We start from the raw sequence: 72089 nt of genomic DNA, 5'->3' as shown, positions 1-72089 counted from the left end.
GCATATCATTTTGCATTTTTCCCCCTTTGCCTGCGGGCACATCTCTGTTTATCTTGTACGTTTGTCTAAGTCTTCGGCCTTGTCAAAAATGGGTCGTCTCTGGGCTTTGACATTCACTCCCGTCACTTGTGACTTCCGAGTTCTGTCAAAGAGGGGCAACTGTAGACACCCCATTTTTGACCGACCTTAAGACTCAGACGTCACCGATTGAGCGCTTGGTGATGTTGCATAATGTGCTCGTTCAGAAGTTTCAGAGTCGCGGCCGTGAGCCCTGCCTCCGGACTTCCGAACCCTCTTCTGTGCCTTGCCTCGGTTTGCGAACCAGGCTCGATTTTCTCTGTTTCTTTTCATGAGGGGAGGGAGAGGTCCTGTAGACCGTCTCTCAGTGGCCGTGGGCTACATTTGGTGGTCGTAGGCCATTTTGCCCATTTCGGAGCCCGGTTTCCGGTTTTTCGGGACCGTTGGCCGTGTGCCTCGGTTCGGGACCGCCTAACCATCTCCGTTTGTTCTGATTTTTGGCATACATCTTATTTTCTCCCTTTCAAGGGACACTGGGGTCTGAGAAACCCACTTCGTGGCCGAACGCCACTTTCGGTGCTTGGCAGCCCTTTTTCGGGACCCCGAACTGCGTGTTTTGGCCCCCGAGCATTCGTTTTGCATCGGTTTTTGTTCATTTTTGGCAGGTACCTCTGTTTCATCACCGGGAAGGTCACTGAAGGGTGGAAGGCCAGCAATTGTTTCAACAACCAGTTTTTGGTCCTCCGGCGCCCTCCGGCGCCCGTTTTTCTCACTTCCGAGCTGATATTGAACAACCTGGGCCCTTTTTCTTGAACTTTGAACCACATATTTGTGATGTACACACATGGGAGGACCCTAAAAGTTGGTGGTCGGCCACTAGTGTTGCTTGACCCTTTTGAACCCCTCCTTCCGAGCCAATGTTGAACAACCTGGGGCCACTTTCTTGAACTTTGAACCACATATTTGTGTTGTACACACATGGGAGGATCCTAATATCATATGGCCGGCCAGAAATTCCATTTGACCCTTTTGAACCCCTCCTAAAAATGGCTTGTTCTCTCTCCTGTTTTAGAGTTTCCAAATTCGAACCACAGGGTTGTGAAGAGGAGACCTGGGAGGCCACCCTTTTGTGGTGGCCGGCCACTAAAGAAACTTGGCCTTTTTGACCCTTGGCCGGCCGACTAGGGGAGGTGGCCGGCCGGCCACCTGCAAGTCCAAAAACCAGCCGGCCATGTTCCTCACAAAAGGCACTTTACAGTTGTATAGCTGTTTCCCCCAGAAAATATCTCAATCCGGGGGATATTTTGTGGGGGAAAGCCTTGGTCCTTTTCCCCCACCCTTTCCTTCCATGCTCCCCCTCCTTTTGGTCCTTATAACCAGCTGCAAACATTGGTTTGGGGGTTAGAAAAATTTGCTTCAAGCATAGGCATCCAAACCTCCCTCTATCTCTCTCATTTTCTCAAAAGCTCCGAAGTTCTACCCCATTCCTTCATCACCACCAAGCACTACCACCACCACTCCATTTCCAGCAACAAGGAGGGCTTCTCAGAGGCTAAAGGTGCTGCAACTTGGTCCAAGAAGCAACCAAAGATTGGTCTACAAGGGTGAGTTGCCATTTCCCCCTTTTTGAGCTTATTTTTGCAACATTTCTTAACCATATATGCTTTTTGCTTTGAGCTCCGGCCATAACTGAAAGGGGCCTTCTTTTGAGCTCTTTTTCACTTTTTCTTAAGGGCTCAACCCTGTTTGAGCCCCCCATCTTGCACTTGCTTCAATATCTTCCTTAAATGCTATTTTCTTGCATGCTTTGGCAGCCTATTATGCTTCGGTTTTTGGCCTTTTTACAGTACTAAAAATAGTCTTATTTTGGTCCATTATTCATGTTTTATTAAGGGCCTTTCATGGTTTGGGACCTTCATATGCTACTTCATGTTATATCCCTCCTTGGTCCCCTTTTCTTGCATGTTTTGGCAGCCTATCATGCTTTGGTTTTTAGTCATTTTACAGAACTAAAAATAGTCTTATTTTGGCCCATTCTTCATGATTCATCAAGGGTATTTGGCCGTTTGTGGAATATTTTGTAGACTTTGTGTTATAGCCAACTTTGAGCCTCATTTTGCATTGCATTTCTAGCATGTTTGTATACTGTTTTGGGGTTTTTACAGTTCTGTAAATATGCATATTTTTTGTCCCTCTTCAATGTTGTAGAAGGGAATTTTTCAGTTTGGGCTTTGCATATATCACTTGCCTCTTTGGCCACCTTTTGGCCCTTTTTCTTGCATAAGAGCTTAGCCATATCTATGTTTGTTTTTAGGGTTTTTACAGTTCTGTAAAGTGGCTTATTTTTTTCCCCTCTTCAATGTTGTTGAAGGGCCCTAACCTATTTGGACTTAGCAGCTGTGAGTTGCTTCATAACCTCATGTTTAGGGCCATTTTTGCATGCCATTGTTGCCCTATCCTTGCTTGCTGTTTGGCCATGATTTGTACTGTAAAAATTCTTAGTTTGAGGCTGCCTTGCTTCTGTCTTTTCATCACATGTACCAATTATGCATGCTTTGTATAGCTGTAGTTCATTCTATGCGCCTAATTTGCATTTCGGGAGAGATTCAATGCATCGGGTGTGTTTTCCCCTCATTTCGGGGCTGTTTTCCCCCACATTTCATTGCTGAAAATCCATTAACATGTTTACATATCATTTTCCATGCCATTGCATTGCATATACCATTGCCTCGGTTTGCGTGCCCGTGTGCACGCATTTCGAGGCACTTCATTTTCATCTATCGGCCTCTTATGTGAGTGTGGCTGAGGCTCTCTCATGTTAGTATAAGTCCATGTTGCATTCTATATGCCATTTCCATGCATTTGCATTGCATATGCCATTGCCTCGGTTTGCGTGCCCGTGTGCACGCATTTCGAGGCACTTCTTTTCATCCATCGGCCTCTTATGTGAGTGTGGCTGAGGCTCTCTCATGTTAGTATAAGTCCATCTTGCATTCTATATGCCATTTCCATGCATTTGCATTGCATATGCCATTGCCTCGGTTTGCGTGCCCGTGTGCACGCATTTCGAGGCACTTCATTTTCATCTATCGGCCTCTTATGTGAGTGTGGCTGAGGCTCTCTCATGTTAGTATAAGTCCATGTTGCATTCTATGTGCCATTTTCATGTCATTTGCATTGCGTATGTCATTGCCTCGGTTTGCGTGCCCGTGTGCACGCATTTCGAGGCACTTCATTTTCATCCATCGGCCTCTTATGTGAGTGTGGCTGAGGCTCTCTCATGTTAGTGTAAGTCCATGTTGCATTCTATATGCCATTTTAGCCATATTGCATTGCGTATGCCATTGCCTCGGTTTGCGTGCCCGTGTGCACGCATTTCGAGGCACTTCTTTTCAACCATCGGCCTCTTATGTGAGTGTGGCTGAGGCTCTCTCATGTTAGTATAAGTCCATGTTGCATTCTATATGCCATTTCCATGCATTTGCATTGCATATGCCATTGCCTCGGTTTGCGTGCCCGTGTGCACGCATTTCGAGGCACTTCTTTTCATCCATCGGCCTCTTATGTAAGTGTGGCTGAGGCTCTCTCATGTTAGTATAAGTCCATGTTGCATTCTATATGCCATTTCCATGCATTTGCATTGCATATGCCATTGCCTCGGTTTGCGTGCCCGTGTGCATGCATTTCGAGGAACTTCATTTTCATCCATCGGCCTCTTATGTGAGTGTGGCTGAGGCTCTCTCATGTTAGTATAAGTCCATGTTGCATTCTATGTGCCATTTTCATGTCATTTGCATTGCGTATGTCATTGTCTCGGTTTGCGTGCCCGTGTGCACGCATTTCGAGGCACTTTTTTTCATCCATCGGCCTCTTATGTGAGCGTGGCTGAGGCTCTCTCATGTTAGTGTAAGCCCATATCACATTTCCATGTCATTTACATTGCGTATGTCATTTTCTCAGTTTGCGTGCCCGTGTGCACGCATTTCGAGGCATCTCATTTTTACAGCATAGTGCATACTAGGTTGTATCTTAGATCGCATTCATACGTTTCTTCAGTTTGCGTGCCCGTGTGCACGCATTTCGAGACATCTCATTTTCATAGCATTGTGCATACTAGGCTGTATCTTAGTTGCATTCATGCATATCATGCATATTGCGTCGTGTCCGGGATAGGAGTTAGCCCGGGCACGGGAAACGAGGTGCGTTTCGTACTCCGAGTGACGGAACGTGTCTCAATTCCCTAGTCACCGACACTCCGGATCATCCATGATGGAGTTAGGTTCTTGTTGTGTTTATACGTGCATTCATTCTATATTAAGTTGCGCATTTCGACTCCTCGACCATCATGCATCGATATGCGTGATTGGTGGCACGAGGATCGAGGCATACATATATTTGTGAAAATACATTGCTATGCCTCTTTCCTGCTCTCTGTTGTAGCAAAATGAAGAATCAGTAACTTTTCGGGGCTTGGCACGCTTTTCAAGAACAGGTGCAAACAGAGGCTAATTGGGGCATCCCAGTGGATTTCCGCGCAAAGCAGCCTAAATATACATCATTCATCAGAAGCAAGGCAGTCCCTGGCTTGCACGCCAGTTTTACAGTTTTCTTAGTTAATTTGATTAATTAGGAATTTGTATATAATTTGGACTGTAATATTTGGACTGTAATATTTGGACTGTAATATTTGGACTGTAATATTCTTTTATTCAGGACTGTATATTTATTCGGACCCTCTGTGCGAGGGCATAATTGTAATAAGTGTGCGTGTGTGTGTTGTATGTCTTCCAACCCCACGTCTTTCTCCCTTTTATTTACCTGCTTATGATGGTTAGATTAGGGCATATCTCAATTAGCATACAGTATGACAGCATGTTTGCATCATTCATCTGTTTTGCATGCACCGGGCTCGGCGCATCATACTAACTGCATTTGTATTTTAATTCCAAATTGAATACATGTTAGTTGTAGCATTTCATATGCCATATTTAGAATAGCCGAGCCTGCTATAGTTTGCATTTTTGCATGTGTTGCATTAGGCATCTCTGTATACTTAAGGATCATGCATGATTTCTAATATAGTTTATGTTTTGGCTTGGAGTACTTGGTGAGTTTTATGCTTTAGCATCCTTGCATGCGTGTGAGTGAATGCCATGAATAGCATGCTTACCATGAGGCTAATTGCTTATGTGATATAACTGCCTGAATGCCTGTGGGTGAAGGTTGGGTTGTTTAAATTGGAACAAATCATTGACTGTGAGTTTTAAGCCCACTAGATAATGGCAAAACCATCTTTTCTAAGCCCACCTGAGGGTGGCAAAATCTGCATTTTAACCCTACTTGCGAGTAGCAAACCATCTTTCAAAAATAAACATGAAATGTTTTGTTCCAATTCGGGCGACCCAGTCTATACTTATATGCTGTGTGCATCACATAGTAACCTAGGCTAATAACCGGAATAAGGATACACAAAGTTTTCAAAAATAGATATCATGGTTAGTAGAGGCCGATCTTTGATCGGGCGAGCGGGGGGTGCTCACGAAGTGACCTTCCCCAATCGTACCCAAGTTCCCGAGCCGAGGCAACTTTGGTGATGACGGACACGTGGCCTTAGGCAACGAGTCAGGGTTTCCTAAATTTCCCATTTAAAAAACATTTAGGTGGCGACTCTGTATCTGGCAAAGCAGTCTATGTTTGGCATTTCTTTTCAAAAATCTGTTTCTCAAAACGATTTGCCGAATTTGGACTCTTTGGTTCAGACTTAGAACCGTGACAAATTCGAGAGTCTTGAGCTGTAGTGACCCCAAAATGAACGGAACGGGAGCTCGTTCCTCCCGGGGCGTTCGGGGACGTCTACACACCACCACCTGCCACCCACCACTACCAGCTACCTACCACCCACCACTACCAGCTACCTGCCACCCACCTGCCACCACCACTCACCACCACCACCACCACTACCATCACCCACCCGTCACCCACCTGCCACTCGCTACCACTTACCACCCGCCACCGTCACCCACCCGCCATCCGCCACCCACCTGCCACCACCACAGCCACTCACTCGCTACCACCCACCACCCACCACCGTCACCCACCCACCACCCACCTGCCACCACCCACTACCCACTCGCCACTACTACCCGCCACGGCCACCGCCCACTCGCTACCACCTATCACCCGCCACCGTTACCCACCCACCCGCCACCACCATCCACCACCCGCCGCCACCACCACTACTCACTCGCTACCACCCGCCACCGTCACCCACCCAACCACTACCGCCACCCACCCAACCACCACCGCCACCACCCGCCACCACTAGCTACCCACCACCCACCGTCACCACTTTCCACCACCGTCTTCCGCCGTCACTTGCCACCACTTGCCATTTCTCACTCTTTTTTATATTTTTAAATTTTTTTAAACATTTTGTCAATTACCAAACGCGTTTGTAGTTTTTGTTTTCTAAAAATAAACAAAAAATAAACAAAAACTAGTTTATAAAATTTTTATAAATATAAACTGAAAACGTAAACGTTACCAAACACACCAATAAGTATATTAAAAAAATGTTACTCATATTAGAAAATTTTCATTTGTCAATTGATAGAGTAAAGTAAATTTAAGTTAACCTTAAAGTTTAAGAGTATTTTTAAAATTTCTAAAATTTTATGAAATAATCTAGTTGCCTAAGCCATGTTTCATCAGTTTCGCCAATTAATTCAAATTGAAGAGTTACTTGACTAATTTATTTAAGTAATATTTTTAAAATTGGTACACACACATCTTTGGTAATTTGTTTTCCATAACATATTTATTAAACAAATTTAAGTTTGGGTAAAATTTTATTGGGTAAATTACACTGACACCCTCTCAGATTTCTATTTAATACAAATCCCTCCTTCGCATTTAAAAAATTACATTCCCCTCTTCGAAGGTTGTAATCTCATTAGAAATTGTTTCCTGAATTGTTGATGTCATACATAAAAAAAATAAATGAATTAAACGATCATTTTGCTAGTTTTTTTACCATTTCTTCTTCCTATCATCATGACTACATTCTACAATTTTTCATCATTAAATTCTACCCGAACATATTCTTATTGAGTGATAATATATAAACATAAATTTTATATAAAATTTTTAAACACAATAATATAGTTTAATAGTGACCTTTCACTTTAAAACAAAACACAAATAAATATGATTTATATTTACAACAACATCACTATAACAATATTTTTGTCATATTTTTATATAAATTTTTATATATAAATAGATTTTTTTTTTATTTTTAGCTCCACTATAATTTGTTTTTCTTCTCTATTCACCAACATTTATTACATTATTACCAAACACCGTCATTCACATTTATTACAGTATTATTGAATTTTACATATATATATATATATATATTGTATTTGGTGAATTTACAAAAAAAAAAAATCATAAAATATTATACTTCTTAAGTATATCTAGATTAAGTGTATTTAAAAAATAAAAAATTACTTAAAATATTAAACAAAATCAGTAAAAATAAAAAAAATATCAATTTTTTTTTGTGTGAGTTAAACCAAAGAAAATGATTCAGTTTATTTGCTCTCGATTTTCAGGATTCACTTTTCAGAAAATTAATTTTTTTGTTTTTGTTTTTCATGTTTTTTTATTTTCACTAAATTTTTTTTAATATTTGAAGAATTTTTTTAAAAAAAAATTTAGATAAATATAACATAAATACACTTAACAATTATAATATTTGTGAAAGAAATCTTTAAAAAAATTCACTAAATACCAAAAATATTTAAAAAAATGAAAATTCAGTACATTTTTCGTATTCACGTGTATTTATTGATTTTTTAAAATATTTTTTTATAAATATTTTACTTTTTAGATACATTTTGGTACGATGCACTTAAAAAAGTAAAAAAAAAATAAATTTGTTTGAAGTTTTAAAAATATTCAATAAAAATAAAAAAAAATATGAAAAATAAAAAATTCAATGTTTAGAAAATTCAACTCAGAAAATTAAAACCAACACGTTGATTGTTAGTTTTCTTGAAATGACATGAACAAAATATCAGCATTATTTTATTATTTCATATGTATAAAATCTAAGAGGCAAATATGTAACCCTAATTTTCTTGCCCAAATGATAATACAACAATTATGGCTCTTTTAAGGAAAACCGAATATAAATCTCCAAACTTACATTAGATGATACAATAGTTCTTCATGCAACAATACATTAATCCAACAATAAGTAAATAAACAAATAAATATTCCCAAGGGTTTACAAGTTTCCAAGGCTTGAGTCTGGTTACACAAAATGGTTATTCAAACCCACACACATACAACCATTGGCTTACACACAGAGTCACAGCAAAATGAGAGTCTCGTACTCTCAACACACATGTCCTCGCCTTTAGTTAGGCAGTATCACCACATCTTTTCCTGCACAAAAATCTCGTAGGGTGAGCATAAAACCTAATAAGAAATCCTTAACAAAGTATATACATTTTATACAAGTCTCAAGAAATGGAATGCACATGCCATGCTATGCCCTTTTTGAAGATAAATCACATTTTCATCTTTTGAAAACCATCATGCTCAATGATGTCATACAATTTCAATTGTTCAAAACTTAATAATTTATTTCAAGGGCGGTAAATACGACTCTAGTAATCCATAGGTTGGTATCTGCAAGTACACTACACAAGTACTACCAATTTGTCATTTTTACCAGCATTGACTGGAAGGTTCGACACCTATAATTTGTCATTTTTACCAGTATTAGCTGGAAGGCTCGACACCTATAATCTATCATTTTTACTAGTATTAGCTGGAAGGCTCGACACCTATTCAATTTCATCTACACCACCTGTCAAGACTTACCACCGTGTTTACCCCAAAACCAAATCATGAAAACTTGTTTCTCAACATTCTTTTCTCAATGCAAGTTTTCAAATCAACTTTCAAAGTTTAATGTAATCAAATGAATTGATATGCCAATAACACAAGATGAATATAAATATTTTTATTCCAATTCATCATCTACGGAATAACACAATTCCCTCTTCTCAAGTATCCTCAACAATTAGTCATTTCAAGACTATTTCAACGTTTTGAACAATAATTTCCAAAATGAACAACAATTCTCATATTCCCTAAAATTCATCATTTATATAAATATAAATAAGAAATTTTCTAAACATCTATTTATTTTGACACACAAAATAAATATAACAATATCATTTATAGATTTTCAGTCTCTTTAAAAAAAGTCCTCAAATTCTTAGTTTTCTCACCAAAACTATACAACTCAAATCTTTTGAAAGAAAACTTTCCAAAATCATTTCTTCAATCAACGAAGATCAAAACCTATAAGATCATTTTAAAAGAACAACAGACAAACCCACTTTCAAAATCGCTCAACTTCTTGAACTAACAATCAATTCTCAAAGCTATCGAAGGATGATTTTGAAAATCATCTAGATCTTGCAAAAATATATATATATATATATATATAAATAACTCTAAGAAAATCTCTACCTCAAGTTTCGAAGAAGAAATGAGATGAAACCCTCAAAATCAACGTTGTCGAAACTCGATTTTCACCACACACAACGAAACCCTCGAGATGATAACCAACTTTGATGAAGAACTTAGGTCTAAATCTCAATGGATTTGAAGAAATCAAAGAGAGAAGATGACTTCTAGAGAGAAAAGCTCCCGATCTGGAATTCTGGAGAGTTTTAAAGAGAGAGAGGACTGAAACAATGATCTGAAATATCAGATTCACGAACTGATATAGCATGGTCTGCTCGAGCGTGGAAATGTCCGCTCGACCGTCAAATATACTAACCCAGTACTTTTGCAAACAGGTCAAACTTCTGAAACCAAACATTCTCTGCCCGAGCGCATAAACGGCCGCTCGAGCGGACAAGTAACTTCGAATGCATTTTGCAGTTAAAGTGGCAAAACATGAAAGAAGGATCGAAACTGAGATCTGTCACGACCCAAACCTGTCCCTAAGGGTTTAGTATCGTAACCGGCCAGTAATCTGTGATTACCAAAGGCCTGCTTAACAGTAAAGACAATAATACAATATAAAGGGGCTGGCGGAAGCCAATCAGTAATGAAAAAAAGATGTCTAATGAGCTGTGAAAACCTGAATGGAAAAGACTTTTGTGGACATAACCACATTCATAACCATAAACATATATACATATCAGATACACATAACATACAGGTTAGGGACCTAATCCCTTCACCATAACTATACAACCAAGTCTTAAACATTCGATACAATAACAGAGACAAAAAGGGTGAATCTGAAACACCCCAAAACAGTCTTGGCTCGAGCAGACTCGGAACCTCAAAGTGAGACACAAAGGTTGGCTTGACAAAACATAAGCTTAACCCGACGCTTCTAGCTTTGGTCCGGTGCCTGACCACTTACATACATATATAAACTGTGAGCTAAAGCCCAGTGAATAACAAATGTGTAAAAGGGCTAAGAATGAATGTCCTTTCAGTAATCAAAAAAGTCAATTGCATCAGTAGATCAGTTGTTCAATCAGTGTCTCATATTTCATGTCATATCAGTCATTTAGAAATCATGGCAGTCATACGTGGTACATCTAATAGCAGAACAGTACAGTAGGTCTTAATAGACTAAACAGTCAGTTGATGGCCATCGAAACAGTAAACAATAGTAGTTCCAAACATTGGAACTGACAGAGATCTCTGTAACAGTAGCAGTATCAGTAACAGTAACAGTAACAGTACAGTAGCAGTAACAGTAACAGGAAGTTACTATGGATGCCACGAGTACAGCTCATAAAATAGAACAAACATTCATTCAGTAAACAATGTCACTTCAGAAAGCAGTACAGTCAATCGTTCAAAAAACAATTATAATTAAACATATATTTACAACATTGTTACTCACAGATTACTGGGCTATAGGCAGGCTAATCAATGTCCTTGGGTCCAAACCTACACAGTTGTAGAATGAACACATACTAAATTACACACTCGGGATTAATAACTTAGCCTCTAACTTGATTTGGTGTGGTTCTAGAACATTATCCTCATTATGATGCCTTAAACATGGCTTAGGAATGCCTTGGATGGAATGAGGATGCAGAAATGTACTTAGAAATATTTTTCAAAACTTGCTGAAAATAGGAGTCTCGCTCAAGCGTAGACTCCTTCGCTCGAGCGAGCTTAACGAATGAGAGAGGTCGCTCGAGTGTAGATTTCCTCGCTCGAGCGATCTGCAAAAATGTAAAAAGTACTAGTTGCTGAAATTCTTTGCTCGATGTTCGTTCGAGCGTGAGACATAGCTCTTCGCTTGAGTGTAGGTCTCGTCGCTCGAGCGTGCGTCTGCACACGCAAAAACCTGAGAGCTTGCGATTTATGCTCGAGCTAGCATTCCGTCGCTCGAGCGAAATTCTGAAAACAAAAGTAGTCGCTCGAGCGTGGAATCCTTCGCTCGAGCGAGGAAGCCAAATTCTGGGTTTTCCAGATTTGCTCCCAAAGCTCAAACCATGGATCAAACATTTCAAAACTTATCCTTTTGGGCCAATTTTCTGGAAAATACTTAGAAACTCATAATACCTCATGATTTAAAGACTATTTCATAAAATCAAGGCCCCAAAGTATGCCAATTGAACCAAATTTCAATTAAAACTTTATGAACATTACAAGAACATTACATGCATGAGTTCTCATGAACTCTAAAACTCCAAAGCATGATCAAATGCAAGATTGAACTCAAAAACATGATAAATTCTAGAGTACAACCATAATATGGGCATGCATGTAAGAATTTCATGAAAACAACTTCAAAATTCCATGATATGGACATGCATGCAAGAATTCACTTGACTTCCTTAAATTCTAGCTCAATTAACCCATGAATTCACCTATTTCATTTATATACAAGTTCTAGATGGCTCAATAACAAGATTAAAAGGTTGAGCTCTTACCTAGGCTTCTCAATCAAACTTCACCTAAGCCAAATCCTTGAGCAATGTAGACAAGTATTCAAAATTTTCTTCAACTCTTCTAAATTTCAAGCAAAAACTCTTGTTGAATTCAATTTCCCTCAAGTCTCTCCCTCTCTTACATGTGTGTACAAGGAGGAGGCCAAAGATGATGTGTCAAACATATATGAAGTGTAATAAGAGTTGATCTTGTACTAATCCACTCAATGGCAAAAATGTAAATAACCTATATTCAATTAATTTAACATTATTTATTCCAATTTAATCATTCCAAATTGAATTTTAATTAAACCTACCATAAAATTCTATAATTCCTAATTAGCATAAAGATCAAGTCAATTTTTGAATCGGTCGCCGATAAGACTTTGAATTCACAATTTGAAATCAAAACATGAACAGATCGTTCTGTAATAAACAAATAGAAATACAATTAAAACAACACACTTATGTAATCAATTTAGGATTTTAACTTAATCAATTACTTATCATGCTTAATCACAAATTAACGCTAATCAGATGTGAGGGTTGTCACATGATCGCTACAAAATATGTCATTTTAATCTAATAAGGGGATAAGTGTAATTTTTCAAACGTGAGGGGAGGATTTGTGTTAAATAAAAACCTCAGGGGGTGTCAGTGTAATTTATCCAATTTTATATATTTATACTCAAAACTATATTACACTAATATTAAGATATATTTATGTGTGAAAAAAATATTTAAGATTAGATTGGGTTAGACCATGGGTCATGTTATAGCCTTAGGCTTGGACGTGGCCAAAAAATTTGATGGTAAATATTTGTTAAATAATTAATTTAAATTTTATATTTAAATTATATTATAAATTTTCAAGTTGTAATAGGCATGAAAAATAACTTGGGGTTGGGGGTGGCTTTTATTTCCTTTGCTTTTTGTTTGTTCGGTTGGTTTCTCTCCAGTTATAGCGTAGTGCTAGTAGATAATTGGCTTGCTTTTCAGTCCCAACTTAATTGGAATCGTCTAGTTTTCTTTGATGCTTTGGCACTCGCCTCCCTTTATTGATGTTTATCCTTGTATTCTGTACATTTAATTTTCATCAATAAAATTTCTTTTACTAATCAAAAAATAAAATAAAATAACTTGGGGTTGGTAGAACTGGGTTAGACACTAAACACAGCCAAAAGCTGACTTCGGGTTGACTTTAGATGCCAATATTTCTTATTCAAACTCTAGTAATTGAAAATTTATGTTGCTTCATGTTCAACCTATAAATTACTGGGTTTGGTTATGGTGTGCAACTTACACCTTACACCTTATATCTTACACTTACACCTTACACTTACACCTTTTGTAAAAAATTAAACCTTACACTTACACATTTTTTGAGGTTGCACACCATGTGCAACCCACTTACACCTTACATCTTACACTTACACCTTACACTTACACCTTATACTTATACTTACACCTTACACTTACACTTTTTGTGTAAGTGGCACATGGTGTGCACTTGCACACTTAAGAAAACTCCTAAATTACTTAGTTTATTTATTTATATATTCGTTTTAAATATTTGTTGATTATTAATTTAAATTTTATATCTAAAATTTTTAAGTTTTAATTTCATATTTTTTTCGATAAGATTAAGATATGAGTACTTGAGTTTTATAACCGTTTTATAAAATATGATATATACCTAGCAATTCATTTATATTTTTCTTATAAATTTTTTCAAAATATATATGCTTAAAATTTTATTTTGACTTTCCTTTTTAAATTGAATGTAACTCAGAAATGGTTTTGTTTTGAAATTCTATCTATTGTTTATTATTATTATTATTATTATTATTATTATTATTATTATTATTATTTAAGTTAGATGGCTAGATGTATTTTTGTCACATGTATATTTAATTTTCACAAAAAAAAAAACAAAACAAAAAAAAGAAGAGATTTTGATCAATATTATAAAGTAAATATGTTCAAATTTTGGACTAAAATTATAGAGTAATGTTAGGCATCATGAAAGAATTTCATGATCCCTAACATTAAAATTACTGTTAAGTAAAATTATATTCGGATTTTTTAAAAAAGATTTTTAAATTTCAATTTAGGTGAGGATATGGCTAAACATTTTTTTTCCCTTTAAATTTAAAATGGTAGATATAGTTAGTATCGATAATAGATGCCTTAAATAGTTTATAAATTAATAAATTAAAAAAATCCATATTAATCAAGAATAATACTTGGGACCCCCTTTTGGGGGTCACCCCCTTACCCCCTTTGCCACGTGGCAGGGGGTGATTGGTGGAGTAGGAAAAAAAAGAAAAAAGAAAAGAAAAGGTAACCAATGAGAGAGAGAGGGGGTCAAAGGGGGTGGGGGAAAAGGGGGTGGGGGGAAAAGGGGGATGAATCATTACTCATTAATCAATGAATTAGTTAAAACTTTAAAATTAAACAACCAATGATAATATGGCATGTGTATTTATATAATTTTTAATTTAAAAAAAAAAATCTATGAAAATAGAGTTAGAAGAAATCAAAGATCAAACAACGCTTTTAATAGTATATATATTAAAATATTTAATTAATATATATCTTATTAATTACATATTGTCTAACCAAACAAGAGATGCTATTACTACAAGAATTTACACAATTGCCGACCACTTTTGCCGACCAAAAAAATTTTGGTCGCAAAAAAATGACATTTGGCGACCAAATATTAATTAGTTGCGAATGATCATTATTTTTGGCGACCAAATATTATTGGTCGCAGAATGTTATATTTTGGCGACCAAAAAATGAGTTGGTCGCAGAAAGTGGTATGCTTTTGCCGACCAACTACAAATTTGGTCGCGGAAGGTCACATTTTTTTTGGCGACCAAAAATTTGGTCGCCAAAAACTTATTTTCAGCAACCAAAAAAAATTAGTCGCCAAATTAGTACTTTTAGCGACTAATATTTTAGTCGCCGTTGATTGAGATTTGGCGATTAAAAATATTTGTTGGCGAAGGTATTTTTTTTTGCGACTACTATGGTCTTTTGGTCGCCAAAAATTATTTTTCTCTTTGGCGACCAAAAATTTGGTCGCCAAAAACATATTTTCAGCGACCAAAAAAATTAGTCGCCAAATTAATACATTTAGCGACAAATATTTTAGTCGCCGTTGATTGAGATTTGGCGACTAAAAAGATTTATCGGCGAAGGTACCTTTTCTGCGACTAATATTTTCGTCGCCAAATATTAATGAAATTTTTTTACTTTGATCTTTGCCGACCAAAAATGTGATCGGCAAAATACTTATTTTTAGGGACCAAAAAACATTTTGTCGGCAATAAAGTTAAACAATTTCAAAAACACAGATTCATGTTTTTGGTGGGAATACACTCTTACATTACCGCCCAATTTATTTTCTATCAATATGTACATAGACCCAAATAAGTTCAGTCTCTTGCTCTCTCTGTTTCTCCACTACTACAAAAATAGTTAAAGATCACACTTTGACAAAAAAAAAAGGATCTCATTTTTATTGAAAGTGTGATAAAAAAAATTAGATTGATATTTTAATCACACTTAATTTGATTGAGTGTGATAATATTTATTTTTTATGTCACTTTTCAATTAAGTGTGATTATATATATATATATATATATATATATTTTTAATCACACCTTCTAATTAAAGTGTGATTATATATACACTACTACTTTTTAATCACAATTTTTAAACAAGTGTGATTATATATATATTTTTTAATCACACATTCTAATTAAAGTGTGATTATTTATATATTTTTTAATCACACCTTCTAATTAAAGTGTGATTATATATACACTACTACTTTTTAATCATACTTTTTAAATAGGTGTGATTATATATATATTTTTTACCCACGCATTCTAATTAAAGTGTGATTATTTATATATTTTTTAATCACACATTCTAATTAAAGTGTGATTATATATACACTACTACTTTTTAATCACACTTTTTAAATAAGTGTGATTATATATATATTTTTTAATCACACATTTTAATTAAAGTGTGATTATATATACATTACTACTTTTTCATCACACTTTTTAAATAAGTGTAATTATATATATATATATATATTTTTAATCACACTCCCTAAATAGGTGTGATTGTATAAAATATTTCAATTTGATTTTTATATAAAATATACAATTCCCAAATTCGCGCCTCTATTCTACCCATGAATGATAGAGACAACTTACTACTAGAAAAGGAGACTTTAGACACGGAACTTTTTCACCAATTTTTTCATCTTCCTATCTCTCTGTCTCTGTCTCTCTTCTCTCTCTGTCTGTCTGTCTGTCTCTCTCTCATCACTCTTTTCTGTCTGTCTGTCTGTCTGTCCCTTTCTCTCTGTGTCTCTGTCTCTCTTATTTTTCTCTCTCTCACTCATCACTCTTCTCTGTCTGTCTGTCTATCTATCTCTCTCTCTATTTTTCTCTTTGTGTCTCTCGTCCATCTCTCTTCTGTCTATTTCTCTCACCTCTCTTCTCTCTTTGTCTCTCTTCTCTATCTCTCTCGCTCATCTCTCTCTGTCTCTCTCTCGTTTATCTCTTTTCGCTCTTTTTTTCTCTCCTCTCTTTGTCTATATCTTTTCACCCGTTTTTTCATCTTCCTCTCTCTCTCTCTTCTCTTTCTCTCTCTTACTCATCACTCTCTTCTTTCTGTCTATCTGTCTCTCTCTCTCTCTGTGTCTCTCACTCATCTATCTCTTCTCTCATCTCTTTTCTCTCCCTGTCTCTTCGCTCATCTCTCTCCTTTCTATCTCTCTCATCTCTCTTTGTCTCTCTCGCTCATCTCTCTTCTCTCCATCTCTCTCTCTCTCTCTCGTTTATCCCTCTTCTCTCTATGTCTCTCTCGCTCATCTCTCTTCTCTCTATCTTTCTTTCTGTCTCTCTCGTTCATCTCTCTTCTCTCTTTGTCTCTTTTTTTGTCTCTCACTCTCTATCTCTTTATCTTTTTGTCCCTCTCTCTCTCTCTCTCTTCTCTTTCTTTCTCTCTCTCTCTCTCTCTCTCTCTCTCTCTCTCTCTCTCTTCCACTATGTTGGCGTTGCCCACTCTTTCCATTCCGTCTTCTCTATTTACTGAGCTCCCTCTCGATTTATCTATCCACTACAAGAAAATGCACTTTTAGCGACCACTTTGTCTCTCTCTCGTTCATCACTCTGTCTTTGTCTCTCTCTCTCTCTCTCTCTTTCTCTTCTCTATCTGTCTCTCACTCATCTCTCTCTCTTTCACCACCCATCTCCTTTACCACCTTCACTACTACTGCAAACGCCATTCTACTACCACCATTCACTACAACAAAAATAGTCTTTAGAGACGAAAACTAATGACGAAAATAAATTTTGTCTTGAAATACGTATCTTTTAATGACAAAAATAATATTTCGTCTCCAAATGTACCATTTTTAGAGACAAAAATAAAATTTTTTCACCTATCTAAATACATAATAAAAAAATTAGATTACGAAATTAATTTTCATGATTATTTATATTTTTTTGTCACCAAAGATTTTCCCGTTAATTTTTTCGGAGGGTACCAAAATTTTGAGATTTTTGGTGAGGAAAAAATTGGTCACCAATTATAAAATTATTAATGACAAATATATTTTTATCACCAATAATTTTTAATATTTTAATATTATTTAGTGACAAAACTATATTTGTGGCCAATATTTTTATCTTTAGTAAAAAAATAATGTTGTCACCAATAAATAATTTAGTTACTAAATATTTTAAAAGGGAAATAAAAATATATTGGCGCCTGTAGAAGCAGATACAACAATCGATTCTTCTTCTCACATATACGACCACCAAACCTCACCCTACCTCACCTCACCTCAGCGCAGTGCAGACCGTAACGCTGCTCGCCATCGCAACCGTCGCTTGCCACCGCCACCGTCACATCCTCACAGGTACTCTCTCACTCTCGGTCTCTCTCTCTCTCTCTCTCTCTCTCTCTCTCTCACTCGAGGTCTGTATTTCTCTCTATTTCTCACTCTGTATACCTCGATCACTCTCTCTCCTTCTCTGTCAATCTGGATCTTCTCCCTCTCGGGTCATCTCTCTCTCTCTCTCTCTCTCTCCCTTCCCATATTTCCCTATCTCTCACACTTCATCTAGGGTTTATTCTTGTGTTGATTTCGTAAATGGGTTTGGTTGAAGTGTTTGATTTGTACGAAATTAATTAAATCTTGATGTCCAAAATGGGTTTGATTTTAGTTTTGTGGGTTTGATTTTAGTTTTGTGAAATTATGGGTTTATTGTGTTTGAATTGAAATTATGGATTTTAATTTTATGGGTTCATTGGGTTTTTTGTGGGTTTGATGTTGTGACTACACACACTCTCTCTCACTCTCTTACAGTTGCATTACTTTTTCCATGTCCACTGCTTTGCCAGTCAAATGAAGACTCTGTTTCTCAACACCTCCTTGATCTGGTAGATTCATTCAAAGAATGATATATGTATACTAAATACTCTCACACAAAGCATCTTGGAACAGATTTCCAGAGTCTACAGGAACCAGGTGATTTTCCCTCTAAGTTGTACTTGTTTCTTCATGATATGCATTCCCTTTGCTGCTGGTAAAGTTTGAAGGTCAATTGGCCTCATAAGCACTAAAAACAGAGTGAGATAAATAAAGCACAAGATGTTTAATTTGTTTCTACATTCATAATTTTTAGGCGTATCTAAACCTATATATGAATTATGTGTATTTTGATAACTATGGATAGATTTTGGGTTATTTTAGGGACATAAAAATTTTTAAAAATAATAAAAATAAACATATTCTGAATTTTCTGTAAATTTTGATTGATGTTTTGTGAAACTATTGTGTTACATTTTAATATGTATAAGAAGTTTGAACCCATTAGCTTCAATAAGTTTTAATGGGGTATGTGGCTCCACCCTTTGTGTGTGTCGGTGTGAGTATATATGGTTTCTCTATGTATGGAATTGTTTGCCATCTCAAAGTTTAGCTGCAAAGATTTATGGTAATAATTTCCAAAAAATCGAAAAATTGATTCCAGCTTGTGAAAATAAATTCATGACAGAAATGGAGAAGAAGAGGAGGACCAAAATTTATTTTGAAAATAGTTTCTAGAATAGTTCTCAAATTTGTAACATGTGAACTTGTACAAGCTTAATTTTAGCTTTATTTGCTTTACTAAGAGGTGGATCTTTCAAGCGTATTATTCAAGAAATTGTCAAAAGGCTCAACAGCGTATTATCATTTGTTGTTGCTAGGTGATAAAGAACTTGAACTCTTGCCATTAAGTGAGAAACTAAACTCTAGTTTGTTATCATTGGTCATTTATATTCATATTCTTAGTTGCTTTCGGTTCCAAACCCAAAAATGACTTCATTACTAAAGAATGTGTGTACACCATTCCTTAGCCTTAGGCCTGTCCTTTGTTTTATTTTTTTTAAATTTCACCTCAAATTGGTCTGAAGTTTATAAAATCAGGAGTAATCTAAATTCATTGAATAAAGATAACATCGAGAATCGAGTCAATGGCTATTGGTATTGGAATTGGATAAATTTTTCAATATCAGTAATGGGTTTTAAACCTTGCAAAAATGAGGCAAGCTAAAAGTTTTTAGTGGAGATCCAAATAGCAGGGTTTTGTCATCTCAATATATATATATATATATATATATATATTCTTGGTGAAAAAATGTGAAAATTTGAGTTTAGGTGAGTCGATTCGGTTGATAGGTTCCCTTTTGAAGGTTAGCTTTATAAACTGTACTGATGCATTTCATTTGTAATCTTGAATTTCAAGTTTAGAGATAATTTGATTTGCATGCTTTGGTCATAGTTGGGACAATGTTTGTTGAGTTAATTCAAGTAGAGTTTGTGCCATGGCTTTGGTAATGATACAGGCAGTTGAATAATGTGATAAGATCACTCTAATCTGACAGTTAAGAATGGTGCTTCTTGGACTTCTGGTGCAACTTGGTATTTTAATTGATTTATGGCATGCAATATATCTTATGACTTTATTATTTCTTCCTCTTTAGACCAGATGCTGGAAGTGTCTATCATGAAAATTCTTGTTCTTTTGTTGCTGATGTAGGTAAGCTTGTTTAAGTCTATTCTTGATTTTAGAGTGAAAACTTTTGTCAATCAATTGATACCAAATGCCCTTCTTAATGGTTTTGGTACTACAGCATTTTTCTCACTGTTGTCATTGTTTTTCATGATGTTGCTTTATTACTAAGCTAAATTTAGGCAGGTTTATTTTTTCATTATACTTCTCCTATGGTTTTAAAACAGTTGCAGATTCTTATATTGCAAATCTTGTTGTGAATAAGGGGGACCCTATTTATGATTTCTGCTGGTACCCATATCAGTAATGGGTTTTAAACCTTGCAAAAATGAGGCAAGCTAAAAGTTTTTAGTGGAGATCCAAATAGCAGGGTTTTGTCATCTCAATATATATATATATATATATATATTCTTGGTGAAAAAATGTGAAAATTTGAGTTTAGGTGAGTCGATTCGGTTGATAGGTTCCCTTTTGAAGGTTAGCTTTATAAACTGTACTGATGCATTTCATTTGTAATCTTGAATTTCAAGTTTAGAGATAATTTGATTTGCATGCTTTGGTCATAGTTGGGACAATGTTTGTTGAGTTAATTCAAGTAGAGTTTGTGCCATGGCTTTGGTAATGATACAGGCAGTTGAATAATGTGATAAGATCACTCTAATCTGACAGTTAAGAATGGTGCTTCTTGGACTTCTGGTGCAACTTGGTATTTTAATTGATTTATGGCATGCAATATATCTTATGACTTTATTATTTCTTCCTCTTTAGACCAGATGCTGGAAGTGTCTATCATGAAAATTCTTGTTCTTTTGTTACTGATGTAGGTAAGCTTGTTTAAGTCTATTCTTGATTTTAGAGTGAAAACTTTTGTCAATCAATTGATACCAAATGCCCTTCTTAATGGTTTTGGTACTACAGCATTTTTCTCACTGTTGTCATTGTTTTTCATGATGTTGCTTTATTACTAAGCTAAATTTAGGCAGGTTTATTTTTTCATTATACTTCTCCTATGGTTTTAAAACAGTTGCAGATTCTTATATTGCAAATCTTGTTGTGAATAAGGGGGACCCTATTTATGATTTCTGCTGGTACCCATATATGTCTGCGTCGGGTTCATCTCTTACCTTTCTTGTTAAGGGAGTTCTATAAAAAAGTACTCTGTAGTCCATTAATGTGAGATGGATTTACAGTAAGTAATGATACTATAATGAAAGTTTAACTGCTATAATGGTTAAGATTTCAGATCCAGTTACATGTGTGTTTGCAAGTACCACTCGTGATCATCCTATTAATCTTTGGGATGCTACTTCAGGCAAGGTTCTGTATAATTATTTCTAACATTTTTCTTAAGAGAAGAAAATATGTTTTGTTTACCTGAATAAAGATTTAAATTCTGATCTTGTAATATGTTGGAAGTTGATGGCCATCCCATGGCTACACCTATCCTTTGCTAAGCTATGAATGTCCGCTGAGTCTGATTTGTTAACGTGAATTTTTATGCTCAGTGGCAACTCATGAAAAAAATTCTATCATGCTACTGTAATAGGTATTAGTTTTTTCAACAAGTTTATAACTTGCCTTGTGTATTAGTTTCAAATTCAAATCGAAGACAGTGCTGGTTTCTCAAGTTTTCTCTGTATAAATTCATTCTGAATCAGCCTAAGTCCTTTGATTAAAGGTGTTTTCTGTCATATTGTATCATAATTCAGTCTTCATTTTGTTATTTGAGATCGGTAGTAATTGACAATTACACAATTTGAACAATCGTTTAGAGGTTAGTTTTTCTACTTTTTTTTTTTTAGGTCTTATCATCTTTTTTGTTGCTATTTCTAGATATATCTAAAAAAAAAAATATCAATGTTGTCCTCCCTGTGGAATAACAGATAAAAAAGGAATAAAAAGGACAATTATAACATTTAAAAGAAAAAAAGGAAAAAAAAGATGAGAATGGGCACTTTTTTTCATCTTGATAGTAAGGATACACTGTTGTCCTCCCTGTGGAATGCCATAATTGGTTCCAAAGGATTGCCAGTTCAAAGAATCATCAAATATTGTCTTGGATTGGATGATGATGATGGTGATGCTTGTGTTAATGATCTCCATGTTAAAAGCCTATGTGCTAGGCTGCAAGTATTTAGATTTGTTCACTTGTGATTTGTTTAAACTAAGTACAAATGTATATTCTTTCTTTCTTTTTTTTTTAAATTTAATTTTTAATAATAAATTTATCTTATATTTTTTTGTTTGCAATAGTTTTTGATTTTGTGTCACCTATATGTTTTACTTTTTAGTCGAAGTTTTGGGACCATTTCAGTTTTTATGGTCTACATGTTTGTTATACTTTATCTTTTGTGTTTAGTCCTAGAGGGTTATCTCTTATGCATTGAAGTAAAAGAAAGAAAAAACAATAACTAATACTGCTATAGTATCTCAATTTTCCCTGCTTAAAATTTTTTTGCAGGTCATTTAACTTGGAAAATGGTTTGGCATCTCACACAAAGGCCAATCACAGTGCCGGACAATACATGGATTTAAAGAGAGAGCTTCTGAGTTCTAATTAGAAAATCTATGCTCAGTCTATTAGGTAATTTTTATAACCCTAAATATATTAGACGGCTCGGGGAACGCCCCAAACACCTTGGGAGGGACCAATGTAAGTTGTGAAGTGTGTATTGAATGTGTTTTCTAATTAAATTTTTTATTTGCAGGAAGCATTTTGTTTTAATTACTGTAATATATTTTTGCACGTGGAGGGCTATATATATATGTATAATTTGACCTACCCATCATTTTTCATCTTCCTGCTAAATAGACTTTTTAATTTATTGTTTACATTTTTTATTTGCTGTAGTTTCTGCCTCTATGCTCCTTTTATGATATAAAATTTGTTTGAAACTGTCTGTGACAGGTCAAGAATGAGGAAGAGGAATTCAGCATTGGGCATCTTTCTGTTCTGATGATGAGTGTTAAAAACAACACACAGGTAATGCATACTTTTCTTCCCTGTAAATTGAGGATAATGTTGTACCAGTGAAATTTTGATAGAAGGGTCATAGTCTTTAAATGGTTAAAAGCGGTTGTCCTTGTGGCATGTAGATTCAGCTATATTGTTTTAGGAATGTAAACTGCAATTACACAACAGATGTTTTGCAACATATGCAGCTCTACATCAAAATCCATGAAAATCCCCTCTGTATATCTATAAAAAGAAATCCTTTTGCTGAATGAAGTGACCAATTTTTCTCCTGTAGTTAAAATTTTTCTCAGTAGTTGTTGGGTTTACCACTGTATTGAATCAGTAATTTTTTTTCGCAAAACATGACAATTGCCGACCAAGAGTTTTGGTCGCAAAAAATACATGTATTGCCGACCAAAATAGTACTTGGTCGTGGAATCTCACTTTTGCCGACCAAAAGTTTTGGTCGTGAAAAGTAACAAATGGCGACCAAAATTTTTTAGTCGCGGAATGTCACGATTGGCGACCAAAATTTTTTGGTCGCGGAATGTCACGATTGGCGACCAAAATTTTTGGTCGTTCAATGTGATAATTGGCGACCAAATTTTTTGGTCGCGAAATGTTTCAATTGGCGACTAAGATATTTGGTCGGGAAAATATCACTTTTCGCGACCAAAGTGTTTTCACGACTAAATGAATTAGTCGCGGGCATGATATATTTTGCGACCAAAAATTTGGTCGGCAAATCTGACTTTTCCCGACCAACCAAAATTTTGGTCGCGAATTACTTTTGCCGACCCTCAATTGGCGACCAAAGTAGCGACCAAAAAAATTGGTCGCGGATAACTTTTGCCGACCAAAAATGGGCTTTTAGCGACCAATTTTTTGGTCGGCAAAAGTGTTAATTCTTGTGGTGTATTTTCACTTTATTTTCTTCGCATTCCTTTTCCTTCTCTCACAATTAACTTTTCTTTTCACTTCTCTTCCCCTCAATCCTAACAAAGTGTAAGAGCACCTCTCTCTGATATGTCAATTCTAATGTGACAGCCCAACAACTCTATTTTGACTGCAAGAATGAATTATATTTGATGTGTCAAAAGCTGACATGACTTTTGACATCACCCCTTAATATCAATTTTGACATGATCTCACTTCATGCTTTTTCTTTTCTTTTTTTTTTTCCTTCAAATAAAAGAAGACTGTGATTGTCAAGTTCTCACATCATCCTTTTTTCTTTTTCTTTTTTATATCAACGGTAATATTTTTTTTTATTTTTTAGATGATTTAACCAATCTTTTGTGTACTTAGGCCATCTCTAATCCTTCATCAAATGTTTCATCGAATTCAAATGTCATGAGAAATTGATTAAAATGATACTCCAACTATTTCATCAAATTCATATCAAATGAAGGGAGACTTATTCACTGTGTTTGGTTTGAGTTTTCTGGATTAAGTTTTTTGAAAATTGACTTTTTTGATTTTTGTGTTTTTTTTTTAGTGAATATTTTTTAAATTTTAAACAATTTTTTTTACTTTTTTAGATGCACCTTACTTAGATGTATCTAAAAAGTAAAAAATTTGTGAAAAGATATTTTAAAAAATTAATAAATACATAAAAATACAAAAAATGTACTGAATTCTTGTATTTTTTTTGTATTTTTGGTATTTAGTGATTTTTTAAAAGTTTTTTTTTACAATTTTTTTACTTTTTAAGTGTATTTATGTTAGGTGTGTCTAAAAAGTAAAAAAATTGCTTAAAATATTAAAAAAATTCAGTAAAAACAAAACAATACGAAAAATAAGAAAGTAGAATTTTCTGAAAAGTGTTTTGGAAAACTGGGAACCAAGCAAGGTGATTATTTTTATCAAATCAATAGAGTTTTTGTCCTTTCATCAAATTTTGTAAGTGGCCATTGGTTTTGCAGGGGCGTTAACTAGACTCGTAGGCAGGACGACTGGCCAGACAACCTCCGTGCCAACTAAGTTTTGGATTGAATTATAAATTTTGTAAAAAGATTTGATGAAAATTTATTTTAGGCAAGATGACCGGGAGGATAACTGACAATTTTGTTAAAAATTTTAAATTCACTACTAAAATGTGTCATATCAACTCAAATTTTTCATTAAAATTTTATTCAAATTTAATAAAGCATTGAAAATGCTCTTAGGTCTTAAATTTCTAACTTAGGCATTGGTGGAGCTTTTCTAATAACGCGCCCGTCATCTTAGTTCACTGTATTTATCTTGCAGGTACTTTTAACTCATTGGAGCCTGGAGGAAAAGTTTCACATTATGAATATTCATTTCATTGTTAGTGTGGATATATAAGTGATCTTCTATAACTGGCTACAACATGCCTTTGATTTTTTTAATTTTTTTTTAATTTTCTAAAAAAAATTATTTAATTCAAATTGCCATAAGAAAATGTCATAAATAAAATTACGAGGTGTGTGGGAGTCCAAATGTAAACTCTTAATTTATGCTATTATTAAAAATGAACAATGCATTTGATGTTCAAACTTTGGTTATGGTTCTCCTTATGTCAAGTGTTATCATTTTTTTATTTGAAATATAAACCAAAAAAAAAAAAATAGATAATTTAAAATAGTGAGACTTAAATCTCGAATCTTACATTTAAGAAACAAATTGCTTACCACCTGCATGACATATTATACATAATAAATTTTTTTTTGTTTTTTTTTACTTATTTTAATTGCACACGTATCGCGTGTACTAATTGCTAGTAAATATAATGTAATGATAGTATAGGATAAATTATAATAATAATCGCTAAAGTTTAATACTTTTTTCATTTAAGTTCTTAAAATTTCAATTTTGTCAATTAAGTCCCTAAAGTATTAAATTCGAATAAATTTAGTCCTGAAGATAATATAAAAATAAAATATAAATCTAAAGGTTATATAAAATTGTGATCAGGCCCAGATTTTAATTTATTGTTAACTTAATTATCCTCTGTATGTGTGTTTTTATAATTGATATATTTCTCTCGAACTGATTAATTCTAATTCTTTATATAGGTCTTCTTCTATTTCCATTCTATTGTTATTATTTCTTCTAATACACAATTATCCATTGGAAAATGCTATAGTCCCATACCTATGTGAGATATTTGATCATTTATTTGATAAAAAATTTGGTATCCCTAGCATTACCCATTTTATCTGATTTTTTGACTATTTCCAATATTATTTTATATTTCATTTCATTATCTTATTCTTGTTCCACCATTATTTAGAATTCGTCTAGACTATAATTACTTAGACTCGTTTCTATTTTAATTTTCTGGTGATATTAATTCAAAATATTCCCTTGTAAGGATAAGGATAATAGTTGTATTATTTTCTATAAGAGTTAACTGTTTACTTTTATCTAATAATAGATGTCGAACTTCATGTATAATTTCTAATTGATTTTTCTTAAGATTTTCGTTAAGTTCTTTTTAATAACCTGATTATAGTTGGACTATTTTGGTATATAATTGGACCATGTTTGATTATTTTCAGATAAATTTGTTGGGACTATTTTGGTATATAATTGGACCATGTTTGATTTATGGGTGAGACCCATGATTTGGATTTAATTTAATTTGAATTTGTTTAATGACTCATGTTTAACTGTTTGGTCATTTTTAATTATGTGATTGGTAGTAACCACCTTAGAAGTTGTTATTATTTATTATATAGGATTATAAATAATATTTGATAGTTGATTTTATGGTGTATACTATATGGCGAAAAATTATATATTTTATGAAGAATGAAAATGTGTATATTTCGTAGTGATAGAAATATTATATTTTGTGGTGTACAAAAATATTATATTTTGTGGTGAGAAAAATTATATCATTTTATAATTTATATTATAAAATTTTGAGGTATTATTACAAAAAATATATTTTTAGAGAAAATAAATTTTGCGAAGCAAACCCACGTGGGTTGCCTCCCTACTTTTTCCTTCCATCTTATCACTTTTTTTTTATTATTCCTTTCATTTGGTGAGTGGAGCAGAGAGCTCCTACTCTCTCTCTCTCTGTCTCTCTCTCTCTCTTTCTTCCATTGATGCTTAATCTTTGAGTTTCGAGTGGGAGTCTTTAGAGTGAGGTTTTGCAAAAATTTTGTAAATGAAAGTCGGAGAGCTCGTCGTGATCTTCGCAATGGACGTCTCAAATTCATGATCGGGGCAAGATTTGCCTTCTTTATCTGATCTGCTTCATTATTTGAGATACGGACTTTTTTCATATTTTTATATTAAAGCTATGTCAGGGTTATTTTGAAAAAATATATCATTATAAGAAGTTTTCATATATATATATATATATATATATATTCAGATTTTTGTTTAGTAATTTTTGAAGAGAAATTATGTTGAAATGTTAAGAATATTGTTATTTTGAAATTGATTTGGAAAAATCATCCTGTGTTGGAAATACTTGTTAAAAATCCGAAAATAAAATAAAATAAATAGTTGTATGAGTTGTATCTACCTCATATTATGGTTAGATAATTTATTTTGGGAAAAAAATGTTGAAATATTTATCTCATCTTTGAGTTTTAGAATTTATTTTTGAGAAGAAAAATAAATTGATATTGATGAATATGGTGTGAATTGTTAAGTTGAGATTATAGAATGATTTTGGGATTTAAGACTCTGAAAGTGCGATATTTATGATTGTTTTGTAAATGTCAATTTATTAATTTTAGAAAAGTTGTGAAATTGTGATTTGTAGAGATTTGAGAAAAGTGGCTAGGCATGAAATGTGGGGGTATTTTGAGTGATGAGTCATATGAATTTATGTTTATTTTTATTAATTTGGAAGATGGTGAACTTAATGGATTTACTAATTTGATGAATTAAATTAGTTTGGTTAACATTTAAAATCCTTCGTAATTAAAGGGGTGCTATTGGGTTTAAATTCTTAACTTTAATATTATGAGATTAAAAGTGATGATGTTGACCAAGAATGAGATTTGGGGAAATTAAGTGAGATTAAGTTGACGTGATATGGTATTTGGTCCATAGTTTTACTAGTTGAGTTATGTTATCATAATAATACCTAAAATTCATATATGAGATATTCGAATTGTTTTGGCGAATTTTGACAATAAAGGAAAAAAATATGATTTTAGCTCGTTTGGAGAAAATGGATGAATTGGATTAAAACAAGAATGAGTTATCAAAACTTTTATTTATTTATTTATTTTTCTTTCGTTTAATTTGATGTGGATGATATTGATAATCGGAAAGTGAACACTGACGTTATATTTTATATTTATAGTCAAGAGAAGATTTTGATATAACTGATTAAATGTTAGAATATTCACTTATGTTTATTGAGAATTATGATTAAACTTGAAGATCTCGAGATTTCACTTGCATGAGAAAAATAAGAATTTGATTCTATTTAATGTTTGGAATGGGGATGAGTTTTGAAAAGATTGTAATTACATTTCATTGATAAAGTATATGAGTTAAAAATCGATGAAAACTTGAACCCACTTTGGTGTCATATGTTATTGCTATTGATGAATCTATTGCTTAGAAGTTTTAGTTTTGATAACTGGTAGGGAATTGCCACGTTGGTATTTGAATGAGGAGATTTTTGGAAATGTAAGAAAATGATCGACTTTGGAAGTTTGTTTTATATAAGGAATATTGGTGAATTGTCTTGAAAAGATTAAGTTAGAAATTGTTGATTTACATGTGGTAAATACATGAACATTGGCATTGTTATATTGTCTCTTGGGATTGTATCATGATATTTCATTGATAAGGATATGGAAATTGATCACAATGGAGAATTGTGTAGAAGAAATTGGAAATGGAATCATATGAAGGATTGTACATTTTGCATTATCATTTTATCGAACCACTATTGAAATTGATTTTTAATCTTGCATTGGAAGGTTATGGTTTTAAAAGAGAAATTGTTTTATGAAACAAGATCTATTGTTTTGTTTTTGGTAAATACGTTGGTAAGTCCGGATAGGGGGTGTAGTTGGTATTGGTTAAGTTGGCCTAAGTGTCTATGGTGAAAGACCAGAAACCCGTGCAGATAGGTGTTGAGCCTTTCAGTTACTACTGGTAAAAATGACATATTACAGGTGTTGAGCCTTTCAGTTAATACTGATAAAAATGACAAATTGGTAGTACTTGTAAAGTCTACTTGCAGACACCAGCCTAGGGATTACCTGAGTCGTATTTACCATCTTGGAATTTTATTGAAATTGTTGGATTAATGTGTTTTCAAATTGGTATTGTGCGTAAGATTTTCAAAAGATGAAAAATATTTTGAACATGACATGACATATGTATTCATCTCATAAGATTGTATAAAATGGGTTTGATGAATTGTTTAATTATTTGATTCAATTGATAATGAGATAATTGAATGAATTGAAAAAGATGTCCTGTTACTATTGAAACATGTTTATTTATTTAAGTTAACTTGTTGTGGTTAATTAAATAAATTGGATTTAAGAGATTATGTAATAAAATCATATGATTTTGACATGATATGATTTCACGTATATGTATGAGTATTTTGGTACCCGCATATCTTCTAATGTTTTAATATGAGATTGCTTGGTGAGCTAGTGGTTGCTCAACCCCTGCCTGTACATGTGTACAGGGAATGCTTTTCGGATTTGAAGATCAAACAATGAGTTTTACCATTTCATAAGTGTAACATAGTGATGGATTGTACTACTTCATTTGTTGTTTGGCTGAGTGCTATTTTTTTATTTTAAAAAGTAGTCTCTTCTCTTTTATTATAAGCCTCAGGGCATTTTTTTTTATTTGTATGTAAATGTCATTCTTGTGTAACGAGAGGGAATATGTATATTTAATTATTCATCATTTCATCTAAGGATGAAATGTTATTTGTAAATGGACTTAATTAATGAATATTGGTAATGTTATCTGAGTAATAAAATATAGGGCTTGACAAGATTCAAGGGACAAACCCTAAATTTGAGTTAAGGTATGACAATCTACTTAGAATCTTTGTAAAGAACTTATCTTTTGCTTGAAATCAAGAGGAAGTTGAAGATTTACAATTTATATGAGTTAGGGTTTGAGTTATGTAATTGTTTGAGCTAAATTCAAGAAATTGAACCTTAATCTCCTCAACTTTGTTTGATTTGAGTTCATGCTTGTGATTAATGCATGAAATAAACCCTAAATTGTCCACACAACAAGCATTTGTGTAAGGATCATCCATGTGTATATATATATATATATTTTGAAGTTCATCATGAGGTTTTGTATATATATATATATGGAAAAAAAATGAGATTTTGATTTTGACATTGAAGCTAGATTGATGTATTTGATTTGAAATTCTACTTGAATCATGTTAGTATATCAAGTTTTGAGTTAGTTTTGCATGAATTTGGGCTTAAAATTGAGTTTGGGAACTTGGCTTCAAAACTCCATCTTCAGACTGTCTGAAACTGCTCAGATCGCTCGTGCGGCTGCGAGCTCCGCACAAGTGAAGCATGGACCAAATCAGGGGAAACCATTCTGCACGCTTGAGCTGCCACCACCTCTGCACTAGGAGAACGTGACCGCTCCAGCTGTTGGACTGGTCGCATGAGCGGCCAGCAGGGAAGAAAAATTCTACTTTCTCGTGTTGACCTCCTCTACCTCCCGAACCCATTCCCAACCTTATTTAAACCCTCCGGGAAATGAAATGATGGTTAGAAACCCATTAAAAAAAGGTTGTGAACTATTAAAAGAAAAGTGTATGAAATGAAACGAATTATTTATCGAATATGTATGTGACATATTTTGTATAAGTCGTGTGCTGGAGGCAATGTTGGAAGACCAACCGTACTGTAAGTAATAGTATTGTAAAGATACGTTCTTAAATAATCATTTTGATCCAAATATAGTGACGTATTTTGAAATTGTGTTTGAATTGAAATGAATGAGTTTTATGAATGTTATATGACATGTGCAATATGGACCTAAGGTCGTTTCATTTATGCTATGATATGCTTAGGCCTGAGGCTATTCTGTTAATAATATGACAATATATGATTGGACTGAAGGTTGTTCTGAACAGTTGTTAATGTGTGGGCCTGAGGCCGTTCCATAGTATGTGTTCATACGTTTGGGCCCGAGGCCGTTTTGATATATTGGACCCGATGTCATTTTGTCATATGTGGGCCCGATGCCATTTTGATATATTGGACTCGAGGTCATTTTTTCATATTTGGGCCCGAGGCCATTGTGATATATATGGGCCAAAGGCCATTTTGATATATTAGACCCAAGGTCGTTCTGCCATATGTGGGCCCGAGGCTGTTGTGATATATGTCGGCCCAAGACTGTTTTGATATATTGGACCCAAGTTCATTTTCATATACGTAAGCCCGAGGCCGTTCTGTTATATGTTGGGCCTAAGGTTGTTTCGTAACATGTGGGCCCAGGGTCATTCTGTGAATGTAATTATGGATAATGTTATAAAGGATGTAATTTTGAAAAAGCACTGTGTTCACATAATATGCTTTCTTTAATTCAAGATTATTCATTTGATTCTCTTTGCTTTACTATTACTCATTAAGCTTTGCTCACCCTTTATTATGTATACACATGTAGGTGATCAGCAGCATGGAGCCCAACCTTAGAGTCAGCTTCAGGAGCTATTTTGCGAACACGTCAAGTCATGCCTCCAAGATGGAGCTTTCGCCTTTAACCCATATCATGCTATGACTTTTGTTTTTCTTTTGCTGTATTGGTCTTGGGATATGTAACCTATATGTATGAAATTTCCTATGGTACATAAATTTTTGCATGGGCATGTAAATGTGTGAATGTGTTATGATGTAAGCTATATAATTTTGCTCATATTGGTACAGCTCAATAGACTTCTTCATTTGTTGTATGCTTCCTCTTATGGCCCCATTATTATAATTATTCTGTATGTTTGTATGAGACCGAAGGTAATCAAGTGATGATTGGCCGGTTATGGTCTAAGTCTCTAGAGGCGGGTTTGGGTCACGACAGCTCTCAAATACAATCCATGTCAATTAACCAATTTAACCCCAAGGCAGTCACTAAGAAAGTCTCAATGAGCGGGACTCATATTAGGACTACTGAAGAGATCAAATTTATGAAAATTAATCCGAAGACCCGATTGATGACAAAAAGTTTCCATAAACCATTTCAAACACCAAATCTCTACTAATTCAAACTCCATGAAAAATAAACAATCATCTGCGAAAAAAGGAAATGAGATACAACCAGTGCATTAAAGTTCCATTGCTAAGAATATAAAAGTTAAATAGCACATCCATTGCTAAGAAGGCTTGTTAGTGATTGAATTATACCTGTACACTTGGCTATCTCAAAGCATGAAGACAACTAAAGCCACTAATGACATCTGAAAAAGATTCTGTGTATCTTATCCTCAAATCTTGTAGAAACGAGAGCTTTATGCACTCGGGACTGACTCTAGCCCAAGTTAGACAACCTTGGGCTCCCAAATAATTTTTACTCAGTATGCCCAAAAATAAAAGGCTAAGGTAACCAATTATAATCCAAATTAAAGATTCTTACAAATTACACATAATTTTAATTAATAATTTTGCACCTTATAGCACCGAAAGTTTGCCATTTTACCCTAGTTGGTTTAATTTTTATTTGATATTATAGTTTTAACTCTTTTTTTTTTTTTTGTAATAAATTGGGTGTTGTTTTTTCTTATAAAGCAACAAGACTAGATTTTAATCTTTGATTTTCTCCATATCTTAATATATGTAAATAAATTTTGGTACATAATTTCAGTAATTATATATGTAAGCATACTTTGTGGGTAGTAAACCCCCCCCCCCCCCCCACCCCAAAAAAAAAAAAAAAAAAAAAACTTAAAGTGATTATGTATACAATAATACTACATAAACAATGAAAAATTTATATGGATCACATTCATTTTGAAAGCGGCTCACATTACACTATCTTTAAATCATATATTATACACCTTTTCAAAATACATTTTTGATAAAATTTTGAATAGATTACACATAAATGACCCTATTTTTAAAACTTTTCCCAGTCCACAAAGATTTAGGGTCGGCCAGCTCGGTTCACACTAGACTGCCCTGAACTGAAATGGTCAAATGAACTTAAATACTAATAAATTTTGGAACGAAGTCTTTAAATACCTTTAATGCCCTCATTAAATATTGTATTCATCATCTCTTATGTGTTTATAATTTTCTGGATCTCTCTCTCTCTCTCTCTCTCTCTCTCTAATCTAAGAACTTTACTCCACTATGCATCATCGCCACAACCACTGTGCACCACCACCATAGCCACCACCACAATTGCTATTCACCACCACCACCACCCTGTTAGGGAAAATCGATGTGATTCCCCACAAGTAAATCAATCAATGGGAATAAAAATTAATGCGGAAAAATTAAATCAAAGGCAACACAAGAATTTTTACGTGGTTCCCTCAATGTGAGGTACGTCCACGGGATCGAAATCCGATTCCACTATCAACCAAATAATTCCAAACGATTACAAACGAGACACTAATGGTCTCACAAAACACCCTTAGGTGAATTCCAAATAATCATAAATAAACAAAGAGGAAAGATCTCACCAAATAGATGAACCAAAATCTTCTGAACCAGAATTGAAGAAGACCCAAAATAACAATCCAAAAACAGCATCAAAACAGCGTCACATCACACACAAAAATAACCAACGAACTTGATCTAAAGACTTCTGCTCCCCAACACAGCAAGCTTATGCTTGAATAGCCAATCCACAAGTGCACCAAGCACAAACTCAACAAACATGAATAGGCAGACACACCCCTTACGGCAGAAAGCAACAAAACCAATATATCTATATATATATATATATATATATGGTTGGGTCTTGAGTTTGTTTTATCAAACTTTAATTGTATCCAATTTGAATTGGGTCTCCTTAAATATAATATATAAAAATATATTATACTAAACCAAGCCAAATTAAAACTCTTTTAATAAATCAATTTGGTCCCACACTCCAATAAGGAGGTATACCCAACAATTCTCCCCCTACCGACTTAGGTGGAGACATCAACCATACCCGCCAAAGTTCGACACTTCAAATGTTTGTCCCTCGACAAAGTCTTTGTCAACATATCTGAAATATTATCATCTGTGTGAACCTTTTCGAGTTGTAACAATTTCGAATCTAACACATCACGAATCCAGTGGTATCTCACATCAATGTGTTTCGATCTCGAATGAAAAGTAGAATTTTTACTCAAGTGAATAGCACTTTGACTATCACAATAAAGTACATACTTTTCTTGCTTCAAACCCAATTCTTGCAAAAATTTCTTCAGCCATAACTCTTCTTTGCAAGCTTCTGTAATAGCAATAAATTCAGCTTCGGTAGTTGAGAGAGCAACACATTTTTGTAATTTAGATTGCCATGCCACAGCTCCCCCTGCAAAAGTCATCAAATACCTCGAAGTAGATTTCCGAGAATCAACATCACCAGCCATGTCAGAATCTGTGAACCCATCAAGCATCGGCTTACCATCCCCAAAACACAAACACACCTTCGAAGTCCCTCGAAGATACCTTAGAATCCATTTTACCGCTGCCCAATGTTCTTTACCTGGATTAGAGAGAAAACGACTCACCACACCAACTGCGTGAGCAATATCCGGCCTTGTACAAACCATGGCGTACATCAAAGAACCAACTGCTGAAGCATAAGGAACTTTCAACATCTCTTCCTTGTCTTTCTCACTTGTAGGACATTGATTCGAACTAAGCTTGAAGTGACCCGCAAGTGGACAACCAACCGGCTTTGCTTTATCCATATTGAACCTCTCAAGAACTTTCTCGATGTAGCTTTCTTGAGACAACCAAATCAGCCCCTCTTTGCGATCACGAACAATTTTCATACCAAGAATTTGCTTTGCCGGTCCCAAATCTTTCATAGCAAAAGACTTGCTTAACTCCAATTTCAACCTGTTTATCATGGTAGAATCTTGACCCACAATTAACATGTCATCAACATAAAGCAAAAGAATAATAAATTTACCATCCGGAAAATTTTTCACAAACACACAATGGTCCGAAGTGGTTTTAGAAAAACCATTATTCATCATGAAAGAGTCAAATTTTTTGTACCATTGCCGCGGGGCTTGCTTGAGGCCATACAAACTTTTCTTCAATTTGCAAACAAATTTCTCTTTCCCTTTTTCCACAAATCCTTCCGGTTGCTCCATGTAAATTTCTTCTTCAAGATCACCATGCAGAAATGCGGTCTTCACATCAAGTTGCTCAACTTCAAGGTTCATACTTGCAGCCATGCCAAGTACAACCCGAATAGAAGACATCTTTACAACTGGTGAGAAAATCTCGTCAAAATCAATACCTTTCTTTTGCCCAAAGCCTTTCACAACAAGACGTGCCTTGTACCTCAGATTCTTGCCATCATTCTTCAATTTGAAGACCCACTTATTTTTCAGAATTTTCCTCCCTTTAGGCAACTTCACTAAATCATAAGTGTGATTTTCAACTAAGGAATTCATCTCCTCTTCCATGGCCTTTTTCCAATCACCTTTCTTTGCATGCTCAATTGCTTCTTGGTAGCTCTCAGGCTCCCCTTGATCAGAAATCAACACAAATTCATTGGGAGGATACTTTCTTGAAGGTTGTCGGTCCCTTGTAGATTTCCTCAACTCAAGTTGTGGTGACGGTACTTGAGTTGGATGCTCTTCCTCAATTTCTGGCTCAACTTCATTAGAATTAGCATCATCCTCTACATCTTCAATAGGTGGCTGCACATCTCCCCCATTTTCATTATCAACTGAAGATGAAGGAGATGGATCTATGTCAATGGGATCACTTGTTTTTGGTTCCGGTTGATCACCTTTGCCAAAGTCTTCAATTGTTTGGTCTTCAAGAAACACAACATCACGGCTTCGAATGACTTTCTTGTCGACCGGATCCCACAATCTATACCCGAATTCATCACGCCCATAGCCAAGAAAAATACATTGTTTTGACTTGCTATCAAGCTTGGACCTTTCATCTTTTGGAATGTGAACAAATGCTCGGCAACCAAACACTCTCAAGTGCTCATAAGACACATCTTTGCCGGTCCAAACTCTTTCTGGAACATCACCATTCAAAGGATAGGAAGGAGACAAATTGATCACGTCAACCGCTGTCTTCAACGCCTCACCCCAAAAGGATCTTGGCAATTTAGCTTGTGAAAGCAAACACCTTGTTCTTTCCACAATTGTGCGGTTCATCCTCTCGGCAACGCCATTTTGTTGAGGAGTCTTCTTAACTGTCTTTTGGTGTCGAATACCTTGGCTGCGACAATACTCATCAAATGGCCCAATGTATTCACCACCATTGTCTGATCGGATGCACTTCAATTTTTGCCCTGTTTCTCTTTCAACCATGGCCTGAAAATGCTTAAATACTTCTAAAACTTGATCTTTAGTTTTTAGTAGAAAAGCCCAAACTTTCCTTGAATAATCATCAATGAAAGTAACAAAATAAAGTGCACCACTATGTGTTCTAACTTTTAAAGGACCACAAACATCCGAGTGAATCAACTCCAAAACATTTTCTTTTCTAGAAGCAACATTTTTATGAAAAGAAACTCTATGTTGTTTACCCGCCAAACAATGAACACAAGTTTTAAGATGTGTACCTTTCAAACCGGGTAGAAGCTCTTTCTTGAACAATACTTGCAGCCCCTTTTCACTCATATGGCCAAGCCGCTTGTGCCATAATTCAGTAGAAGTATCTTCTTCAAGTGCATTGACAACACCTTTACAAATTTTTCCTTGCATCGAATAAAGTGTATGAGTCTTCTTACACTTAGCCACCACCAAGGAACCTTTTGTGAGCTTCCATATTCCATCACCAAATTTGTTGTTGTAGCCTTCATCATCTAGCTTCCCGGTAGAGATCAAATTGAGGCGAATGTCGGGAACATGCCTCACATCTTTAAGCAACAACTTGCAACCCAAATTTGTTTCCAAGCAAACATTACCCATGCCAATAATCTTGGACAAACCTTCATTACCCATTCGAACAAAACCATAATCTCCTTCGGTGTAGGTAGTGAAGAAATCAACTCGAGAAGTCACATGAAAAGAAGCACCGGAATCAATCACCCAATTGCTCTCTTGGCCCACAAAATTGATACAATCATCTTCACAAACGACCATGAGATCACCATTGGTAGTAACTGCTGTTGTGTCTTCTTGCTTCTTATCCACACTTTTATCACGCCTTTTCTCCTTATTCTTGAGCTTTCGGCATTCTCGCTTCATGTGCCCTTTCTCATGGCAATAATAACACTCAATGTCTTTCTTTGAAAAAGAACCATCTTTCGATTTGTCACGGCTTTGATCACGACCATGAGGAGTCTTACTCCTCCCCCTTGTTTTGCTTCGACCTCTCACAACGAATGCTTCCGAATGAGAGGAACCTGCTGATTTTCTTCTAGTTTCTTCATTCAACAGGCTACTAGTGACTTGGCCCATTGTGACAACTCCATCGGGCGCTGAATTACTGACGGTCACAACCAAAGTCTCCCAACTTTCGGGCAAAGAACTAAGTAGCATCAAAGCCTGCAACTCATCATCAAAAACAATTTTCATAGAAGCAAGTTGGTTAACAATACTCTTTATTTCATTCAGATGTTCCGGAATAGGGCTGCCCTCTTTATATTTTAAATTAACCAACTTACGAAACAGAAAGGCTTTATTTGTGGCTGATTTCCTATCATAAAGGCCCTCTAATTTTTTCCATAAATCATGTGCTGAAGTTTCAGTAGCAACATGATGAAACACACTGTCATCAATCCATTGACGGATAACACCAACGGCTTTTCGATTAAGCCTATTCCATTCATCATCTTTCATACCCTCGGGTTTGCCAGAATCACCCTCAATGGGTCCATATAAATCTTTACAAAATAATAGGTCCTCCATTTTAGTTTTCCAAGTTACCCAATTGCTTCCATTGAAGCTAGACATACGACCCACATTCCCCTCCATTGATTTACACAAATAAATAGACCCAAATAAACCGTAAGCTCTGATACCAGTTGTTAGGGAAAATCGATGTGATTCCCCACAAGTAAATCAATCAATGGGAATAAAAATTAATGCGGAAAAATTAAATCAAAGGCAACACAAGAATTTTTACGTGGTTCCCTCAATGTGAGGTACGTCCACGGGATCGAAATCCGATTCCACTATCAACCAAATAATTCCAAACGATTACAAACGAGACACTAATGGTCTCACAAAACACCCTTAGGTGAATTCCAAATAATCATAAATAAACAAAGAGGAAAGATCTCACCAAATAGATGAACCAAAATCTTCTGAACCAGAATTGAAGAAGACCCAAAATAACAATCCAAAAACAGCATCAAAACAGCGTCACATCACACACAAAAATAACCAACGAACTTGATCTAAAGACTTCTGCTCCCCAACACAGCAAGCTTATGCTTGAATAGCCAATCCACAAGTGCACCAAGCACAAACTCAACAAACATGAATAGGCAGACACACCCCTTACGGCAGAAAGCAACAAAACCAATATATCTATATATATATATATATATGGTTGGGTCTTGAGTTTGTTTTATCAAACTTTAATTGTATCCAATTTGAATTGGGTCTCCTTAAATATAATATATAAAAATATATTATACTAAACCAAGCCAAATTAAAACTCTTTTAATAAATCAATTTGGTCCCACACTCCAATAAGGAGGTATACCCAACACACCCACCACCTTCACCAACCATTTCGACGGTTGCCGATCTACAATTTACCATCTTTGATCTACACTCCACCGCCACCAATCCGCCACTGTCGTTCATCAAACACCTACACTATCATCAATCTGCACTCTATTTTCTCAATCTACGTTCCATCATCACCAATCTACACCCCATTATCAAAGATCCATTGGAAACAACCTTGAGAATCTTGTCAGAATTTGAAAAATCTTTCTAATCAAGGAGATTTTTTATTTTTTGGTTTTGTTTTGATTTTTAGTATTTTTTTTTCTTTCTAGATCTCACCCTTCTTTCCTTGTAGATCTATCAACTTATTATAAGTTAATGTTTGAAGAATTTTGTCAATGATAAATTTATCACTTAATGTATCTTTAATTTTTTATTGATTTTTTTTATTGATCTATGATGGATTTATTTATTTATTTATTTTTTCTCAATGATAAATTTATCAATCTGTATTGTTTCTTTTGTGCATGTGAGATAAAGGTGGATTCTTGTAAGTAAGTGAGTGAACATGAGTATGAGCGAGTGAATCAAATTTATTTGTAATTTTTTAAGAAATCGATTAGTGATAAATCACTGAATGCGTTTCTAATAAATTTATTAGATTAGTCTGTGTTATATATGTCTATGTGGTTGTATTTTTGTGAGTAAATAACAATGAGTGTGTATGTGTGTGTAAATATGCATAAGTGATTGAGTGATGAAGGTGGTGGCAGTAATGATGCAATGGTGATAGATGTTTTTTTTTTTTTTGAAACAATTCAAAAAATATCGTCGAAAATTATCGCTAGAGGTGGTCTCCAGTACCGGAGGTAATTACCGGTGACAGGTGATGGTTGCTAGCGGAGGAGGAAAGTGTTGATAATAAGGATGAAGAAGGTAAATGAAGGATATTTTAGAAATATTGATAGATTAAAAAACGAGCAAGACTTATAGGTAAATAAATCTCCTTAATAAGATCGGCCCGTAAATCTCCCAACTAAACCTCCAATGAAACCGATAGTAGTACATCACTTCCAAATGATTCATATGAGATTAGCAACACATAGAACTTCCACAATCAAAACAACAACCACAAATGTGACTAACGATGGGTAAATTACGCTTTACGCTTTTGTACTTTGCAATAAGTTTCACTTTAGTCTCTACACATGAAATTGTGCCAGTCAACTCCCTACTTTTCTGGTCAAATGTCAATATTCTATTTATGTTACTCAATTGTTTAAGTTTTTAATAAAATCTATTTATATGTCAAACATGTAATTAAGAAATGATGGCAATAAAAAAAAAAAAAAAAACCATTCCCACTTCCCACTAATACACATTTATTTTCAAAATTTACATCAAATTATGATTATATTCAGATAAAACAAAATTCAGATTGTGAATGATTAAGTAAATGAACTAGCATTTTGTAGAAATTGGAATCATGAAGCTCTATCTTCCACCATAACACAATTTTTCATCTATTTATCTTCATTTCTCTTCGATTTCCCCACTATTTTTTTTTTATTTCCAAAGTTTTATTTTCTTGCGTCTTCATCCCTATTTTGAATATATGAAGATATATATAGTTGTATATAATTCTCACATACTTATCACGTGGGATAACATGTATTGGTAAAAATGGGGATGATTTTTATTTCTTACCCTAATTTTGTAGTCACATAGTTGTTACATTTTGTTAAAACCCTAAACAATGAAGTAACAGAAATGGGTGTTCGCACATAAATTTCAACCAAATTTATGTTCATATTTCAAATACGGTCAATCAGTTAATGATACACAAAGGAGCATATGATAGGATTGTTGTAGGTAATCACTTTCTAAAATGATCAACTTGATCCGTTAAACTATATAAATAAAACAACATCGTATCTCAACGATGTTATTCAAGATGCTCAAATGACATGTGGAGTCTACGAAAGATGACACTTGTAGAGCCTACAACAACGACACCATACAGGATGAAACTCCAAAAATCAATCTGGTTAATCAAATATACGATTAATCATATAGCGCTATCATTCATAATTCAAATGGCGCTATCATTCAATTTGAAATTCAAATTGAGGATGAGGCATTCTTATCACCTAGATGGCCCTCTAAAAATATGAGGACCATCACACAAGATTGAGGATCATAAAATCAGAGGTGAGAAGATCAGAGAGAGAGAAAGAAATTAAGAGCTAAAGAAGTCATTACAAGAAAGAAGAAAAAAAGGCTGTAGAACCCAAGAACCTACGCTACAAACGTAGAATGGCAATAAACAGGTAAAGGGTTCCAAACCCAAGAATTGTATTTTGTATTAAAAGGTTGAAAACCCATAACAATTTCAATAAAATATTTATTTTTCTTAAATTGTCTTCTGTTATTTATTTTGTTCTTCATTAATCGAAGGTTTCATTTTTATAAAATGTGTAATTAACGATCTGGAATACATATCAGAAATAGGAACCTGCTATTCAAATAATCAACACTGTTCAGTCCAAAAACTAAACAGTGGACATTTGTAACATAAAATTTGAAATATGTTGAAACACTTCATGTTTCAAAATTTGTGTTTACAAATTCTAGCACGCCGAGTGGGACTTATTTCTCCTCCCATCTTTTGAAGAACAAATATATATATATATATATATATATATTTGAAACTTACTGACGTATTCTTTTGTTATAGGAATGCCGAAGCAACTATCAAGAGACTAACTTACACTGTAGTGGTTCTGAAATCAAGAAGGGTTGAGATAGCACCTATCACCCCAGGGGCTCTGGAGTGAATGCTTTTGGTTGTCCCAAAGGTAGAACCAGCGAAATCCTGGAAAGATGCACTTCTTTCCCCTATCGCCCAAGGGGCTCCAGAGCAAAAGCTCTTGGCTATCCCGAAGGTAACTGGTGTGACGAAAAAGGTCACACTTCTCCAGAAAGATGAAAGTTTGAGAAAGATTGCTGAAGATTATGTGAAACCGTCGAAGTAGTACGCAACTGTGAGGGCTATAGCCCGAACGAAGAGCTTTCTAATTCAGGCAAAGGAGGCTAATCAGGCTGCAACTACGACCTTTGTTACAGCTTCAGAGGGCGCAACAAAAAATGTTGTGGCCCAACTACTCACAAGAGTAGAAGACTTCATTAAAATGGCGGAGTCTGCCCAGAAGAGGGCCTCTGCTGAAAACATGGCCATCATTAGGGCCATTGAGAGGATGGTAATGACCCAAACTCCTGTTTATGGAAAAAGGCCCCTATTGTTGAAAAAATAATGGCGGCCTACGAGCCGACTGTTCTGTTCAAAGCAAAAATTCTTTCAAACCAAATCCCAGTCACCTCTCAGGAGCCAAAGGAGCACTCGTTGGCCTGATGGGGTTCAAATAAGGGACACCCATTGGCCTGACGAGATTCGAATCAACATCAATTGGTCCGCCATACAAATACTCTCCCTATTACTAGGGACGGGTCTGTTCAAAGTGCGATCAAACCAAATCCCAATCAGATCTTAGGAGCCAAAGGAACACTTGTTGGCCTGACAAGGTTCGAATAAGGAACACCTGTTGGCCCGATGGGATTTGAATCAACATCAATTGGTCCGCCATAAAAATACCCTCCCTGTTCGTAAAAATGTAGGGACTGTTTTGAAAATTCATGAGGAATTTGCAAAAATGCAAACAGTTCCTTTTATGCCTCTAAGGGCTCGACTTGATACGTCATCAAATGGTCCCGTTTCGAAAAGAAAAAGGCAAAGAAGAAAAGAGGCCTCAAAAAAACTTGAAGGAAGAACAGTGGTGACAAATGTGATTGGCGCTGTTGAAAAGGCTCTCTCAAAAGATGAACACCAAAACAAATTGAAAGTCCTGTGTTTGCTGGAAAGTCAAACCTCTCAAAGGCGGACGGTAAACAACCCTTGGAAAATATTTTTGCCTTGATCGAACTATCTGTGGAGAGAATAAGAAAAAGGCATGTAACAAGGTCTATGACCCGTGACAAAGCATCATGGTCAGATGCTTTAAATTTGAGAAATGTTGTGGGGATTGATAACCTTATACGAACAAGATGATTCTATCTCATCTAGTTCGTCTGTTTCAACTAATATTGAAAACGATGAATTGAGAGATGTCAACAAAGTCATTGCAGTTATGATGACTGAGGTTGACAAAGAAGGTGAAAATTCACAGGTCTAACAAGACCAACAAGGTCTCAAAGAAAAAGTGGTGGCCCTACAAGAACAACTCGAGAGAAGAGAATGCGAAATGGCTGCTATGTTGGAGCAAATGCAACAGTTGCAGTCCCAAATGACAGAATAGGAAGTTCACCCAAACAAATGGCTCAACCTGTTGTGGGGACATCCGTAGGCATACAAAGCACACTAGCCCCAGGGGGCAATGGTCCTTGTTACTCTGATCTAACCAGTGGTGGTATGAATCCAATGCTCATGGCCATGATTTATGATATGGTGAGGAAACAAGTAAAGAAAGTCAATGAAAAAGATGATGAGAACTTTCGAATAATTACAAAGCCTTACCCAGTATGGGTAGATGTTGTTTCATTTCCTTTTGGGTTTTTCCAACCAGATTTTAAAATGTTTGATGGAACTAGAGATCCAAGACAACATGTGGCTCATTTTCTTTCAAGATGCAGGCCAATAGCCCAGAATGAGGCCCTTGCCTGCAGTTATTTGTCCAATCACTTGAAAGTTCTGCATTTACATGGTATGCTAACCTTCTTGAGGGATCAATCCCAAATTGAGATTCCATGGTAAAGGAGTTCCTTAAACAGTTCTACAACACCCAAAGGCGAATCGGAGTACCAAAACTGATTAAGACTAAACAATGTGACAATGAGCCTGTTATAGATTTCATTGAAAGATGGTGAGCTTTGACATTTGCCTGTCCTCAAAAGTTTACGCAATTAGAGTTAATTCAGAAGTGCCTTAACAACTTCCAACATGAGCTCTCTACGACTCTTATGGCTCAAACTTTTGAAGGATTCAACGATCTATGCACTAAAGCTCATGATATGGAGCTGTATCTAGCTAAACAAAGGAGGTCCAGGGTCGTGGAAAGGGTTGAGTCCTCGATTATAGCCATAGTTGAAACCAGAAAGAAGGGACCTGTTGTAGTTGGGGCTAGAAAAACCAAGGAATTCAAAAAGGTGATTATGAAAGAAAGGTTGGAGAAGAAATATTCTTTTGCAGATGATCTAGTCGAAGATCTGTTTGAAGATTTCTTGGAGCAAAAGTTGATTGCTCTCCCTGAGCTGAAAAGACCACATGAGTTAGAAAAAACCAATGATCCAAAGTATTGCCCCTACCACATTTTGATTGGCCATCTAATAAAAGAGTGCTTTGTTCTGAAAGATAAAATTCATAAACTTTTCGACTCTAAGATTATTAAGCTCCCTTCTCGAGAGAAAGCATCTGCTAACCTAATCACTATCGACAATGATAATGAAGGTGAATGGGTCATTTATCAGTCAAAAAGCATAAAGAAAAAACAAAATGCCATAGTGAAAGCTAGAAATGGGGTTGCTTCAACAACACAAGGGCCAAAAGTCTCCGGAAAGCAAAAACCAAAAGTTTTCAGGAAACAGAAAAAGGCTAAAGTAAGTAAGAGAAAAAGAAAGAAGAACCCAAAGAAAGAAAAAGGGGAGAAATTGGTCCTTGATGAGTAGTTAGAGCAATGTCCCCTTGTCCTAGTCACATTGGAGGAATTCTTGCCTTCAAAATTTCAATCTGTGGAGTGGCAGACATACTTTGATAAAAGGAGGGAGGAAAAGTTTATTTCAGCCCCTTGCCTAACCATCATTGTTTTGAGTGATGACAAGGAAGATGTGGATGAAGTTGGTTCAAAAGTTAGGGAAAGAGATTGCATCACATCTCCTATCTGTATAATTGACTCTCCAAAGTATACACCAGCTTCTCCAGAGTACACACCAGAAGCCTTTTCTCCAAGATATTCTCTAGTACCACCAATGTACTATCAAAACACTCCAGAATATGTAAGCAAAACAGAACAAGGAGATACTGGGTGTAGGTCCGACTCTGAGCTTGTGGAAATGGCCAAAAAATGAATACACTTCAAGGATGATGAGGTGAATGGCAGGTGTAGGTCAAATGATGAAGTATGGAAGCATTCAAATAAACAAGCAAAGTCATCTCAAATTGAGGATCCTAATGAAGATTGAGAACTTAACTTTTCTCCAGATAGTTCACTATACACATATCCAGCCAGGACATACGATGGAGAAAGTGTATCAAGTGACCACTTTGACTTTCCTTGTAATGTCATCACCATGGATGTAAATTTTGAAGAGCGAGAAATACGTATCATTCGCAGTGCAGGTGATGATGAGAAAGTAAAAATTGAAGCTAGAAGGGAAGTGGAACATCAGGCAAAAGTAACAATCTCTTTAAAAGATGAGGGTTTTGAAGCCCATCAAAACTTGATTGTTGAAAGAAATCAAATTTCTGGACACCCTTTCCCTAATTGGGTTGAATGGGTTCAGTTCCCACGAGGATATATAGTACCTCATTTTCCCTTATATAATGGGATAGATTGTCCAAGGCTCTATTTGGTTCGTTTCCTTGCACAATGTGGAAGCACAGTAAAAAGCCAGTCATTACTTCTATGACAGTTCATTCTTTCTTTGGAAGGGTGGGCAGCAGATTGGTACTTCAGCCTGCCACTTAATTCAATCCCAGATTGGGACACCATGGTTGATCGATTCTATAGGACATTTTATAAACCATGGCCAATAAAAATCAAGATGTCAGAACATTTGGAGAACAAGAGTACTTCTTCTCAAACATATGATTTCATAGAAGGCACAATTGAGAAGAAGATTGAAACTACCCTTAATCTTCGAGAGATGGGCACTTATCGCCCAAAGCATTTGTTCCCTTCATGGGTAGAGCAAACACCATTGAAAGGATACGAACTTCCAAAGTTTGTTCTATATAAGGGGTATGGAGATCCTCAAAAACATATTAGGCTTTTTTTGAAACAGTGTGGGGAAACATCTCAGAATCAAGCATTTTGCCTAAAACAATTCCCTCTTTCCTTGGAAAGGATCGACTTTGACTAGTATTGCTCCCTCGAAGGGATCGTGGCGCCTAGTTGGGAGGCCATGAAGAACGATTTTGTGGAATCCTAATTCTCTTATAGGCATGACTCTCGGTATCTAAGAAATGGAAGAAGAATGTAATTCTAGGAAGATGGAGAAGTGACTAATGATGATGATCACCCTGCAGCTGGACCAGTTAACATGGTCCAAATAAGTGATGGAACAAAAGAAGTTGAGGTCAATGAAAATGCAGTTGCTGAAGTGTACCAAACTTACTTGACCTACCGGTGGAAATTACGAAATCCTTAGGACCCTTAAATGTTAGAAGTTCCACATGTTTTGTTGGAGGAAGAGCAAGTGAAATATGATGTATTGGATCATCTAAAGAAAATTCCAGCATTGTTGAGCGTATATGATGCACTGAAAATGTCTCCAGAGCTTTGAAAGTCTTTAATATATGCCATGTCCAAGCTAGAGGATTTGCACAAAGAAATCGAGGGTAAAAATCAAGAGAAGACAACTACATGCATGGCTATGGTAACCTTAGGTGACAATGACATGTGTGCTAAAATGACAGACCATAATTGGCCTTTGTTTATCACTGGGCTTATCCATGATGTGAAAATTTCTCGAATTCTGGTTAATTGAGGATCTGTGGTAAACCTCCTACCTCAGAGGGCCTTAAACTTATTAGGGACTCGAATTTCACAACTTCAGCCAAGTCGTCTGGTCATTCAAGGATTTTATCAAAATGAACAACTCCCAATGAGGAAGATCGAATTGCAAACCAAGTTTGGGGATATTGAAAAAAACACTAAGTTTTTGGTCATTGATGTAGACACCTCCTACAATGCTTTGCTTGGGAGACCATGGATGCATAATCATCGTGCAGCACCATCAACTTATCACCAATGTATGAAGTACCCGTTGCCTTCACCCAAAAAATAGAGGATAACTGTGGCTGACAATGATCCATTTGGAGAAGTAGAGGTCTATTATGCTGATACTCGCTTCTATACAAAGATTTCACAAAGAAAGGGAAAAGATGTGAAAAATTCTGAAGATACTCCAAATGTCAAAGACGCTATAGAGTCTACTCCAGTTTCGACAAAAAGAAATTTTCAATATATACCAAAGTCTGAAAGGAAACCGAGGGCAAATGCTCTAGCCCCAATAAATCTAATTTTAGATCTAAATGGTGAGTTCACGTTGCCATTAAGGAGGACAGAATGCACCTATGTGGAGAAATATAATAAGATCGTGGTCCCTCCTAAAGGAAAAGGGTCGAAACCCATCATATTCCACTCACTTGGAGATGTTGAACAGAGAGTGAAAGTTGAACAAGTGCCAGAAGAAAACATCTCAAGTTTTGAAAAGCCTACCTTCACTGCAGAAATTACATAGATGTTGGTAAAAGTTGGTTTAGATCCTAAAAAAATACCAACAGGAACAATGACACCCTTTGACTTTGCATTAACACCTTTGCATAGGTAGGCTATCCAGCAAGGCGGTATTATCACCACCAGAACAGAAGGGTTAGGTTATCGAGGAGATGATGAAAAATTTCCAGTAAACATGGCTATCACTCAAGATGTGTTGGAAGATGTTGACCAAGATGAAGTTCAACCTGCACCAACAGAATTTGAAGGAGGAGGCCAAGCCACTGTGGATGACCTTCGTGAGGTAAATCTAGGTGATGAAGGAGAGAACAAACCAACTTTCATTAGTGCAAATTTAAGGAAAGAAGAAGCTCAGCAATATATTTCCTTCTTAAGGGAGTATCACGACATATTCACATGGAACTACAGTGAGATGCCTAGTCTTAATCCAAAGATTGCAGTCCATAAGCTTGCAATTCACCCTAAGAAACGACCAGTTAAACAACCTCACCGGCGAACTCGACCAGAGCTTACAGCCCAAATTGAAATTGAAGTCGACAAGCTTATTAATGTAGGATTCATCAGGGAAGTCAAATATCCAACCTGGCTACCAAACCTAGTGCTGGTCAAGAAAAAGAATAGTCAAATTAGGGTTTGCATTGATTTTCGTGATCTCAATGAGGCTTGTCCTAAAGATGACTTTCCCTTTCGCATCACTGAACTTCTTGTAGATGCAACTACTGGGTATGAAGCCCTGTCTTTTATGGATGGATACTCAGGATACAATCAAATTCTGAATGGCACCTGAAGATAAGGAAATGACTACATTCAGGACTTCGAGAGGAGTCTTTTGCTATAAGGTACTGCCCTTTGGCTTGAAAAATGTTGGGGCCACGTATCAATGGGCGAAGACTGTAAGTTTTGGTGGTATGCTCCATGACACCATCGAATGCTATATTGATGATCTTGTCATCAAGACAAAGGAAAAGGAAAAGGAAAAGGAAAACCATGTGGAAGATTTGAGATGAATCTTTGAACGTTTGAGGAGATACAAACTCAAGATGAACCCACTAAAATGTGCATTTGGAGTTTCCTCAGGAAAATTTCTAGGTTTGTGGTTCGAAACAAAGGGATTAAAATTGACCCTACCAAGATTAAATCCATTGTTGAAATGCCTCCTCCGCGAAATTTAAGGGAATTGAAGGGGCTGCAAGGGAGATTGGCCTATATCAAAAGATTTATTTCTAACTTGGCAGGTCGATGCTTGCCATTCTCAAGATTGATGAAAAATGGTGTTCCATTTGAATGGGATCAGCAGTGCCAAAATGCGTTTAATAGTATTAAGGAGTATCTTTTGAAGCCTCCAACACTCATGAGCCCAATAAAAGGGAAGCCACTCTTATTGTACATAACAACCCTAGATGGTTCGTTAGGGGCACTGTTGGCAAAACACAATGAGTAGGGGAAAGAAAATGCCTTGTATTTCTTGAGTCGTACTCTGGTTGGGGCAGAAGTCAATTATTCTTCTATCAAAAAGACATGTCTTGCCTTGGTGTTCACCTTGCAAAAATTAAAGCACTATGTCTTGGAACACGAAGTCAAGTTGATATTAAGAGTAGACCCCTTGAAATATATACTTTCGCAGCCCGTACTTTCAGGGAAAATTGCAAAGTGGGTTGTAATTCTCTAACAATTCACAATTGAATATGTTTCCTAAAGAGCCATAAAGGGGCAGGCTCTAGTAGATTTTTTGGCAGCACATCATATACCAGATGACTCACCTCTAGTAACTAATTTACCAGATGAAGAGGTTATGCAAGTAGAAATCCAGAAAGGATGGAAGATGTATTTTGATGGAGCTTCAAGGAGTCCAGATGGCAAGAAGCAAGAAAATCCTAAAAACAATAAAGCCGGAATTGGAATTGTGCTTATGACTCCAGACAATGCTATAATCACCCATTCTTTCGCCTTAAGTGAAGAATGCTCCAATAATGAGGCAGGCTATAAAGCTGTAATTGCTGGATTAGAATTGGCATTACAAATTCCTATTAAAAAACTCCTAATTTATGGAGATCCAGAACTGGTAGTACAGCAACTTTGTAGAGATTACATTGTCAAGAAAATAAATCCCATCTCTTATCATGAAAGGGCTAATCAATTGCTTTCACAATTCAGGAAAACACATATTTTCCATGTGAAGAAAAGAGCAAATAGTTGAGCTGATTCAGTAGCAAGTTTGGCTGCATCACTCACCCTACCAGATAGCAAAACAATTACTATCATAGTAGGCGAAAGAAGGGTGTTACAACCTTTAAAATAGGTTTCTGACTTGGTTCCAATCTTGGTCGTTACCAAGAAAGGAGAAAGCGATGAGGATTGGCGAGAACCATTCATAACTTACCTTCAACATGGTAGGCTACCTGAAGATAAAGTATAAAAAATTGAAGTGAGACGCAGGGCTACCAAATTCGTCTTGTGGAAAGACGGGTTATACAAAAGGTGATTGGATGGAATGTACATGTGATGTATAACCAAGGAACGTATTCAAGAGGTAATGGTAGAAGTACATGCGGGTGTATGTGGGGCACACCAAAGTGGTCCTAAATTACATATGTAACTAAAACGGTTGGGATACTATTGGCCGACTATGATTGCAGATTACATAGATTATGCTTGAAGATGCCAAGTCTGCCAATTCCATGGGAACTTTCTCCACCAACCCCCAGAGCCTTTATATTTAACAAATTGTTCTTGGCAATTTACAGCATGGGGTATGGACATTATTGGTCCTTTTGTAACTCCATCTTCAGCAGGATATTGATACATCCTAATTGTGACTGACTATTTCTCAAAATAGGCAGAGGTCATGGCTTTAAAGGATATAAAAAGCACAGTTGTCTCTGAGTTCATCTGAACCCATATCACTCATAGGTTCAGAATTCCAAAAAGTGTCATCATGAATAATGGACAACCATTCAGGAGTGATGCTTTGAACAAGTTATTTGCCAAGTACAAATCAAAAACAACCATTCATCAAGATATCATGCACTTGCCAATGGTTTGGCAGAAGCTTTCAACAAAACATTGTGCAAAATTCTCAAGAAGATGGTGGATAAGAACAAAAGAACTTGGCACGAAAAGTTACAAGAAGCTTTGTGGGCTTATTGGACTTTGCACAGAACTCCTACTCAAGCAACCCCTTATTCGTTGGTTTTTGGAGGAGAAACAATGTTACCACTTGAGGTTCAAATACCATCATTGCGAGTGGCAATACAAGAGTCCTTAACAGAAGATGAAGGTGCAAGAGTGAGGTTGGCTGAGCTTGAGACCCTAGATGAAAAAAGGTTGTATGCTCAACAGAACTTGGAGATCTACCAACAAAGGATGGCAAATGCATTCAATAAAATGGTAAGGCTCTGCTCCTTTAAAAAATGAGGCTTGGTACTAATGGTTAGAACACCCATAGTAATCTCATGAAGAACCAAAGGAAAGCTTGAGCCCAAATGGGAAGGACCTTATATGATTGAGAAGGTTTATTCTAATGGGGCCTGTTTGTTGATAACAATGGATAGCGACAGAATCATTCCCCCGACCAATGCAAGGTTCTTGAAGAGATATTACCCTTAAGAATGCCCGCTAGGTTGAAAATCTGAAAGGGTAGCCTAGGCAAAAGTTAGGGCAAAAAAAAAAAAAACCTCGCTAGATTGAAAACCCGAAAAAGCAGTCTAGGCAAAAATAAGAATAAGCCTGCTAGGTTGAAAACCCAAAAGGGTGGCCTAGGCAAAAGTGAGGGCACCAAAAAAATAAAATAAATAAAAAGCCCACCAACGGTATTGTATGTGGTTAAACTGCTAAAATACCCCACCAAAATTTAAGGTGGTAAAACATTGGATACTCCAGGCCCGCAAGAGTATAAACTGTGTACGGCCAAACATAAGTCAAAGCCCACCAACGGTATTGTATGTGATTAAACTGTTAAAATATCCCACCGAAATCTAAGGTGGTAAAACATTGGATATTCCTGACCCACAAAAGTATAAACTGTGTACGACCAAATATAAGTCGAAGCCCACCAACGGTATTGTATGTGGTTAAACTGCTAAAATACCCCACCGAAATCTAAGGTGGTAAAACATTGGATACTCCTAGCCCGCAAGAGTATAAACTGTGTACGGCCAAACATAAGTCGAAGCCCACCAACGGTATTGTATGTGGTTAAACTGCTAAAATACCCCACCGAAATCTAAGGTGGTAAAACATTGGATACCTCTGGCCCGCAAGAGTATAAACTGTGTATGGCCAAACATAAATCGAAGCCTACCAACAGTATTGTATGTGGTTAAATTGTTAAAATACCCCACCGAAATCTAAGGTAGTAAAACATTAGATACTCTTGGCCCGCAAGAGTATAAACTATGTATGGCCAAACATAAGTTGAAGGCCACCAACGGTATTGTATGTGGTTAAATTGCTAAAATACCCCACCGAAATCTAAGGTGGTAAAACATTGGATACTCATGGTCCGCAAGAGTATAAACTGTAAAAGGCTAAAATAAGAAATATCAATGTATTATATTGAGAAATTTCATATAACAAATAAATTTGTCACTGAGCGAAATTTCATAAATACATTATGTTCGAATGAATAACAAAATAAAAGTACATTCATTCATTAAGAGAAGCCTTAGCCCTTTCAAAAGCACGTTCCACAACACTGTGTTCTCCATTCTTCTTCTTGTGCTGGCTCAAAACATTTAGAGCAGATTGAACATCTTCTTCTGATTTAGAAACACCCTCAGAAGCTTGTGCAAAATCACGCGTAAATGATGCATGCTCCGCTTGGGTGGATGACAATTCCTCTTCAAGTTGTTTGAGTAATTCTTTAGTTTGAATAATCCTTTGATTAAGACCCGCAATGTGCTCATTCGACTTGATAATTGAAGCAGACAACTGTTCATGTTCGCTAGAAACTTTGTCGAAATGAAGTTGCTTCTCATAGTATTGGGCCTCAAATTCTGCAGTAGACAAGTTTGAAGAATTTGCAAGCTAGGTGTAACAAGCCCGCGGGGGACCTCGCTACAGCTCGGACTCGATTTGTAGTCACGGTTCTAAATCTGAACCAAAGAGTCCAAATCCGGCAAATCGTTTTGAGAAAACAGATTTTTGAAAGAAGTGCCAAACATGGATTGCTTTGCCAGATACAGAGTCGCCACCTAAATATTTTATTTTGGGAAATTTAGGAAACCCTGACTCGTTGCCTAAGGCCACGTGTTCGTCATCACCAAAGTTGCCTCGGCTCGGGAACTTGGGTACGATTGGGGAAGGTCACTTCGTGAGCACCCCCGCTCGCCCGATCAAAGATCGGCCTCTACTAACCATGATATCAATTTTTGAAAACATTGTGAGTTCTTATTCCGGTTTATTAGCCTAGGTTACTATGTGATGCGTACAGCAAATAAGTATAGACTGGATCGTCGGAATTGGAACAAAACATTTCATGAATTATTCCAATTCAGATAACCCCACCTCCACCCACAGGCATTCAGACAGATATATCATATAAGCAATTAGCCTCATGGTAAGCATGCTATTCATGGTAGCACTCACACGCATGCAAGGATGCTAAAGCATAAAGCTTACCGAGTACTCCAAGCCAAAAAAAAAAGACACTTGTTAGAAATCATGCATGAATCCTAAGTATACAGAAATGCCTAATGCAACACATACAAAATGCAACTATAGCAGGCTCGGCTATTCTAAGATGACATATGAAATGTTACAACTATCATGTATTCAACTTGGAATTGAAGTACAAATGCAGTTAGAATGATGCGCCGAGCCCGGTGCATGCAATACATATGAATGATGCAAACATGCTGTCATACTGTATGCTAATTTAAACATGCCCTAATCTAACCATCAAAAGCGGATAAATAAAAGGGAAGAAAGACGTGGGGTTGGAAGACATACAACACACTCACCCACACTTATTACAATTGTGCCCTCACTCGAAGGGTCCGAATAAATATACAGTCCAAGTATTTCAGTTCCGAATAAAAGAATATTACAGTCCCGAAATATACAAATTCCTAATTAATTAATGAATTAACTAAGAAAGCAAGTAAAACTGGCGTGCAAGCCAAGGACTGTCTTGCTTCTGATGGATGATGCATGTCCGGATTGTCTTGCGCGGAAATCCACCGGAATGCCCCAATTAGCCTCTGTTTACACCTGTTCTTGAAATGCGCGCTAAGTTCCAGAAAGTTGCTAATTCCTCGTTTTGCTGCAACAGAGAGCAGAAAAGGGGCATAGCAATGTATTTGCACAGATATATGCATGTCTCGATCCTCGTTCCACCAATCATGCATATCGAGGCATGATGGCCGAGGAATCGAAATGCACAACTCAATATAGGATGAATGCAGATGAAACTACAGCTAAAACCTAACTCCATCATGGATAATCCGGAGTGTCGGCGACTGGGGAATTGAGACACATTCCGTCACTCGGAGTACGAAATGTACCTCATTTCCCGTGCTCGGACTAACTCCTATTTCGAACATGATGCAATACACATGATATGCATGAAATGCAACTAAGATACAATCCTAACATACAGAATGCTGTAGAATGACATGCCTCGAAATACGTGCACGCGGGCACGCGAACCGAGAAAATGACAGAATGCTGAAAATGAGGTGCCTCGAAATGCGTGCACACGGGCACGCAAACCAAGGCGATGATATGTGTCTCGAAATGCGTGCACGCGGGCACGCAAACCGAGGCGATGATATGTGTGTCTCGAAATGCGTGCACGCGGGCACGCAAACTGAGGCGATGATATGTATCTCGAAATGCGTGCACGCGGGCACGCAAACCGAGGTGGTGATAAAATATGATGAAATGACATGAAAACATGATATGGACTTACACCAACATGAGTGAGCCTCAGCCACACTCACATGGGATGCCGGTAGGTGAAAATGAAGTGCCTCGAAATGCGTGCACTCGGGCACGCAAGCCGAGGCAATGGCATACGCAATGCAAATGACATGGAAATGACAAATGGGCTTATACCAACATTGGTGAGCCTCAGCCACACTCACATAGGATGCCGGCGGATAAAAATGAGGTGCCTCGAAATGCGTGCACACGGGCACGCAAACCGAGGCGATGACAAATGCAATGCAAATGACCTGGAAATGACAAATGGGCTTATACCAACATGAGTGAGCCTCAGCCACACTCACATAGGATGCCGGCGGATAAAAAAGAGGTGCCTCGAAATGCGTGCACACGGGCACGCAAACCGAGGCGGTGATAAAATATGATGAAACATGGCAAAAATGATATGCAAGCATACTAATGGAATTTCAGCAACAAAATATGGGGGAAAACAGTCCCGAAATGAGGTGAAATGACATGAAATGCAAGGAAATGCCCCGAAATGCAACATTAGGCACCCGAAATGGCCTATAGCTATGCTAAACATGCACAATATGGACATGCAATGCAAAGACAGAAGCTAGACAGTCCCAAAATATGCACTTTCACAGTTATAAACATGGCCAAACAGCAAGCATAGATATGGCAAAAATGGCATGCATGAAAACGGTATTTTCGAGGGTTATTGAAGCAAGTAATATAAGAAAAACCCAAACTAAAAAATTTCCTTCTACAACACTGAAGATGGACCAAAAATATGAACATTTACAGTATATGGAAGCCTCAAAATCAGTATACAAATATGCTAAAAATGTGATGCAAAACAAGGCTCAAAAGGTGCTAAAACATGAAGTATACCAAATAATCACCAAACAAAAAAAAAGTGTGAATGAAACATGAAGCATAGGCCAAAATAAGACTATCTCTAGGCCTGTAAAATGGCTGAAAACAAAAGCATGGTAGGCTAACTAAACATGCAAGAAAACGAACCAAAAGTGAGATATAACATGAAGTGGCTTATGGGGGCCTCAAACCATGAAAGACCCTAAACAAAACATGAAGAATGGACTAAAATAAACACTTTTTCAGAACTGTAAAATGGCCAAAACCGAAAGCCTGGTAGGCTGCCATTGCATGCAAGAATGGGGAAGAAAAGAGGAGTATAAAGGTAGGTATATCATGGAAGTCCCAAATGATGTTGAGCCCTTCTTCAATGTTGAATAGGGGCTCAAAATAAGCCTCATATCAGTTTACAACATGCTCGAAAATAAATTTCTCATGGGTCAAAAATAGCATGCAAAACTATGACATACAAGAGGGTCAATGAAGCAAGTGTGTGATGGAGGGCTCAAACAGGGTTGAGCCCTTAATGAAAAGTGAAGATGAGCTCAAAAGATGGCCCTTTTCAGTTAGGTCCGGAGCTTGAAACCCAAAATAAGTGGGGCTTAGAAATAAATCAAGAAAAAGGGTCAAAAGGGTAAAAGTGTTACTTACCCTTGAAGATTCAAACTTTTGTTGCTTCTTGGATGGATTTGCAGCTTCTTTAGCCTTCAAGAATCCTTCCTTGTTGCTGGAAATGAGATGGTGGTGGTAGAGCTTGGTGGTGTAGAAGGAATGAAGGTTAGGGACTTAGGGTTTTTTGAAGAATTGAGAAGGAAGAAGATGGAGTTGGCTATGGAAGCTTGAAGAGGAGTTCTTCTAACCCCAACAAAGAAGGCCACCAGCTGGTTATAAGGGCTCAAAAGGGGGTGTAAAGGTGGGGGAAAAGGAGAGTAAAACTCCCCCACAAAATATCCCCCGGATACAGAAAATATCTGGGGGATATTGCCCCACAGCTGTAAAGTGCACAGTGAGAAGAACACGGCCGACCTCTCACTTTTGTTGGAGGTGGCCGGCCGGCCACACCACCTAGCCGGCCGGCTAGGGGTCAAAAGGGTCAATGTGATTTTCTAGCCGGCCAGCTACTGGGGAGGTACTCCTCTGTGTGTACAACACAACCATGTGGTTAAAAGTCTGAGAAAGTGGGTCCAAGGGGTTCAACATTGGCTCAGAAAGAGGGGGTCAAAAGGGTCAAGTTGAATTACTGGCCGGCCATGAACTTTTAGGGGCCTCTCAGGTGTGTACATCACAGATATGTGGTTCAAAGTTCGAGAAAAAAGGTCCAACGGGTTCAACATTAGCCCGGAAGAAAGGGGTCAAAAGGGTCAGGTGACCTTAATGGCCGGCCACCAACTTTTACGGGCCTCCCAGATGTGTAGATCACAGATATGTGGTTGAAAGTTGGCAACACTAGCTCCAAGGTATTCAACATTAGCCCGGAAGTGCGAAAAACGGGCGCCGGGAGGCTCCGGAGGAGAGATAACTGGCTGCTGCAACAATTGCTGGCCTCCCACCCTTCAGTGACCTTCCTCGTGATAAAACAGAGGTACCTGCCAAAAATGAGCAAAAACCGTTGCAAAACGAATGTTCCGGTGCCAAAACACGCAGTTCGGGGTCTCGAAAACGGGCTGTTAAGCACCGAAAATGGTATTCGACCTCGAAGTGGGTTTCTCAGCCCCCAGTGTCCCTCAAAAGGGAGAAAATAGGAGGTATACCAAAAACCGGAGCAAACAGAGATGGTTAAGCGGTCCCGAACCGAGGCACACGGCCTGACGGCTCCGGAAACCGGGAACCGGACTCCGAAATGGGTAAAATGGCCTACGGCCACCAAATGTAGCCTACGGACATTGAGAGATAGTTTACAGGACTTCTCCCTCCCCTCAGGAAAAGAAACAGAGAAAACCGAGTCTGGTTCGCAAACCGAGACAGGGCACAGAAAAGGGTTCGGAAGTCCGGAGGTAGGGCTCACGGCCGCAACTCCGAAACTTCTGAACAAGCACATTATGCAGCATCACCAAGCGCTCAATCGGTGACGTCTGAGTCTTAAGGTCAGTAAAAAATGGGGTGTCTACAGTTGCCCCTCTTTGACAGAACTCGGAAGTCACAAGTGACGGGAGTGAATGTCAAAGCCCAGAGACGACCCATTTTTGACAAGGCCGAAGACTTAGACAAACATACAAGATAAACAGAGATGCGTCCGCAGGCATGCCCGCAGGCAGGGGGCAAAATGCAAATGATATGCAAAAAGCCGGAGGTAACCCAAGGATCGTGCAAATGCAGCAAGCTGTAATGAAGCAAGTATTCGCAAATAGGTGCAACAGTTTTAAGCAAGAATGCAAAGCAACAACTACATTTCATGCAGTTAAGAATGCGGAGGATTATTCAATCCCCGCTACGTCTCACACGAAGAAGACACGATACCTGCGCGATTCGTCTGGTCGCACCAGCCTCAATTGAACCGTACATACAATATCGTGCCTGCAAAAGAGAGAAATTGCAACAAGTACAATATGCTAACAACATATATTTGATGTGATTCCGAAAGTTCGACACACGCAGTGCCGGTGAGTGAACGCATCGCAATGCAAGAATGGAACATGTGTGACAACGCATGCTCAAACACAGAGGTATGCCAATATCAAGAAATGTACATGACAAGGTAAGTATGCTCATGAGAATGCAAGATAATGTGCACGATATTACAAAACGAGCACGAATCAGGGTGTTTATTTGTTATGAAACAACAAGTACGAAAACGCGTGTTTCGGCGAAGGTAACTCAATCGCGGTCTCCGATCTACTTCCCTGGAAGGTTACAACTCATTTAAAAAGGATACACTTTGATTTTGATGAGTGATGATGAGACATATGTCAGAACTTGAAGCTGAAGTCCCGACGGAGCAATTTCGCGACCGGAAGTGTACTTTTCTTGAACTTTTTTAGGTCCCGGGAACTCCGATCTTCCTCAAAATTTACAGAGAGCTAGGTGAGCATGTGGGAATGATGGCCGGCCGTTTATCTTCCCAAGGGGAGGTGGCCAACCGATTTCCACAAAAGCTAATGGCTGGCCGGCCATTTCTGCAAAAAGCAGATGGCTGGCCGGCTAGAAATAGGGGCCGGCCGGCCATGGCCTTTTTCCGGGGGCATTTCGGTCTTTTTCCCTCTTTTTTCATGCCTCTTCAACCAAGGCTTGAGGCCTATAAAAGGCAGCCGAGCCTCACTTCATTTCTTGCCTCTTTCAACGCTTTTCTCTCCAGTTTTGAGTTTCACACGCGTTTTCCAACGCCCTGCGCAAATTGTTTTCGCAAAAACACTCAGTTTCAAGCACTTTGAAGGGATTAAATTTCGGCTTCGGAGCTTCTTTTTGCATTTTCACCACTTGAGGTAAATTTGTCTCAATATTTGGAATATTTTCTCGGGGGTTGACTTTTGTTGACTTTTCATTTCCCGAGAGTTGACTTTTGTTGACTTTTTCCAATTTTGGCCCATTTTGCTCATTTTTGCTCCTTTTTGCAGATCCTTTGGAAATTGCGGGCAATTCTCCTCACGGCGGAGGTTTTCCAGGTGCCGGCGATGATTTCGATCCTATGACTCTACCCCCGAGGACCCGATCATTTATTCCCGGGAGGTACCGTCCGTCAGCACATGTCCTCCAGCGTACTGTCTTCCGTCACTTTACCAGCTTTGATGAGCGAGCACCAGCGGATCTGCTTCTCAGAGAGCCGGAGCAGCATCTCTCTCACGAGGCCCGAGAGGTATTTACCTCATCTTCTGTATTTTACATTTCGCACCCTCGCCATGCTTGAACAAGCAGTTTAGCTTATGACATAGTACTTTTGCTTGCATCCTGAACATGTAGTTTCAACACTCGAATTTCTGAACACTCGGCTCATTAATTAATTGCGAACACACAGTACACATTAGAACACACGGCTCTAACACTGACTTGCCGAACACACAACCCAGATAAATAGTGAACACGCAGCCCACAATGTAAATTTTCTGAACACGCAGCCCAAATAGATAGTGAACACGCAGCCCACAATTTAACTGAAAGTTGAACACGCAGCCCAAATTTCAAATTTTCTGAACACGCAGCCCAGGTAGATAATGAACACGCAGCCCACAATTTAACTAAAAGTTGAACACGCAGCCCAAATTTCAAATTTTCTGAACACGCAGCTCAGGTAGATAGTGAACACGCAGCCCACAATTTAACTGAAAGTTGAACACGCAGCCCAAATTTCAAATTTTCTGAACACGCAGCCCAGGTAGATAGTGAACATGCAGCCCACAATTTTAACTGAAAGTTGAACACGCAGCCCAAATTTCAAATTTTCTGAACACGCAGCCCAGGCAGATAGTGAACACGCAGCCCACAATTTAACTGAAAGTTGAACACGCAGGCCAAGTTTCAAATTTTCTGAACACGCAGCCCAGGTAGATAGTGAACACGCAGCCCACAATTTTAACTGAAAGTTGAACACGCAGCCCAAGTTTCAAATTTTCTGAACACGCAGCCCAGGTAGATAGTGAACACGCAGCCCACAATTTAACTGAAAGTTGAACACGCAGCCCAAGTTTCAAATTTTCTGAACACGCAGCCCAGGTAGATAGTGAACACGCAGCCCACAATTTTAACTGAAAGTTGAACACGCAGCCCAAATTTCAAATTTTCTGAACACGCAGCCCAGGTAGATAGTGAACACGCAGCCCACAATTTAACTGAAAGTTGAACACGCAGCCCAAATTTCAAATTTTCTGAACACGCAGCCCAGGTAGATAGTGAACACGCAGCCCACAATTTTAACTGAAAGTTGAACACGCAGCCCAAATTTCAAATTTTCTGAACACGCAGCCCAGGTAGATAGTGAACACGCAGCCCACAATTTAACTGAAAGTTGAACACGCAGCCCAAGTTTCAAATTTTCTGAACACGCAGCCCAGGTAGATAGTGAACACGCAGCCCACAATTTTAACTGAAAGTTGAACACGCAGCCCAAGTTTCAAATTTTCTGAACACGCAGCCCAGGTAGATAGTGAACACGCAGCCCACAATTTAACTGAAAGTTGAACACGCAGCCCAAGTTTTAAATTTTCTTAACACGTAGCCCAGGTAGATAGTGAACACGCAGCCTACAATTTAACTGAAAGTTGAACACGCAGCCCAAATTTCAAATTTTCTGAACACGCAGCCCAGGTAGATAGTGAACACGCAGCCCACAATTTTAACTGAAAGTTGAACACGCAGCCCAAATTTCAAATTTTCTGAACACGCAGCCCAGGTAGATAGTGAACACGCAGCCCACAATTTTAACTGAAAGTTGAACACACAGCCCAAGTTTCAAATTTTCTGAACACGCAGCCCAGGTAGATACAACATGTAGCTTATTTCATTTTATCGCCACACAGCCCATTTTACTTTATTGGCATACAGCCCATTTCATCTCATTGGCACACAGCCCATTTCATTTCATTGGCACACAACCCATTTCATCTCATTATTGACACATGTATCCATTCTGAATGCAGGGTGGTTCCTGCAGTGTGCGGGGATATGGTTCGACCATGGCGCGGGATTGGTATGCCGAGCTGCCGGAGGGTGTCCGGGATTTGGTAGATTTTGCAGGATTTGGGCCCTTCTGCGTCGGGTTGTCACGTTGTCCTGCCAGGAGGACATTGATGGCAGCTTTGGTAGAGAGATGGTGGGACACCACCAATTCCTTTCATTTCTCTGCTACCGGGGATATGACCATGACGCCCCTCGACTTCGCTGTATTGACTGGCCTTGATGTAGGAGGTTGGGCCATTCCCTATGATGAGGATATGGGCGAGTGGGAGGCCGCCTGGATGTATCTACTGGGGGCTCGCCCACCCGTTGACAGGGTCTCTGGGAGAGTCCGATACACTTGGTTCTCCTCCCATTTCCGGCGGGCGGAGATGGTGCTTGAGAGTCCCGAGGAGACGGAGCAGTATGCTCGCGGTTTTCTTATGTTCCTCTTCGGGACTACCCTGTTCGCCGACAGAGGGAACATAGTTGGGCTATATTTGCTGAGCGCTCTAGTTGACCTATCACAGGTCCGTCGATATGATTGGGGTGGCGCTGGCTTGGCTACCCTTTACTTTTATATGAGCGCGACCTCCCGCGGGCGGGGCGATTTGCTTGGCGGCTACTGGAGAGCCTGGGAGGTACTTTCTGTCCCCTTGATTTACATTTCTGCTTTTCATTACTTGTACATTGCACACACGGCGCACTTTTACAGTCTGTATTTTGCCCTCAGCATTTCGTACTTACATCCTGCACTGCTTTTCTCAGCTATGGGTATATGTATACTTCCCATCATTAGCCCCAGAGCTAGAGGTGGTAGGGATTCCCGTGACCCCATATTCATTGATATTCGAGGGCCCGCACCGGCCTAGACCTCGAGAGACCCTCATTCGCCTGCGACAGTACTTCGACACCGTGCGACATTCAGAGGTACCACAGAACTTTCAGTTCTTTTCATTTTTGTCTTTGATTTGCTCTGTATATTCTCGATTTCTGATCAGTTCATGCATTTATCATTCGCAGATTACATGGCAGCCTTGGGTGTCCCTGGGCGATGGTCCCCGACTTCAGTATACTGGAGCGTCGGGCATTTCCCAGTACAGGGTCCTGCTTGAAGGGCCGGTTGGCAGGGCCTGGTTCCTGGGGGAGCGCTTTCTGCGCCAGGTATGGGGATATCTTTCTCAGGATCCTCCCGCAGTACCCCCAGCCAGTATGCGGACCGCTGACAGGCTCTCTTACTCAGAGGTAGTCGGCGCCATGCTAGGCAGTGATGCTTTATTACATGTTCCGGAAGGGGACTACGCCACTTACCGTCACATATATTTGATGCCTCCATTGACGGAAGCTCGTATCCCAATGATGAGGCCTGCCGGTATGTCATCCTCGGGCCAGGCTCAGGCTCGGGCTGCAGATGCCCCTTCTACTAGCAGGGCCGGTACATCTAGAGGTGGGAGTAGACCATTTCCTCCGACTCCGTCGATTCATCCTCATCTCGGATGGCCAGATATGCCTACTGAGTTGATGGCGTGGCAGTATGGGGCTAGCTCTCCGACTCCGATTCCACTAGAGCCTCCGATGCCCAGTGATCGATACGCCATTGATCCGGACTCACCGCCGGTATGCTCCACTTTTGTCATTCATCATTTCAGATGTTCAGACACTCATTTGTTCACTGATGATTATGAGTTCATTTTTGCAGCCATCGCGAGGGTACATAGAGGAGGTGGTTGGACTGGTGGCCACACTCGAGGGCATGGTCCTACGCAGGGAGGCACAGTTGTCTGTTGCGGGCATTCAGGTACCCTTCAGTTTTCTGGCATTTATCATACTTCTGATGACATGCTGATTTCTACTGCATCGATAGACTACTTGTGTAGAGCACATCTGACACACACCCCACTTGTACACTGTATTTACATGCACCCACTTCAATATATCCTTTGCTTGTATCTGCATCTGATGTATATATTTGGACTGATGTATTTGAATTGAACTCTTTGTTTTCAGATGCCTTCATGGTCCGGTCAGCCGCAGACCAGGCCACCTAGGCCTTATTGGGGAGCTGGGCCTTCTGAGCCTTTTCATGGGGCGGGGTCATCTCGGCCTTCCCGAGGAGCCAGGCCATCTAGGCCTTTTCGAGGAGCTCGAGGGGGGCCTGTCCGCAGACGTAGGGCTCACGTTGTGGAGGTGGAGCCTGATGAGGAGGAGAAGGATGCTGAGGAGGAGGAGGAGACTACCGATCGTCAGTTTGAGACGTCTGCCGGGGAGGAGGAAGAGGAGGCTGAGGGGGATCCTGAGAATGACGGCTCCGACTCAGATGATGATGATGCTGTGGAGATTGTCCCGCAAAAGAGGATGAGGCGTGCTTCTCGTTCCCGCTCCCGAGGACTTTGATGTTGCTATTTCCTGCTTTATTTTTCTTTTTGCTAGTAGTTTGTAGCACTTTGCACATTATTAGGCAGTTTTATTTTTTGTAAAACTTGTACCTTTGTTTGTTGTAAAGCATGATGAAATGAAATAGCTTTTGAAAAGATGTTTGTATTTTAAACTTTTAGCATCGTATCACATCAATTTATTCCGCACAAAAATGAAATTAAATGGGAATGTGCCTTGTGCAATCACCAAGTCAGGTAGTGAACCGACGCAACAAACTAAGCAACTCAACTTACTAAGATATAACAGAACCTTTAGCAAGTTTACAACTCGATAAGCAAAATGCAACAACGCAAATAAACAAGACTTTAACAAAAATTGCTTAAACAGAGAGCAATGACTCACAAAACACGTCCGCTCGACAAACAACTCGATAAGCAAAACAACAACTCGATAAACAAAACTCCACAACAACAAAGTGTACTTCTGACAATCTGGGCATCGGAACGTATCCGAAACAGAGGGAGATAAAGGCCTTCGACTCTCCCGTTGCATGGAAATGCTTGGAACTTTCCCTCGAAGAGTAAAACAGGGCCAAAGAGATACACTACAGCATTGCCAGCCATCCCTGGGAGCCGGCCGGCCATTTTTTGTAGAGAGAGACAGCTGGCCGGCCATTTATGCAAAAAGCAAATGGCCGGCCGGCCAGAAAAAGTAGCTGGCCGGCCATTCAGTCCTACAGCCACCAGATTTTTGACACGTGTCCCCGTGAATAGTGTTTTTCCTTCTATAAAAGCCTCAACTTCGGGAACATTCATTTCATCTTAGTTTTAGACAAAGATGGAAGCGTTTCTCGCAGAAAATGTTACGTCTTGGATCTCTTCTCTGGATAGCTCGGAAAAGCTGAATTTCCGGGGTTTCGGCTTGAATGCACTATTCACGCTGAGCCGTACTCAGCTACATCTCCCTTTTCTCTATGCCGCGGCAAGGTTCTGGAATCCAGTGACGCATGTTTTCAGTTTTGGCGGCCAAGAGATGTGTCCTACTTTCGAAGATTTTCAGGTTTTGATGGAGTCTGAATGCTCTGAATTGATCTTGCCCCAGCTCCGTTTTAGCCATGCTCAGGCTTTAGGGCGGATGTGTGGGCTCACGGCGCACGACGCTCGATCTCTGATTTGCAGTGGGGAGCTGGACATCCTCGGCTTGATCCATCATTTTTCAGACGCTGGTGACCGCAGCAACCATTATTGGCAGGGTTTCCGGCAACACGCTCTCTGCTTATGTTTGTTGTCCCACTTTTTGCTTTCCTCGGGCTTTGGCGGAGCTAGCATTCGCCTGATTGAAGTCGCCCAAGGCTTGAGAGAAGGAAAGAGATGTATTGCCATGACCTTGGCCGAGACATTGATGGGCTTAGATTCTGTCTATCGCCGGGAGGCGACCAGGTTTGCTGGGAGTCCACTGCTGCTGCAGGTAATGTTTCCCACCCGACCTCACATATATATTTGCTCACATCACTCGACCCTCAGGCTCGGTTTTTCTCACAAAACCCTTGTCTTACTTTTCTCTCATCGTACATCTCTCTATTCTTTATTCTCTCATTTTCCATCCCTCCCCTAGGTATGGTTAATGGACAAATTGCAGGTCGTGGACTCTTGCCCGGCCTATTCAGCTCGAGGCTACTTCTTTCGACAGCGCCTAGTCAATGCTCTTGACGAGAGGTGGTGGTTCGATTGGATGTGCAATTTATCCGCAGACGACATTGCTTGGCGTTGTCCTTGGCTCAACCTCCCGACAATGAGCTACAGTATGTCCCGACTGATTGGGATACAGTTGATTGGTCTAACCCACTGCGTATTCTATTTTCCATTCCGGTTTCTACGTCAGTTTGGTCATGATCAGACCTGCCCACCGGTGGGGATTGAGTACCCAGCCGCTTTCCCGATCCGGGGAGCACAGCTTGCCCGATATGCCACAGCATGGAGGACTAGAGAGCTTCTGGCCCCTGCTTCTACTTTCAGTTGCACTTTGTCTGATGAGTGCTGGGATTGGCTCAATGAGGAGGCGCAGGTTGGGCCCAGCTTGGCATCAGATGCTCCGTCCAGCTCCGGGAGGGGACGCGGAGATACTTGATTCAACTATGCCCCAAATTTATTGCTTATTTAGCATTTTCAAGTTTTCTTTATGAATGTACTAAAAAGCAACCTCGATTATATATGTAAGAGCAGGAGGACTCTATTTTGAAATTAATGAAATTGAAAGTTGTGGTACTGAAAATTTTCCGTTTTGGTCCAAAAATGGTCTAAGTCGTAAAAAGATTAATTTGAACAAAATCAACTTTTATTAAAACTTTTCAAAACCATTTTTGATGTGGATCAGAACTGGACATGCCGGAAATCTGTCACTGAGATGCACAACCCCAGATCCCAGCAACTGGAAAGTTGCCCCTAGTCTGAAGAACAATGCGGCACTGCAATGGCAACGGAAAGTTGCCCCTTGTCTGAGTAACTTTGCACCGTCGCGGCAACGAAAAGTTGCCCCTAGTTTGAACAGCACTGTACCGGAGATCGAAATAAATGCTGATGAATAAAGATGACTGAGATGATCGAAATGGACAGAGTTGATCGGGGAAAATTTTATGACTGAACTTCAAGGTGAAGTTGCCTACGTATCCCAAAGATGGAAATCAAGCCTTACGTAGTTCAGGCTCAGGTTCACTCGAGTATTTTCACTCTCCTTTTGCGCTCTAACTTTTGCCAAGGCCGCCCTTTGCGGGTTTTCGACCTTGCGAGCTCAGTTTTTATATTTTCTAATTTTTTGTGCTCTGAATTTTGCCTAGGTCGCCCTTTCGGGTTTTCGGCCTAGCGAGCCTCTCAAGGATAATATTTCTTCAACTTGTCCATATTGATCGGTTGTGAGAACTCCAAGCCATCTAGATCCATCAGAACCACAGCTCCACCTGACCAGATAGCTTTGATGATGTAAGGACCAGTCCAGTTAGGCTTGAACTTGCCCCTTGGGTCGTGGATGGGAGCTCGGTTGTCTTTGAGCACCAAATCTCCTTCTTTCAAATTCCTGGACTTAACCTTCTTGTTGAAAGCCCGAGCAATTCTGCGTTGATAGCCTTTGATGTGGTACAGTGCTTTCAGTCTTCTTTCATCAAAAAGCATGAGTTCTTCGAATCTGCTTTGCTGCCAATCTGCTTCGGCTATCTGGCATTCAGCCAATACTCGTAACGATGGAACCTCAATCTCAATGGGTAGAACAGCCTCCATTCCATAAACCAATGAATATGGAGTTGCTCCAGTAGAAGTTCTGATTGAAGTCCTGTAGCCCCACAGAGCAAATGGCAGCTTGTCTGGCCAATCTCGATAGGTTTCCACCATCTTCTGTAGTATATGCTTGACATTCTTGTTGGCGGCCTCAACCGCTCCGTTGGTCTGCGGCCTGTATGTAGATGACTTATGAAAAGCCATATTGTATTTCTCCAACAAGTCTATCACCTCTTTCTTGAAGTGGGAACCATTATCTGAAATTATCTCGTTTGGCACCCCGTAGCCACAGATGATGTTGTTTCTGATGAACTTTGCAACATGCGACACCTTCAACACCGCGTATGATTGGACCTCGACCCACTTTGTGAAATAATCTATCGCTACTAGGATAAACTCATGCCCGTTTGACCCTTTCGGGGTAACAGCTCCGATCACATCAATTCCCCAGACTGAAAAAGGCCATGGCGAAGTCATGTTGTACAGTTTTGACGGCGGGATGTTCATGCGGTTTGCATGAATTTGACACTTATGGCATCGCCGAACAAAGCTAATACAATCCTCCTCCATGGTTGACCAGTAGTAGCCCTGTCTGAGGATCTTTCTGGCCAGCATCACTCCATTCATGTGTGCACCGCACTCCCCCCCATGGATGGCTTCCATCAGGCGTTTCGACTCTTCAGCTTCTACATAGAGCTTATGCATTCCCAGATGACCCCTTTTGTACAGCTTTCCTCCGCAGATGACAAACTGAGCAGCCATTCTTCTGACAGCCCTCTTATCCTTGGCATTTGCCCCTAGTGGATATGTCTCCTTTTCCAAGAAGTTCCAAATGTCGTAATACCAGGGGTTACCGTCTTGAACCTCATCTATGGCAGAAATTGACTTGTATGCTGGCGCGAACTTCTGATCGATAATGACTGGACGCATCCGGACTCCGGACGGGATGTCTATCATAGAAGATAGAGTTGCTAGTGAATCTGCAAACCTGTTTTTCTCTCTTATGAGGTGGGTGAAATTTAGTTTCTCAAACCGAGGAATTAACAGATCCAAGGTTTGGTGGTAAATTACCATCCTTTCCTCCTTGACTTTCCAATCTCCTTTTGCTTGAGACACAACGAGGTTTGAGTCCCCAATGACGTCCAACCGTCTTGCCCCTAGTTCCAGGGCTGCTTCCAGGCTAGCAATGCATGCCTCATACTCTGCTTCATTGTTGGAAACTTTGAACCGGAGCTTGAATGCTAAAGGGATACGGGAATCATCAGGCGCTATCAGCAACACCCCTATCCCATACCCATACTGGTTTGACGCTCCATCAAAGTACATTGTCCAAGTTTCATTTTCGACGTGCAGAATAGCTTCATCTGGGAATAAATACTCAACCGTTTCATCCCCCTCAACCGGGTGGTCGGCAAGGAACTCCGCTACCGCTCTCCCTTTCACTGACTTGCGCGTTACATACTTCAAATCAAATTCGGAGAGCAACAGCAGCCAACGAGCTAGCCTACCCGTAAGTGCTGGTTTCTCGAAGAGATATTTGATGGGATCCAAACGCGAAACCAACATTACAGAGTGGGCTAACAGGTAGTGCCGCAGCTTCCTGGTTGCCCATACCAAGGCCAAACAAGCCTTCTCCAGCGGCGTATAGCGGGTCTCGTAATCCAGCATCTTTTTGCTCATATAGTATATGGCCCTTTCCACTTTGTCTTTTGACTCCTGCGCGAGCATGCAGCCCATGGTAGTCTCAGTTACCGAAAGGTACAGTATCAACGGTCTCCCCGGCTCTGGCGGTGACAACACGGGTGGGTTCTGTAGATACTCTTTGATTTGCTCAAAAGCTGCTTGACATCGGCCGTCCCATTGGAATTTCTTTCCTTTCTTCAGGAGACCAAAAAGTGGTTCACAAGTCAAGGTTAATTTAGAAATAAACCGTCTTATGAATTGCACTTTACCCAGAAAGCCTCGCACCTCCTTTTCAGTCCTTGGTGGTGGCATTTCTAAGATGGCCTTGATTTTGGAAGGGTCGACCTCGATGCCCCTTTGTGTGATCAGAAACCCTAGCATCTTCCCTGCTGTAACACCAAACGTGGATTTCTGGGGATTCAGTCGCAGCCGAAACTCTTTGATCCTTTGAAAGAATTTTTGTAAGGCGGTGTAGTGGCCCTCTCTATCTTTGGACTTGACAATCATGTCGTCCACATACACCTCGACCTCCTTATGGATCATATCATGCAATATTGTAGTTGCTGCCCGTTGATACGTAGCTCCAGCATTTTTCAACCCGAATGGCATCACTCTATAACAATATGTACCCCACGGGGTAGTGAACGCAGTCTTCTCCCGGTCTTCGGGTGCCATCACTATCTGATTATAGCCTGAGAAACCATCCATAAATGAAAGCAAGGCGTGTCCTGCCGTGAAATCCACCAATTCGTCAATGTGTGGCAAGGGAAAGTCGTCTTTCGGACTGGCCTTGTTCAAATCCCTGAAGTCTACACAGACCCGAATTCTGCCGTCCTTCTTTGGCACAGAACGATGTTGGCCAACCAAGTTGGATATTTAGATACCAGTAGGAACCCTGCATTAATTTGCTTGGTGACCTCTTCCTTAATCTTGAGGGCCCAGTCCGGGCGGATCCTTCTGAGCTTCTGTTTGACAGGTCGGGCCTCGGGGTCAAGAGGGATCCGGTGCTGTACAATCTCAGGATCGATTCCAGGCATGTCTTCGTAGGACCACGCGAAAACATCTTTGAAATCTTTTAATAAAGCGACTAAGCGCTCGCGCTCCTCTGAAGACAACGTGGACCCGATCTGGACCAGCCGCGGGTCCTTCTCAGTACCAACATTCACAGTAGTGATTTCATCCATTAAAGGTTTAACAAATCTTTCCTGCTCTTGATCAATTAATCGTTGCAAAACCGGAGGAATTTCTTCCCCGTCGTTTTCATCAAAATTTTGAAAATCCTGATTTAAGCAATAAATCAAAGGCACAGAAAAATACTCGGAAACCACATCCATATCATTCTCATTAAATAATTCCAAGCCGTCAGATTCCTCTGTTACAACAGACTCAAAAGAAAATGAAAAAGACGACCTAGACAGGACTGTGGCATCCGGGTTATCACCCCCAGGAATACCGGACTCAGACTCAGTCGAGCTGGAATCTGATTCCGACGCAGAAGATTCGGTAGAATCAGATTCCGGCTCACTACCTGACCCGGAACTGCTAGATAAAAAGCCTTCTTCATATTGCCAGATGAGAGAAGGTGCAATAGATGCATCCAAAATCGGCGCTGGAAAGCCCATAGCTATTTCATCTCCAATCACAGAAACCGAAGAGTTATCCCCCAAGCACTCTTGGTCGATCGGAGGATCTGATAGTAGACTTGCCAGTGCTACCCCCATTTCCAGCTCTGTACTCTCAGGATCCACTGCTTCACATTGTTCAACCTCAGTTGGTGGGTCTGTCTGCATTTCGACAACGTCATCCCCAGATAATTGTATGTCGAAGAAGATTTCAAAACCAGGCACGCGTTTCCCCTCCGCGTTTAGCCATGGCTCCGGGAAGCCGCAGAATGGAAAATCTTCCCCCTCCCGGACGAAGCGTCCGTTCAGGGTACCCCAGATGGGCCTGTGCATTAACTCGAATGGCTTCCCGGCCCTCTTTGCTTTGGCCCTTCCGGCCATTTCTTTTCCTTTCCTCAACCAGTCCTCTTTGGTGGGCAGATAACCCAGTCCAAAGGTGTGAGGGTTGTGTGGCACTTCGGCCAACACTGAGACGCCCTTCCGGCCGCTTCTCCCCAATCCCATCCCAGGGGTATGTTTTAGCTTGTTCATGAGGTAGATAGATTGAGCACTAACATACATACCCTCATTCACAGCCATGACATTCTGCACTACTTGAGCCTCGGCCAAAGTAAACCCCGACAAAAACACATCCTCCGTGCCGTGCTCGATTTCTAAGACAGGTGTGGACAACTCCGGCGGCGGATGGATTGATGAATTCCCAAAAATGATCGCTACCCCCTTCCCGTGAGGGTATTTCAGCATTTGATGTAGGGTGGAAGAGACTGCTTTGACCTGGTGCAACCACGGTCGCCCCAAAAGTAGGTTAAAGGTTGCGGGAACGTCCAAGATATGAAATTCGATGTTGTGTTGTCCTGGACCAACCTTGGTTTGAACTTTAACAGTCCCCATCACTTCTCTGCTGGTATTGTCATATGCCCTAATCACTTGGGTGGTTGGGACGAAGTCAGCGGGTTTTAACCCAATTGCATATGCCGTTCTGGTCGGACAGACATTAATTGCAGACCCGGTATCAACAAGTACCACCGGTATCCACTTATCTCTACATTCCACAGAGATATAGAGAGGTTTGTTATGATTCATGCCCTTAGGCGGTAGCTCCTTGTCCGAAAAGGTTAATGCCGGGGAACTTCCTCCCGGAAAAACCAGCCCGACCAGTTGTTCAGGGGTGGTGTCAATGGAGAGTTTGGATTTATCCATGGCAGACAGGACAGCTTCTCTATGCACCCGTGATGCCATTAGCAGTCCCCAGATGGAGATGTCTGCTTGTATTTTCTTTAACTGTTTAAGCACAGCTTCTTCCTCAATCTGCTTCTCCTTTTGCTTCTCCGCCTCTCTGTCTTTCCCGGATGCTTCGGATTGGTCTAGGTGTGGGGGCTTGAAGTACCGCCCACTTCTTGTCATATGATCTACTTCATCAAGATACCAAGTATCATCCGGCTGGCCACTTCCCCAGTCTTCATCGGTGTGGGCAAGACATAAGTCGTCATCTTCCCACCACATTCCATTGGCAGCCAACAGACACCTGTCTGGCTCCGGTCTACTCGCACTCTCAGTGCTTTCTGTCCATATGCTCGCAGCATTGTCTGTCTTCGTGCACACAGCACTCTCAGTCCCCTCAGGGCCTTTGGCTTTTCTGGCTCTCTCAGCGGCCTCAAACTTTTCTTGTTCCAACTGCATCAGTACAACTGGTTGTTCAACAATTCCTGTATCCACAATGCCCATGTCTTGAGCGGAGTTCTTAACACTGGCGCTCTCCGGCGATACAACTTGATTTTCGACCGTTCCGGCCACAACTGATATTTCTGCCCCTGCCGGGCTCTGTTCTGGTTGAGCTTCCTCCACTGCATCCGGTTGATCTTCAAGCCATCCAGTGGCCTCTTCTGATCCCTCATAATCATACCAGTTAATCGACGCATCCCCCAGTTCCTGGTCCTCGAGAAATTGCAAGTTAGCAAAGTCCTCTTCTACGGTTGTCGGCTCATCTGCCCATAGCCCAGATCCATCCCCTCGGATCATGCATAGTTCTCCTGTCTCGGGAAATTCTACACTTTGCCTAATTCGGCTCGTTGATAGGATGTACTTGCTTGGATCATAGGCTCCCCCAGCAATACTCTGCCCAGTTCCAGATTCAGCAATCTCATTCTCCTCCAAAATCTGCCCTGTTCTGTCTTCGACGGTCACCACCATCGGTTCCGGTTAGGTTTTGGAGATGTCCACCATGCACAAGAAATCAGTGCAATCGGGGAGGAGCACCTCCGGCTTGGGTAGGTGGGTGGGGGTAATATAGATACTAGGATCGTAAGATGCGACCCCAGTCTGGATAAAGTTGATTCTATTGGGATGAGGAGCTTGGTTATGTGGTGGGAGAGGGTTGGTTGTGACATTGGGTTTGTCTGGAGGTGCGATCACCTGTTTGTCAATAAGATCCTGGACCTCATGACGTA

At 38.8% G+C, this 72089-nt stretch overlaps 1 protein-coding gene and 2 long non-coding RNA genes across 3 annotated transcripts; all 3 read left to right on the top strand.

The window, feature by feature from the left end:
- The first annotated feature begins 17832 nt into the window (after window positions 1-17832).
- LOC145795264 (uncharacterized) lies at window positions 17833-23332 on the top strand. Its single transcript, XR_014335872.1, has 4 exons — window positions 17833-17967; window positions 18453-18579; window positions 22569-22691; window positions 23016-23332. It is a non-coding gene; the product is annotated as an uncharacterized LOC145795264 (long non-coding RNA).
- Window positions 23333-27084: 3752 nt separating this feature from the next.
- LOC145795267 (uncharacterized) lies at window positions 27085-31975 on the top strand. The gene is made up of 2 exons (XR_014335874.1): window positions 27085-27263; window positions 31686-31975. It is a non-coding gene; the product is annotated as an uncharacterized LOC145795267 (long non-coding RNA).
- Window positions 31976-48225: 16250 nt separating this feature from the next.
- LOC145796042 (uncharacterized) lies at window positions 48226-50238 on the top strand. Its single transcript, XM_082881019.1, has 5 exons — window positions 48226-48238; window positions 48581-48728; window positions 49044-49407; window positions 50090-50095; window positions 50182-50238. Exons 1-5 carry the CDS (start codon window positions 48226-48228, stop codon window positions 50236-50238), a joined length of 588 nt encoding a protein of 195 aa, XP_082737145.1.
- The last annotated feature ends 21851 nt before the right edge of the window (window positions 50239-72089 follow it).

Source organism: Camellia sinensis, chromosome 7, assembly GCF_055761805.1.
Source record: "Camellia sinensis isolate YWXY chromosome 7, ASM5576180v1, whole genome shotgun sequence".
NCBI lineage: Eukaryota > Viridiplantae > Streptophyta > Magnoliopsida > Ericales > Theaceae > Camellia > Camellia sinensis.
This window is presented reverse-complemented; position numbering and strand designations above follow the sequence as displayed.

Bases quoted from the DNA above. Each gene is read 5' to 3' on its own strand.
- LOC145796042 (XM_082881019.1), top strand. The intron at 48,729-49,043 runs GTACATAACAAC...TGTTTCCTAAAG, and splicing joins AAAGGGAAGCCACTCTTATT to AGCCATAAAGGGGCAGGCTC.